Consider the following 69,621-nt stretch of genomic DNA (forward strand, 5'->3'; position numbering starts at 1 on the left):
GTTGCCATATCGGAAAGCAAAGATACCGAAATATAAACTAAAATTTCTTTGGTTGTTGTTTTTGTTTACGCTTTCCTTTTCTTTTTCTGCTGTCTTTAATTTTGATTAGTGACTCTAGACGTCCTTGATGGCCTGGCGCATGCCACCATGTCATTTAGTAAGAAACTTTTAGTACACCGAGAGAGTATTATAGTTTCGAAAATTGCTCACCCCCCGCCTATCCATAAGATTTGAATTTGAATGCATTACGGTTATTAATGGAAAACCATCGGAATCACCTCAGTGGCATAATAGTGACAAATCTAGACAAAACGGAAAGAGATTGGACGTTAATTGCTCGCAGCTGTATCACAATCCATGCAAATGGAGACAACGGATAATCCCACATTCTAATATCCAACACAAACTCCAACACAAAACATGAGAAATAAATAGTTCTTTGGGAGAAAGTGCAACCGCAGAATCTGTGGGAAGTATGAGAAGAAATCAAACTCGCAATAACCTAAGCGAGTCTGGTTCATATCAATCACAAAGAATATTTTTGTTACTCAAAGAATCACCATCAGTTACATAAAGAGCACTTCTATTATTGGGGAGCAATTGTCGGTCTAAGCAATCATGTATGGAGAATATAGGGGTAATCCGATGTCTTGGAGATCAATGTATCCGCTTAATTGTCGTACCAAAACTGCGCCTGGAGGTAGTCAACAACCTTCTTGTCCACTTGGAAGGCCTTGGTGAGAACATCGGCCGATATGAGCGGCTTCGATCCGAACACCGCATTAGCGACGGTAATGACTCCGGGGTTCTGGCTGCTCAGAGCAGCAAATGCCAGTGCGGGGGTCTTTCCAATGTTCAGCTGGAAGTGGATGAGACCAATTGGGAACGCAAACACATCCCCTTTGTACAAGACTTTGGTGAAGAGAGTGTTGTTTAATTGGTTGGAGGTGACGAAGCCGACGAGCAGCGTGCCCTCAGTGACGACCAGAACCTCGGACCCACGAGGGTGAGTGTGGGGAGGATTCAGGCCACCCGGAGCGAAGTCGATACGGGCCATGGAAATGCCGAGAGTGTTGAGTCCAGGAAATTGGTCCACAAAAGCGAGCGTGACTTTCGATCCGAGCGGGTTCGCAGTATTCCCCTGGTATCTGAACCCCTTGAAGAGGAAATCATCTGCTGTGACTTGTTTTGGGTCCTTGCAAAACTTTCCATTCACAAATACTGCATAAGAAAGGGAATTCGTGTTATTTAGCTTATCCAGGCAGAAGCTCTTTTTGGAGCAATTCCTTTAGGATCATTAGAACGGAAATATACGAGTGATGACTCTATGGCAGAGGCCCTACCTTTTGGGTCATTGATGGCCACACAAAAGTCCTGAAGAGGACTCGGGTCGTAGGCGAAAGCGGTGGCTGTTGCCAGAGCCAAGATGAGAAGGCTAGTTGGAAGAAACTTCATTGGGGTTGTGCCCCGGAGAGTTGAGGCTTCGATATCTTCTCTTCTTCTGTTTGCTTGAGATAGGAGCGGGATGTCTTGCATGGAGAAGTGATCCTTTTTTATAGAAGATGGTGGTGTTGACCCAGTATTAAATTTTCTGTGATAAGCAACACGGCCAGACCTATACCAGGTCTCCTATGTGCTTGTTAATATCTTATTCCCAGAGATGAATTGTTCCAAAACTCAAAAGGCCTCTTACTTTGGTCCATCCGCTTTCCCATATAAGAAAACGCTTGTTATCCGACATAGAAATGGACTTCTTCAATCATCTTTAAACCTTCGGTTTCGTTCTTTACTGTTTTAATGTCCTGTGCTGATTCTGGCTCGGCTGGATAGAGCGAGGGCCAATTCTTCTCTAAGGGCATCGTTTGATCAAATCAATATGTCCATTAAAAATGGTGTAGGAACCAATGTGTTCACATGCATCTCCATCCTCCACCTGGAAAACACTAAATCACTTCCTATAGATATTATGTTTACTTTCTTATACAAACATGCAGGGTGTTCGCATTAAAGGAATATCCATAAATCATCCGTTCCCTCAGTTTTCTAGGTCTGATTACCCGTTTTCTAAAAATTCGAACATAGCATCTAAATTTGAAATAGCCCTATGCATTTATTATAGACTAGAAAATCCGAGAATATAAAAAGATGAAAAGCAAAGTGGGAATCCTTCTCGTCGAAGATGGAATGACTAGTTCTCAATGAGAACGCGTTTAGTTTTACAATGATTCCCCAGCAACACGGAAGAATAAACAATTGTCGTGGACTTGGCAGCGTTCCCGGCTTCGCCTGCTTCCTGCAGGCCAATTGACTGGGACTGAGTCAAATGAATGACTCCTATATGTAGATTTGCTACGCATGGAGCATTTCACAACAATTCTCAACGAAGCAGAATTACCGATACAGACTAAACCAAGCTCAGAAATTTTTCCATGATGAAGTTCTTTCAAATATTTGTCTTCTTGGCTATGGCATCCTCCTGTGCCTTTGCCTCTGACCCAAGTCCTCTTCAGGACTTCTGTGTCGCTGTGGATAACCCCAACTCTGCGGTGTTTGTGAATGGGATGTTCTGCAAGGACCCGAAGCTCGCCACAGCAGATGATTTCTCCTTCACAAAGTTCAGATATCCCGGGAACACATCGAATCCGCTCGGATCCAAAGTCACGACTGCTTTCGTCGACCAATTCCCGGGACTCAACACTCTCGGCATCGCCATGGCACGCCTCGACTTTGCTCCGTATGGTCTAAACCCCCCACACATCCATCCTCGCGGAACGGAGATGCTTGCGGTCGTCGAGGGCACGCTTGTTGTCGGTTTCGTCACATCCAACCAATTGAACAACACTCTATTTTCCAAAGTCCTGACCAAAGGAGATGTTTTCGTGTTTCCGCAAGGCCTCATTCACTTCCAGCTGAACATTGGACAAACTAATGCACTGGCCTTTGCTTTCTTGAGCAGCCAGAACCCGGGACTCATAACAATTGCGAATTCAGTCTTCGGGTCAAAGCCGCCGATCAATGTCGACGTCCTCACAAAGGCCTTCCAAGTGGACAGCAAACTCATCAACTATCTCCAGGCACAGAACTGGTTTGACAACCATTAGACTGATGTTCACAAGAACAATTGTGTTTGTTCATTACACTACAAAGAAGAGTTCTTCTGAATAACAACATAATGACTGTTGGATACTAGTACAGTTGCTTGTTATCTCTCTCTCTCTCTCTACGTTGTTTATCGAGATAAAACTATAAATTATATAGTGAATCTTACATTAAATATGAGTAGTGAATTTTCATTTTACATCTTATCCGCAAAGGGACATAAATAGTAATTTTTTTTTAATTTATGACTTATTTTGCTTTGCTGTCACGGAGAATATGGAGCAAAAGGGAATTTTATTGCTGAGCAAATACCACAATACGCACTTTGAAAGGTGGCAATGGATAGAATTACAAGGGATTAAGTCGAACGGGGCATAGGGCTAAGGGGAGCGAAAAGGATTTTTCATGAGATTTTAAATGAAAACTTTATCTTTCTATCCGATATCTTTATAGTAATCGGGAAATCTCATGACCCCTCACGCAGAAGCACAGATCCGATTGGTCTATCTTCATAGAGAAAGAGAAGGATCTTTGGCAAGGGGTTCCCACAATGGTTAGAGTAGTAAGTAAAATCATATGAAAAGAAAAATGGGATACGAAATAACCATTTTGAACTACAATCCCAAGAAAGTGAGCTATGCAGCCTAAAAATTCTTATTATTTTTTATCATCTAATTTATTCGGACCATTTCGGTTCAAGACTTTACTACTCAAGCTACGTTATATCCTTATCACCAATATAGGATTGTGACCCAACACCATTGATCAAAAGCCACACCAACAGCGGTAGCCATAAACGAATTAGGCATTCTTTCTTTCTTTACTAACTTTCTTATAAAATGTGACGTAACACTTACCTGAATCAAAATTGAGATGGGCCCAAGGGGCAAAGTGGTGGGCAGGCAGGTGATGTTATAAAGCGAAGTCAGCTCTTTTTTTTTAGCTACTCTAGCATTTGAAAGCTGTTCCATCGCCCTGACATCGTAATATACAACATGGCCCCCATCGTAGATCAAGGAATGGGCCAAGGGCTAGCAAACAAAAGGGTACACTACAGGAACGGGAATGAAAGTCTGAGAGGGAACTCTACAGGTCTTATGGCCCAGTTTCGGGTCCGTAGCATTTCATATTGTAGGTTGTGGAACCGAACGATTTCCAACTGGGCTTGAAACCAGCGAAATAAAGGAACGATTTTTTTGCGAGTTTAACTTAAATACATGTTAGTGATATCATGTTTCAAGTTAGGAAAACGAATTTCCTAATCTAAAGAGGAGAAAACCTTTTTTTTTCTAGAGAATGATTTCTCGGAGCTCATTTTCTTTTATCACGAAATTTCCCCAAAACAAACACATCCTAAATCTTCATTCTAAATGCCCGTATTAATTGATCATTTTCGGCAAATCAAATGTGTGAAAATAAAGAAAATTAATTTGCGAAAAATTGTTTCACTGAATATGAATGATTTAGAAAATATTTTCCAAAAAATGATTGCTTGTATCGCTAAGAAAAATGAATGAACAAAAAATATTTCCGTCGTCCACGAAAATATTTAGACATAAATTGTTATTGATAATGTTAATATTTTTTATTATCTAAATATCAAATAATACAAATGATCACTGTTAAGGAAAATGTTTTTTAAATTATCCATTTTCTAAATGGAGTCTTAAATGATGTAAGAATTTTCAATATGGTTTAATTGACTCAATTTTGATTTTCTATATATTTCAAGCAGCTGCCTTTTGTAACATCCTCAATTTCAGTCTCTGGGAAATGACTATGGTTTAAGTTTGGTGGTTTTCCAATCGGAGCCAATTTTACTCCTGTTCTGGAAAACCCAAATTCGGATCCTCTGTACCCCTTTCATTTTATTATTTTTGTGGAGACTTTTGTGATCCGAATTTCCAAACACTTCCTTCTTAAAAGTTTCTTCAAACATCTTGAAGTTTTACATACTTTAATTTCAGAATTTTTGAACTTGATATGAGTAGTATGATAGCCTAATTTTGGACCGTGTAAAACTGTCCAGAATGGGTATTTCGGTGATGTTCACACTTTCTCGATTTTCTACAAACTTTTATGGGCTGAATTTGAACAAACTTCCCTCACAAAAATTGTTGAGAATTTCTTTCTCTATAACATATATAAATTTTGGAATTTTTGGAGATGATTTGGATTCTGAAAAGAGCTTACTTTGAGAAACAAAGATTCTGTTCCGGCAAACCGATTTTAGTCTGTCTTTGAGCTATTAAAAGTTGTGTTTATAGAAAGATTCAGATTTCGTGTTCTTCATGGAAAATGTTTGTTAAGGTCTTTTTTATGACATATTCAAATTTTAGAATTTTCGGAGTTCATTTACTATATTTTTAAGCTCGATTTCTAGAATAGTGCAAAAACTGCCGGTTTTATTAGATTTCAAAGATTCATCATTTCCTATATGAGAACGTTTGAATCTCGACATGATGTCTTCTGGTGATTTAATGTGCTCATTCTGAGCTTTCAAATGAGATATTATAAGCTTTGATTGGAGGTCATACGAAGGGGGAAACAGAGAAGGAGCTGAGAGACAAAAAGGAGGATTCTAGAAAGTCAAAACTTGGTGAGCAAGTTGGTCCAAGCTTATTGAGCAAGTTGGCAAAGCTTGGTGAGCAAGTGGTCAAAGCTTGGGGAGCAAGTTTTAATTTGGAAGAGTCTAGAAAGTCAAAAACTTATGGAGCAAGCTTTGACTCTTAAACTTGGTGAATAAGTTAGTGATTTGCCTATAAATAGGCTTGGTTCCCCCCTTAGTTTCCACACATCACCTCTTCTTCCTCTCATCTCTCACTATGAAATTCCGAATTTCGACCCATTTTTGGGATTTATAAAATATGTATTTCGTCAGTGCGCTTATAATAAAATCTCGCCCGGAACTGATCACTCATGGGTTATTTTTAAATTTGAGATTTTGCTAAAATCGCACTTGATCGAATTTGGCCGTTATTTAGAGCCCGAAATTTGGTGTCGAATTTCTCGGAGTTTCGTGACGAATTTAATTGGATGGTGTCGATATTATTGTGGCCAGCGTCAATATTGCCCGGGATAAGTGAAAAGTGAAATTTTGACCGGATGCGAATTTGGACTAGCAGACCTCTTTCGTAATGTGTTTTAATTAATATCTTTTGGCCTTTTCCTAATTTATTAATTAGGATTTTCGTGGACCGTTGGATCGTTTTCAGGTTTGAACGAGGACCGTCGGATCGCACTTGAATGCGTTGACTTTTGTTCCCCCTTCTCTCTCTCTCTCTCTCTCTCTCTCTCTCTCTCTCTCTCTCTCTCTCTCCTCTCTCTGCCGCGTCCCCTCCCCATTGCGCATGTCCGTTCTCCTCCTTCCCCATGCAACGTCCACTCCTCTCCCTCTCTCCTCCTTTTCTTCTTTTCCTTCTTTCTTTCTTTCTCTCTTCTTCTTCCTCCTCCCCTTGCCGCTGCTCCCGCTTCCTGCTCGACCAATCCCCAGCCCGGCCACTTGCCGCGCCCGACTGCCGCCGGCCGTCCGCCTCACGTCACCGCTTGCCCAGCAGTCGCGCCGTCTGTCCTGCGCCGCCGCCCACCCGTCGCCGCCGCGAGCCCAGCTCGCTGCCCGCAGCTCACCGGGCCGAGCTCGCCCCCACCTAGCTCAGCTCGCCGCCGCTTGCCGCCATCCCAGATGCCGTCGCCCCTCCCCTCGGCTCGCCACCACCGCCCCAGCTTTCTCCCCCCAAGCCGCCGTCGCCCCTGCTGCTCCGGCGACGACGCGGCTACCTCTGCTTCACCCTATCTGTTCTGGCCAAGCTCGTCGCCGAGCTCGTAGCCGCCGCCGTGTCGCCCAGCCAATCGGCCAGCCAGCTCGTTGGCCAGCCAGGCTAGCTCGCCCAGCACGCTTTCCCAGCCGAGTGCCCGGCTGTGGTCGAGTCCGTTGCCCACGCCCAGTCGCCCGCCCAGCCCGTGGCCAGACAGCCCAGGCCGCTGTCCAGCCTGCGGCCGAGTCGCCCAGCCGTCGCCCGTCCGCCCAGGCCGTTGCCCCGCCCATGGCCGGCCACTGTGCCTGCTGTGCCCTCGCCCGCGCCGAGCCGTTACTATTCACCCAAGCCATTTTGGGCCCGTGCCGGTTTTTCCCGAGCCAAATTTAGGTAAGCGACTCCCTAAACCTTACCTAGTACTTTGGGTATTATTTAGACTTGTTTAGGATGTGATTAGTACCGGTTTAGTGGCTAAGCTTGGATTAGGATCAATATGTGAATGTGGTTAATTGATAGATTAAATTGTGATGATTATGTGGCATAATTAGTGGCTGATTTATGTGGGTGCGATGATTGGATTGTCGTGGCGTTTGTGGATGAAATTGACATTTGATTGGGCCGATTTGAGTGTCGGATTGGTGGGCTAGTGTGATGAGTTTGTGATTCGAATTGGATTTGTACGACGTGTGAGAATGGCAAATTGTGATGTGGTGTATGTGCATGAGGAATGTCCTGAGGCATGGTTACGCGGGACTGAGCCAGGATTGATCGGAGGGCTACCAACCTGAGGCGTGGTTACGCGAGTGTGGCTAAAAAGGCAAAAAATGATCTGAGGCGTGGTTACGCGGGTCGAAAGAAATGTCCTAAGGCGTGGTTACGCGGGACTGAGCCCAGATTGATCGAAGGGCTGCCAACTTGAGGCGTGGTTACCCGGGTGTGGCTAGAAAGGTAAGAAATGACCTAAGGCGTGGTTACGCGGGTTGTGAGAAAGTGTGAAATATCCAGTGAGGGACGGAGCCCGGATCGATCGGAGGGCTGACCTGAGACGTGTTTACGCGGGTCGTGAGAAAGTGTGGAATGTCCAGTGAAGGACGGAGCTCGGATCGATCGGAGGACTGACCTGAGGCGTGTTGACGCGGGTCGTGGAAAGTTGCTCGGCCACGCATGCGAATTGTGTTTGATTGAATTGGGTGAACATACGTGATTATGGTGCTTGAGTGTTTATATTACGTTTTTGAGTAATTATCGCATTATGGTGATTTAGCTAATATGCAAGGTTGACACTTGATTTAAGGCAAGGTAAGTATGTTTGTGTGGAATTGAATGTGTTGGCTGTTAAATCGCATGTTAGACTCGTCTGGGTACGCATTGGCCTAGGTGGGGTATAGGTTGTCTGTTTATTGAGATTTATTCTCATTGCTGTAATACAAATCATTTTAGACCCCCAACCCCGACCATGAGTGATCTGCCTGAACGTTTTGGGATCCTGAGGCATATTGAGCACTCGGCGGTGGAGTACTCCGTAGGGAACGGGGAGGCCTATGTTAAGCATACCACGGTGGTGTGGGTAGATGTGGGTAAATCGGAGTTGCAACCCAATACATACCGGGCATACTGTTATCGGGATTTGTACAGAGTCTATGGACCCCTTCGGCATTTTGATGTCTCGTTTAATGGGGGAGGCGAGTGGGATCCCTCAGCTGTCCTTGCCCCCGATGGTGAGGTTTTGGACGCCGGACATGCCCCGGTAAACCCTAGTCCTGAACTGGAGCCCGAACCTGTGGCCCTCGTAGACCTCGAGCTTGAAGAGGAGTTTGAGGAGTCCGAGCCCGAGCCCAAGGAGGAGCCCATGGAGCCCGAGATCGAGGAAGAACTAGAAGAACCAGATCCCGAGTCCGAGCCTAAGGAGGAGCCTATGGTGTCCGAGCACGAGGAGGAGCCAATCGAGATCGACTCAGACACGGAGTCAGAGCCTTCAAGGTCCGATTCAGATTGGACACCGTAGGGGTGTTTAGGTGCTCGGCCTAGAAGTCCTTTTTGGTAAAACCCTTTTTGTGTAGATAGCTAGCCTACCCTATCACCTATTCCTTTTTGATGATGAAGGTGGATGCTAACCCTAGAAACCTATTGTACGAATTTTACGGTCTCAAGCTAATGATATGGGTTTATTGATTTTCTTCAAGTACTACCCTGTTGTCATTGTTTATTGTCTGAGATGTTTAGTTTTCGCTTTCGCTTGCGTTTGTCTTCGCGTGTTTCGTTTGGGTTGGCGACGCGTCCTGGGACGTCGCGATCAATACGGCCATCGAAAGGGTGTCGCGAGCCCGTTAGGGTTCGGGGCGTGACACTCACTCTCTCTCTCTCACCATCACGCCAATCATCTCTCTCTCGCTGTTGGCCGCCGCCGACCGCCGTAGACGTTTTCTTGAGCTTATAGGTGAGTGAATTCCCTAACACTTGAATAGGGCGGTGTGTTACGTGGTTGGAACGCGGCATGTAAATGGATTCCCTAATCTCGGGATAGGAAGTTATGATGCATTGTTGGCTTGAGTTCTCACCGAGCCTTTGTTGAGACTTGCGTGTTGTTATTTGTCTCGATGTTGCACACATCGCTTGCTATCATGCTTGATGTTCTCATCCATGCTTGATGTTCTCATCCATGCTTGTTGATTTACAAGAGAATAGGACGTGGTGTTGTGAGTTTGGCTCGAGTAGTGACCATATTTGTGATGCTCGATGTTCGCATGAATGCTTCTTGTTTTGCTTCATAATCGTAAGTCAAGGCACGTACCAGTCACGAAACGGGGTGTCGTATGGTCTCATACTCATATTGTGGCGTTATGGGACGAGTTCGGCTTGGTGCGGATTTACATTGGGATGTATAGATCTAGGCCAAGTTCGGCTCCGAGTCGGCGCTCGGCATGGCGGATCGAACCACGTGCCCTCAACCGCGACCCGCATATTAGACAAATATTCTAGAGATCATGATTACACAAGCACGGCACGCCTTTTGGCTTGATTGCTTGCATGAACTAATGAAATCAAGATAATAAACAGGCTTGTGTAACTCATGATGTGTGATCACTAAATGAAAAAAGAAGACCCTCATCACATAGCGTTGGCGGCGATGCCTCGGTAAACTAGCGCCGGGATGCCCTAGTTAAGCTAGGATGCCTGGGTTGAGCCCGGTTGCCTCGGTAAACTAGTGCCGGGATGCCCTAGTTGAGCCCGGATGCCTTGGTTGAGCCCGGATACCTCGGGTGAGCTAGCCCCGGGATGCCTCGGTTGAGCCGGAATGCCTTGGTTGAGTCAGGATGCCTAGCATGAAGTTAGATGTCTCGGTTAAGCCGAGATGCCTCGGTTGAGCCAGGATGACGATACATGAATCTTATATGTGTGCTGGTATGTGATAAATAAAGTCTATATGTGTGCTGGTATGTGTGCTTATTGATAAGCCGAATTTATGTGACCAGATAAATGTGAGTTTCCATGTGAACATAACAAGGGTAAGGGCAAGGTCAAAGTCTTTGCTATTAATTTGCCATCGACATAAGGTGGTAAAAATATTTTTATGCGTTAGTAGAACGGCGAGACATCATCCTGCACAAGTATTAGTGAATTTACTCATTAAGTTGTTTTTCCTCTTTTCAGGTCCGTAAGATGGAGGATGACGTAGAGGAGCTAGGATTAATCTCGGCCTTCACTTGTGATATGATTTATGCATGGACGGCTCGTGGAAAAAGGGCTTGTAAAATATGTTTAAGTAAAATTGCAATAATGTGTCTTGCCCGTTATGTTTTTCCCGATTTCCAGCTGTTATTATGTTTGGAATTGTTTATACACGTTTTCGAATGTGTTTAATAATCAGATGTTACAAACTAATACAATGTGTGCTCATGATGCTTGTCATAACCCCGTTGTTTGTTTAGCTTGTGATTATCCGGAATTAATTGCTTCCGCTTGTGCTTAGTCAAAGACAATAACGAAGGGAACGTCACACTAATAACCTCGAGGTGGGGTTCTTCACTCGAGATCATTTGGGGATTAAAAAAAGATAGAGGAGCAATCGCTAACGCCCATGCATAAAGGAAGAAAATTTCGAAGTATCGCCAAAATAATTTCGATTTTTAATATTTGGATTAAGAAGAAAAGCCAGGTGATGGACTAAAGCTAATAAATCTCGACAAGCTCGTCTTTTAGGATCCCATGTTCCTAATTTTATGGGAAAAAGCAACAAAAAAAAACCAAAATATATTTATTGTAACACATTTAGTTTGAACTTTTTTTTGTGACGTAAAAAACTTTATATTATGCCAACTGTGACATATTTGCCGTAGAATTTTTTTTTTGTCACATAAAAAATCCAAAACTTGTATCTATGTGATACATTTACCCTCAGTAATTTTTCAGTCAAAACAACGTCATTTTTATTTCACTTAAGCCACATGGGAGCGGGTGCCACATCAACATTGTTTGCAATCTAACGTCTATGTACGCAGTTTTCTAACGGTTCTCCTTGGCATAACTTTTTCCTTTCGTTTGGTCGGAATATAAATGTGCCAAAAGAAAAAAAAAAGCTCTTGGAATAATTGTGCCAAGTCCCTTTCGTTACTAAATGAATGGGCCGCCAATTGGGCCGGGAATCAACGCGATCTCCCCGTTCTGCCCCTTCCTTTTCGACATTATCACTAATCACTAACCCCCGCGATTAATTAACTTCTAATTAAGCCGATAATCAAATGTCGCTTCGTTCGAAGTCCCTGAACATTTACAGCATTACATCTCGTAGAGACCGTCATTTTTTCCTTCCCCCGTTTTCAATAAAAAAAAAAACATTTTCACAGGTTGAATCGGGAGAAAAAAAAAGGTCTCGGGAAGAAATTCGTCGTCGTCATCATCTTCTTCATCGTCTTCATCACCGTCTTCGTCTTCATCTTCATCTTCATCTTCGATTTCTGCTGCTTCTTCTTCTTCTTCTTCTTCTTCTCAGAAGCCTCGCTCTCCTCAGAAGCCTCGCTCTCCTCCGTTGCTCTCGCTCCTCGATCCTCCGATTCGACGGGGAAGCGGCCGTGAATCTCTGATCTTCGGAGGAGTGGTCGGGAGCGAAGGCACTGCTGCCGCTGCTGCCGCTGCTGCTGCTGCTGCTGCTCCTCTCCATGTTGTCGCTCCGTGATTCCTCCGCGCTCTGACCGGTCGGCGAGGGGGTTTCCCGAAATTGGACCGGGGGGGATCGGCGGCGTGCCTGTTGGCCATGGCGGCGTCGGCGCAGAACCAGCCGGCCAATGTGGATCTCTTCGATTTGTACTTCAGGAGAGCGGATTTGGATCGGGACGGCCGGATCAGCGGCCTCGAGGCCGTCACCTTCTTCCAGGCCTCCGGCTTGCCCAAGCCCGTCCTCGCCAAGGTGATCCCGGAATGTTTTGTCTCTCTTTTGCGGGGGGTTTTTTTTTTTCTTTCGGATGCGCGCGTCTGTGTGGTTGTGTGCTTGTGTCGGGTCGCGAGCTCGATTGCGTCGGGACGATTGATGCTTTCGGGCGGGAGGGAGTGGCGTGGATAGGGTTGGGAGGATGGTTTGGATGCTTTAAGTGGTTTTAGTAGCAGTACTAACTGTGACGGTCAAATGAGAGAGTTCTTTGGTGGTTGGTTTGAATTTTGGAGATGCAAATTGTTAGTGTATGGTCTTCATGGAAAATTGGAGTTCACATTGTAGATTATATATCAAACGTGAGTGGGATCGAAGTTATGAGAACTTAGATAACCGCTTTATCTAATTGTTTAGGCATTGTATATGTTACTAGCGTTCATTGGAGGAGTTTTGTGTGCGGCGCAGTTGCTTTCTTTACTTTCTTTTGCAGATAAAAAGGATCTAGTCACTGGGCATATCCAGAAAAAATTTATAGTATCTACTATATGAATCGATGTGTATGTTGTGATGACACACCTCCACACAGATACACACATTAAAATTCCTTGCCAAGGTGTGTTACTATATTAACATGTCAAGACTGTTCTTGACGACATTGTTATGTGAAAATGGAACCTTTTCATATTCCTCTAGATCGAGTTCCTACCAAGGACGGTGGCTGTTGTTGGAGGAAATGTACACACCTAACTGGTAGAGTCTAAGGAGTGCCTAGTGCAAAAATGTATGAGGAGTGCTTGCTAGGGTGAATAAATGATCGAAATTTGGAAGTTCATTGAAATCGATTCAGCATCTGCAATGAACAATGCCTGGTTATACAAGCTAAAAGGGTGAGAATAGAAGTATGATCTGAACCAACAAAAGAGCTTCGAGGAGTGAGAGGAAGAGATACACGAATGGATAAGGACGTCATATGAATGTTTTAACAGTGGCTTGTTCTCTGTGTTTTTCTATTTTTAGTTGGCAATTTTTTTTTTTTGGTAAAGTTTATTTCTCCATAGTTGGCTGTATATGAAAATGATGCATCATATGTGGACCCATTTGGAGGTTATACGAGTAAGTTCTACAATGGAAAGTCAACATTTGAATGGTGTTTCCTGCGTACATGTGAAAATGTGTTGTCCTTTTGCATTTGAAGATACTTTTTCATGTTACAACTTGCTAGTGTGGTCAATTCATTGAAGTCGAGGCCCTCTTTTAGAGATCCTAAATTCATCCTCATCTCTGACATCATTTTCTCTTTCGAAGGTATGGGACTATGCTGACCAGAATCGAACTGGTTTCCTTGGTCGGGCTGAATTTTATAATGCTCTTAAACTTGTAACAGTAGCACAAAAGAAACGGGAACTGACTCCTGAAATTGTGAAGGCTGCATTATATAGCCCAGCTGCTGCTAAAATCCCTGCACCACAGATAAATCTTGCTGGTGTTTCTGCACCACAACCAAACACTGGCACACAAGCAGCTGCTCCTCAAGCTGGCATCGTTGCTTCATTGACTCCCCAGAGTCTTGGATTTGGAGGGTCACAAGCACCTCTTGGCGTAAACTTGAGCCAGCAGCAGCTCTCTTCTCAAGCTAGTCTGTTGCGTCCGCAAGCAGTACCTGTTGCAGCTTTGCAGCCAACACAGGGTGCTCCCACCCAGGGTTTTCCCTTGAGAGGTGCTGTAGTGGGTCCATCTCTTCCGAACTCAAGCACTTCAAGTGATTGGACAGGTGGAAGGATGGGGGGACCTCCTAGTGGAACAGTCCCACAGGTCCCCAATAGAGGAGTTGCCTCCTCCATGACACCGCATGGATTTGCGATTTCTACATCAGGCCATGAAACTTCACTGCCGCCTAGGCCACAGGCCCCCTCTGCGATACCATCCAGGCCAGATGTTAGGGATCCCAAACAAATGGGTGTTTCAGGCAATGGATTTGCTGCCGACTCTTTTTTCGGAGAAGGTGCCTTCTCAGCAAGCCAACCTCAACCACGACAAGAATCTTCTGCACTCAGTGCACCTAACTCACCGGCCACTTCTCTTCTGTCTGCTGCTAATCAGCCTTTTGTTCGGCCAAATGCTCTTGAATCTCTGCAAACTTCATTTGCTATGCAACCTGTGGGTGGGCAACCCCGGCCAGCTCAGTCTATATTGAGACCGGCCCAGCAGGTCTCGGCTGCAAGTACATCCACATTTTCATCATCTGTGGTTTCACCCCCATCTGCTAATGCACCTTCCAGCCAATCACAGATGCCATGGCCTAAAATGACTCAAATGGATGTTCAGAAGTATACGAAAGTATTTGTGGAAGTAGACAAAGACAAAGATGGGAAAATTACTGGTGAACAGGCGCGCAACCTCTTTCTGAGTTGGAGACTTCCTCGAGGTAAAATGTGATAGTTTTTTTTTTGGATTGGCTGTTCTGCTAGTTAGCTATTTCAGTGATTGAAAATGGGCAACATCTAAACTGGTACTCTTTTATTCGCTTTAATGGCAATGTCTTTAGTTGAGTGTTCTGCTGGTTTTTCATCAAACTCTGGAAGTTGGAGTGACGATTCTTACTGCATATTGAAGTAAATGAAGCTTTAGATGTGTTATAGTGACAAATATAATCTCTTATATGAACTCTGGGTTTTATAAATTTTATTTTAGCCAATCTAAAGGCACTGTAATGAAAGAGTGATGAAAGAATGTTCTGCTGAACCCCAGAAAAAAAGTCATGAAGTGAAAGCTTTCGATTGTTAACTATAGGATGAATCATGAAACTTTAAGATGAGTGTGTCCTTTTATTTTGCATGATGGGCTTGCACAGGAATTTGGATTGGGCTTGAAGCATATGTTTGATTTGCCATTATGCATTATATTGTTTTTATTGGTTTTTATTTCTGGAGTTGATGCTTTATGTTTTTTGGACACATTTTCTCATCATCTACTGCCTGTTTGTGTTTGTCAGAGATTTTAAAGCAAGTGTGGGACTTATCGGATCAGGATAACGATAGCATGCTTTCTCTCAGGGAGTTCTGTGTTGCACTCTATTTGTTGGAGCGATATAGAGAGGGGCGTACCCTTCCAACTGTCCTTCCTAGCAACATTTTATTTGACCAGCCTGGTCAGCCTGGTCAACCATCTGTGGGATATGCAAATGCAGCTTGGTCGCAGGCATCTGGTACTGATGGAACAACCTCTTTATGTATTACTGCTCAAACGTTTCTGACATCATAATCAAATTATGCCTTTTGTTATTGGTAGGTTTGCAGCAACAAGGGATGGCTGCGCCTGGTTCTCAGCACATGGCACATTCAGCCAGAGGAAGGCCTCCCAGGCCCCCTGCTGCCCCTCCATCGGATGATGCGGTACAGCCCAGGCAGCAGAAAAAAGTTCCCGTGTTGGAGAAGCACCTTGTGGACCAGCTTAGTAAGGAGGAACAGAGTTCTCTCAGTTCAAAGTTCCAGGAAGCGATGGATGCTGATAAGAAGGTAATGCGGATCTTGGTTCATCCTTATCTGTTTGAAATTGATTTGTGATGTGGAGTGTGCTTTTGTTTGTAATTTGTATGTAGTTATTTTATGACCGTTTGAAAAGTATTTTGGCTATCTAAGAATTATCATATAACATTTGCTTAGGTACTGTGATTCGCAATCCAACATTCTCCATTCTGGCTCATAAGTTACATTTGCATGAACCATGCCATCATAACTTTGGATAAGATAAAATTAGTTGAAGTGGATTTCTTGGCAGACTATTATCAGTTGCATACGTGGTTACTGATCATATAGAAGATCTCCCTTGTGCCATACTGTCTTGAGTATAGATTGCTCTTCCCTTTGCATCTACATCAAGAAGTAATTGATGGTTTTAGTAGCAGCTGCCGTTCTGCAAAACTTTTGGAGTTCAGTTTTCTTGAGCATGATTTCAAAGATTATATAATCCCACATATGAAGATTTTTTCCTTTTTCTGTTTTCGGCGATGATTGACATATTTCTCTTGACCTTTTTTTTTCACTGTAGGTGGAGGAGCTGGAGAAAGAAATAATGGATTCTAGAGAGAAAATTGAGTTTTGCCGTACTAAGATGCAAGAACTCGTGAGTAATTTCTCTTCATATGAGCTTCTTTGTTATTGAAGGGAGTATGTTATTCAGGATGCGTACACTTCCAGTGTCCATCCATCAAATGATTTAGCTCGTGTGTTTTATTTTGGTATTGCCATTTTTTGACAATAACTACATAAACCTCTTACCCACAGAATGCTGCCCCCGTCATCCATTGTTATGAGTTGGTTTGACAATTCAGTGACTAGCAAACAGAAAAGCTTGATTCAGCTTATCTACCCACTACATCTCACTTTCACCTTTTGGATACTTTGTTCATGTCTTTGTCTCAATGGTCGCCAACCATCATTACACCATTCACATTCTCAACAAATTAGTGTTTACTTGGTAGTCTGAGGATATTATCTGTACATCCGGCCGGCCTTTGACTTCCCTTCTCTAATAGGTTCTGTATAAGAGCAGATGTGACAATCGCGTCAATGAAATCATGGAAAGAGCATCTGGCGACAAACGTGAGGTACTTGTTCAATGCTCATATCTAAATATTAGCAATTCTATCATAGTAGTCCTGACGTAAAAACCTATTGACTTAGGTGGAGACCTTAGCAAAAAAATACGAAGAGAAATGCAGGCAAGCTGGAGATGTGGCCTCTAAGTTAACCATTGAGGAAGCAACATTCCGCGATTTACAGGTATTATTTGTTGTAGTAGACTATTGACCTGACTAGGTAATTGGTTTTGGATAATTCATCTGATGTGTCGAGCACTTGAATTAAAGACTGGCCATTCAAACTAAAGAGAGCAAAAAATGGGAGCGACTTTATGTGGAATTCCCTCTGCTTGAATAAAATGGAGCTTTGTTTCCCTTTCAGTTAGATGTTTTTATTTGTTTTTCTTACAGGAGAAGAAAATGGAGCTGTACCGAGCTATTGTCAGCATGGAAAAAGATGGTGGTGCTGATGGTGCTCTACAGGTAAATATTTAATAGGTGGGCTTGTTTAAATTTTAAAGAAATACTTAATTTCCCTTTTTTCCCCCTTCTCAGGGCCGTGCTGAGCATATCCAGACTGATCTTGATGAGCTTGTGAAAAATCTCAATGAGCGCTGCAAGAAGTACGGACTACGTGCAAAGCCAATTTCTGTTCTTGAACTTCCATTTGGTAATTTCCTTCTACAATTCTCTAATTTTATGAAATTTGGCAGTATAACAAAATACTTCTGGTTACTGCTTGCTAGTTTTTTCTTGTTTTATTAATTAATTTAATGAAGATTTCAGTGGCTGTATTGTCTGTTTATTTTTCTTGTGAGAAGCAGATGACTTTAGGAGTGGTTGAGAAGGTCAACTTCTATCAACTCAAGGAATGATCTTACTGTTATTTCTATAGGAACTCAAGCTGCCTCTTTCCTAGTTATTGAGAAAAATTAACTTGGGTCTCATCATTGGACACTTAAATGATGCAAATGTTCATCATTCTGTCATCTTGATCTCTCAGTAGTTTGTGCATGAGACTTATTCCTTGAGAGAGGAGGAGAGATATTTTGTGTGATTATGAGAGGGAAATGAAGATAGACATTTAAGTTTTACCCAAACAGAGGGAAGGTAGACAAAGTATTGGAATCTTAGACCCGTTTTCTGGTTCAAAAACTTTTTGCAATCTCGAGAAAAAGATTGCAAATCATGTAGGTGAAAGAATGATGAATTGATTGACAATACCAGTTTATTTTTTTTTTCGAAAGATCCTAGATTTGGAAGCGGAGTTTCATCTTGACATGTATAATTCATCAACATTCCAAATACAATATGGTGGAAAGTGATCTGTAAACTTTTGTATGATTGCTGTGGGCTTGTTTTTTGAGTGTTGGAGACTTTCTTGATGGTTTTCTATGGTCTGTACAGTATCCACATCAAGAAACTGCTTCATCTTGTGGGGCATTCTTTTCACAGATAAAATTATCTGACAGCTGTATTGAGGTTGTGAGTGTTGTCTGTCCATTTGCAAAGATTCGCATGTGAACAGTGATTATTTCGTTTAGCCTATGTGTCACTATCTCGTCGATTAGCTTTGAGACATTTAAACATAGCTCCAGAATATTACTGAAAGGGGTGCTTCTTGTGCACTACATAATGATTACAGGTTATTGTGATCAGTTAAGCTCATCAATTTCATGTGCTCTCCTCTGTTATGTTTGTCTATTTGTTCTGTTTGTGTTCGCAAGAGTTTAGCTTCACTGATGCTTCTGGCTGCTTAATATTTCCTTGTCCATGGTTGAAGGCTGGCAACCTGGTATCCAAGAGACAGCTGCTGATTGGGATGAAGACTGGGATAAGTTTGAAGAAGAAGGTGTGATATTTTTTATCCTCCGTGTTTTTTGATAATGGATTTCCCTTTTTTCAGGTATTCTAATAGGAATTGGCCAATAATATTGAGCTGTGACCTCTCTACTGTCTCATCCCATTGCATGGAGGATTTTATCATTGAGCTAGCATACAGTTATTGGAAGTTAGGATGTAGTGAGATCTAGTCTGACATAATTCCTTCATGGATTACATTGATGCATTGGCTGCATCATTTGTAATTTCAATGTCAAAAGATTGTATGTAATGGTTATCAGTGGTTCTATCATACTTTTTCAGTTCTGTAGATTTATATGCAAAATAATGCTTCTGCAGTTTTTAATGATGTAGCTATGTTCCATCAATTCAGGTTTCACATTTGTCAAGGAGTTCACGCTTGATGTACAAAATGTCATAGCACCCCCTAAAGAGAAATCTTCATCAGCTCAGGTAGCAAAGCCATCTGCACATAAGAGCCCTGTTGCCCCTTCATCACCTCACGCAGATGTGGACAAAGAGAAGCCTTTGACTTCAGATGGGCATGTAGTAGAAAATGGAATACACCACAAAAAAAGTGAAGATGGCACACCCAAAAGTGCACCGAGCAGTCCTGCAGCTACAAGCACAATTGAAAGTCCCTCTAGAGATTTTGCGCATGCTGGCTATGGAAAGACAACCACTGAGGATTCTTCATTGCATTATTACAAAGAAACTCAAAGGTAAAAAATATTAGTACAATGCAATGCCACAAATGCAAAGTGCGTAGGTAAATCTTTCGGTAATTTTAGCACATGCCATGTGTCTCAGATAGTAGAGGTAGAATGCAGTTTGCTGTTACAGCAATGTAATTGATGTCTTAATGTCAAAATCTAGGTCCTCCCTTCGTTACTGTTAGTTTATCTGCATATGTGCAAATTGTCATTGGAGAACTTCATCTGCTTTCTGGTCGATGGAGGACGATGTTAGATGCTGAGTCCCAAAGTAGTGAGTCACCCTGATTAGATTGAGAATTTGGAGAGAACTCAAAATGAATGATAACTCAGAACGAGTAAATACTTTTAGGCATGACGCTTTTATAAGCATCACCTCTAACATTTCTTAGGCGTCAGACTTAAGGGAAGAATTGCAAGACACTATTCCTAAGTGGAGATGTAATACAATTTGATTTCAATATTAACGATATATATATATATTCCTCCTCGAACTTGAAATAGGAAACCTAAATAGAAAATGTTATTCCAACTTGAAACAGAAGTAAGAAACATGATATTCTAGTTCAAATAAAAGGCTGAAATTATAATCCTAATAAAGCTCAAAGTCTAATAGATTGTTGACTAATTGAATTTGGAGAAGAATCTTAATCCTTTAGGACTCTTAGTCGAGTTGTAATGCAATGCCAAAGGTCAATCTTTTCTAAAACTTGATTGTAGCATTGGTATTTAGGTCTCAAACCACTCATTTGATGTTATGGGCTGCATCACTAGTTCCACAATGCTTGGTGATTGGTTATTTATTTGTCTTTTGGGACACTGGACAAATGCTTCTTGATTTCAGCATATGCTACCCCCTAACTGTTTAGTGGGGTTGTGATAGACGGAGGAGTGATGTTAGCAAAAATGAGTGGTTAAATTAAATGCAGATGGACTGGTGTTCTTTGATGTTTGGGTTTCTTGACGAATACTCTCTCCCTCTCTCTCTCTCACTTAGGATAGGATTGACAATCCATTTTGATTCAAGATTATTGCCTGCATGTTTTCCTTTTGTGCTACAGTACTCATTACATTTATCCATGGGAGGATAGTTTCCGGTAGTATGGTTCCAGCGGGGATGTGGTTTCTGTTTGATATTTTGTATAGGAAGAACATATATATTTATGTAGTTTCAGGTGTATTTAAGACACCCTAAGAAAAGAGTTATCCCTAATTCGAAATTAACAATGGCTTGGTACTTAATGTTTATTCAGAAATAAAAATAGCCCATTGAATGTAAGTGGTTTCCTTTTCCTTTTATTCCCCTGTTAAAAAGGACAATTCTTTTCCAGCCCCTCATTACATTTTTCCATGAGAGGATAGTTCCGGTAGTATGGTCCCAGCGGGGATGTGGTTTCTGTTTGATATTTTGTATAGGAAGGACATATACATTTATGTAGTTTTAGGTGTATTTAAGACACCCTAAGAAAAGAGTTAGCACTAATTCGAATTTAACAATTGCTTGGTATTTAATGTTTATTCAGAAATAAAAATAACCAATTGAACGTAAGTGGTTTTCTTTTCGTTATCTTTCCCTGTTGAAAAGGACAATTTTTTTCCAGCTCAAAAGGGCATTGTGATTCGTTCTTCGTTTTATTGTGAGGGATCTTCACCTTGCTTTTTACCATTATACCTTACATCCTTGATCTTTGCAGTGTTGTGTGGGAGGTGGACCTCTTTTGTTATGGTGTGATCAAATTCAGCAAGCCAATCTTACTTTCACTGACAATTGCATGTGTACTTTTACCACATGCAGTGATCATGAGGCTGCTGGCTCTGTCCTCTCTGGGGATAGGAGTTTTGATGAACCAGCATGGGGAACATTCGATACTAATGATGATGTAGACTCCGTGTGGGGATTCAACCCAGTAAGTTCGAGCAAGGTAAGATTCTTCTTGTACCATCTAGTGTATGCTTACATGTTCCAAAGGTTGGTTACTTAATGCATCTTATTATCTGAACTGCTGGGTGAGTGCCCACATACATGAATTATGAGGATTTATTTTCAACCAATTGGTTTGTTCTGGGTAAGCATAGACTTTTCTTAAAGTTTCATTCTTTTGATTTTATAATCTGGGAGATCGAGTCAATTCTTATTGTGAATAGAGAAGTTGTCAAATTGTGTGCCAACTTATTGAGCTTGGATATATTGGTTCTTGAATTGTTGAGGGTCTTCTTTATCTCATTGTATGTGTATTTTAAGTATCGCTGGTGTGGAATTTGGAGCTGAGCTTTGTTGTCAAAATCATGTTTTTTTTATCTTAAAGTTGCTTAATTTAAAAATTGAGAATTGGGAAAGTGAACTATTTTGGGAATATAAAAGTAAAATAATGTGTTGACTTGTTTGACTAGTTGAGATTGCTGACTTGCTAGATTGAGCTGCTATAAAATATTCCTATTCCATTTGTCATTCATCTTCAGAGAGTTTTTCTCGGTCATTGTGAGAAGATCCAGCTCACCTCGATCATTACTCGTGATCGAGTTGCTTGATTTTTAGTCGAGCTTGAGCTCAAGCTACTTGAGTGACTTGTTGAGTTGAGCTTGAGATCACCAATGCTCAGCTCGATAGGCTCACTAGCCTAATCAAGCTTCTATTTTTTTTTTTGCAAAAAATTTAATTACAGAGTCAGTCACAAAGATCTACAAAATATTTTGCCCTGCAATTATATAATTTCAGGGTAAAGGAAAATATTCGAGATTATTTGTAACTTGATATTGTTTTCGAGTTGAGTCGACTCAAACTTAAGTATCTTAAATTTTTATTCAATTCGAGCTTGAGCGGGAATTAAACTCATTGAATCGAGAATGTGAGGCGAGTTGAGGTCAGGCTAGACACTGAATTGCCTTGATTACACCAGCTTGATTTCACCCCTTTGTTTCATTGGACTAGTAAATTGTGTTTCAGTAGCTTTGCCCTATAGCTACTGCAGTCTGCAGATCAGCAAGCAACAGAGGAGTGGCTCTACTGAGATATGCATAGAGTTGCTTCTTCTAATACCCTCGTGTCTCTTTTAAGGCACGATTACTGTTTCTTTTGATTCTTATTCATCTCAGATTTTCTGAACACTGGCTGACAAGTTCCCAAAATCATTTTCTGTAATTGAGATTGTGATCAATTAGAGCTTGAGAACACGGCACAGTAACCTCTATTTAGTTCTGGATATTCGAGGTAGGTTTGATTTATCTCTGGAAAAAGCAAATGTCTCTAGACATTTGATTGACACTCGATAAAAAGTTATGTTAAAGGAAGTTGTGTTTGTATTTTCTTTTAATATGATTACATTTGTCATGTGTATGTCATCGTCATGTTTAACATTACATTGCTTAACCAGGTAATCTATACTTCTTTTTGGTGTCTCCTCACTCATGGTTGGTGTCGTTGTAGCTAGGTTATGAAATCTTATGTTTCTATGATTGGATCTTAGGATTCAATTAATGGGCATCTTTCAGAACCGAAATAAATGAGTAATTCTGATGACCTTAGTGCTAACTCTCTTCATACTTTTCATCAATTGCACTTCCATATAGTTATAGCTGAGTGGTCAATTTCCCTTCTGCTCTATAAAAATTTCATCATGTTTTCACTTTTCGTATGTGATGTAGGATACGGATCATGAAGGACTCAAAGATGATTACTTATTTGGATCGATGGAATTTGGCCTTAATCCTATCCGGACTGGGCCGCCACAGGCTGGTTTTCAGAAGAAGAGCATGTTTTTTGATGAATCTGTTCCCAGCACACCACTCTATACTTCAGGCTTTTCTCCAAAATACAGTGAGACATCACGGCCATCATTCGACAGCTTCTCGGGTCAGAAGAAGAGCATATTTTTTGATGAATCTGTTCCCAGCACACCACTCTATACTTCGGGCTTTTCTCCAAAATACGGTGAGCCATCAGGACCGTCATTCGACAGCTCCTCAAGATTTGATTCTTTTAACATGCACGACAGTGGAGTCTTTTCCCAGCGCGACGCATTCTCGCGGTTTGATTCTTTCAACACGCAAGACAGCGGAACCTTCCCCCAACGTGATATATTCTCAAGATTTGATTCTTTCAACACACATGATGGCGAAAGCTTTCCCCAACGCGAAACATTAACGCGATTTGATTCAATGCGCAGCAGTGTCGATTTCGATCATGGTCATGGTTTCCCGTCATTTGATGATTCGGATCCTTTTGGTACTGGTCCATTTAGGACTTCCAAGGAGAGTCAAACTCCAAAAAGTTCAGATAATTGGGGTCATACTCCAAAGAGCTCAGATAACTGGAGTGCCTTCTAGCTGGTGAAAGAGTCGTGCCTCATCACTTCCTGGACTGAGCCGTTGAGTTCATCAAGTGGTTTGTTTGTGTCGCATCTTGTTTCGCAACCGATTGGAGGACCATAGAGTATTCTCTTGTATTATTTTTTGTGTGTATTAGTAGCTTTTCAGTGATCTGTGCTTTATTTTTGGCAGCTTCGACGATGGATGATATCTTCTCTTTCTTCCTCTTCTTGTCCTAGTGTTCTCGAATTCTTCATTTTCCATGTTCTACTGATTGAGGATCTTAAATTCTTTATGTCATACAACAGCTATAGGGAAGCTGTTTTGATCCCGTTCGGACTGTTGGATGAATAAAATAGTTTTTGCGCTAGCTTCCTTTGTACTCTATTGCAGTTCGCACTACTTTCTTACGCACGGATTGCTTCGTGAATTGTAATCTAATTCTTCGATTTGAATAGAATCCAAGCGAGGACAGATCATTTGTGAGGAAGTGTTTTCCTTAATCTGTTTCTATAGGTTAGGTATTATTTGCAGTTGGTTAAAAGGTTGATCGAGTATTATTTTCCCTGGCGGGTGTCTAATTGATGTCGCGATTTCTGCAATACCGAATTGCTGATTGATGACTCTAAGCAGTGTTGAGCAATACGCATTCGTCGAAGAGTGTTCCTCAGCGACGGTTCAGTCCTTTGAAGATTCGACCTTCCTTCGAGATGTCAAACTGGCAATCTGAGCTTTTCTACACGAGCTTCGGCGGTAAAAAAAGGCTTCCATCCTTTTCAGTCATCTTTTAAGTTTACTGAGTTTTATGTGGATGAAACGCAGCTGTCCGTGCGCAGGTTTCTTATACTGGTCCAAACAAAAGAAGAGTCACCGTCGCACTGTACTCCATTCCAAATCCATGTCCTCGAAAGGAAGCCAACTGGAAGCCGCCTTTCAAGTTTGAAACGTAATTAATTCGCATCATTCCAAATTCATGTCCTTATCAAAAAGAAAGCTCCCTTTCAAGTTTGAGCTGTAATAATTGGCACTGGTACAAATTTTCAAGGTTCGGATTGTTGAAAATCGATTGAATCTCAAATTAACAAATATGAATCGTTCATCGAAAACCTCTGAAGTCAACAATGGAGGTATGACATATGTATTTTGAATGCAACTCTTTTTAGGATGGTGAATCGATCCCTTGAGAATTGTCAACAAAATATGTGTCTTGACAGCTGTTTTTAGTTTTCTCTTTGCTTATTGACTACGGCACGTCCACAGAACATTAGCTCATCTATAAACTCATCTTTTGTTATCTTCAAAGGACTGCTCTTCTCATTGATCGATCATTAGCTCTTCTGGCACGAGAAAATGGTTTGACTGGGAGGAAACGAGATCGAGGCCTCGACACTCATTTATTAACAAGAATCTACAGTTTTCAGATGAGAGCCAAAGATCAGGGGCCACATACGTTGAGAAAGTTACGCCCTTGCGACTACTTTTCCTGAGTACAAATTCTTGCGCAGTGCGTGCCGACAGGAGTTTTCAACCCTTCACTAATGCCGGCACAAAACTAACGAAGAAGCAGACATGGTCAGTTCATCAAGTATTGATCATACATTCATACATCTCTGATCTCGCAACTCGGAACACTCCCTGGCAATTCTTGCCGTGCACGAGTTTCAACTTTTCATTTCCCTTTTCTTTCTCTCTCTTCAGACTGAGGAAGAAGATTGACAAAGAAATGTCAGTGCCGTAAGATGAGAAACACTTGCGTGAAGATGAGCACTTTACCAACTTGAGGAATGCCCTATACCTCGAAAACTCTCATTGCTGAGGTTGTACTTTGTTTACTCGAATGGTCTAAACCGTTCGAAGAAACCAATTGGACAAGAATGGCGTGAAATCAACCCACGTTTTCCTCGAGAGAACACAGAGCAAAATGAAAGTAGACATATGAAAGCTCAGTTAACTTATCATAACGACACAGTACTTAGTTTTTAATTTGTCAAAGAAATGAATCACCCGAGCAGACACTGAGATAAAAGCTTTCTTGAAAGTTGTTGCACGCCTTTGGGATATTTCGACCCCAAGTGAGCACGTCATTATACACAAATCAAAAATTGCTACAGTTGAGAAGCAACCCTGCTATGTGTACTTGGGTCCATTTCTTTCCTTTTTCTTTTATACAGAGAAAGCTCACCTCACGTAGGTGTATCCCAAATTTATGACATATTCCGCTGCTCTCACGGATGAGATTTGATGCAAGCCACTTCAAGAACTAACAGTATATTAATTTGCATCCTCACGGTAAAATGTCTACTTTTATCTCCCCGAACTGGAGCATATGTTTCGTATGACTCTTTGTAACACCGAACTTCTTCAAATCCCCTGTTTCACCAACAAAAAGGTATGCACCATCAACCATGCTTTGCATAGATGTTGAGATTGAGTGCTTCGCAGGGATTAGAAACTGCGCAGGGTCTTCCACTTATTAGGGAATATGGTACGGGAACTCATAAGTTCCTCCAAGAAAGTAATGAAAAAAACTTCTTTACCATAAACTCTTGAAGGGGTGCCCAACTTTCTCCCAAAACTTTGCTTCCAGTGAATAGATGTAGTTCATAAGCATACCACTATGAGCTCTATCTTTATTAACTACTACTCTGTGTAGAATTAATTCACTCAACCATCGCTCAACAGGAAAATAACGTAACCAACAAACTGATTGATCAAACAAAGCATTAATCTAAAATGCTTCTCAAAGTTGACAAAGTATAGGAGCGTGTCGCGATCTGAAAATCAGTAGAAGATGAGAGTTGAGAACATGGAAATCGTATTTACATTTCAGATGATTCTTGCTTAGCACACCCATATATGTACTGCTTATTGGATTTTTTCCAAAGGATAAACAAATACTATGCGCTCATTGATTTTATTGTGCAGGGAAAGAGGCCATTCTCGTGATAGAGTGATACAAATGTTTATCATGCCGCTACACTCTATGAAACTTGAAAATGAAGCTCAAAATCATACCTTCGTGGAGAAAATTTCCACGAGTGCATACCAAGTCCCTGAAATACCTAGCACGACTCCCAGCACAATAATCCCCACGTCCACACTCCAGCCTTTCCAACTCATCTCTTCCTTGCACACCAGAAAGTGAAACAGAGATGGCAACACAAATCCCAGTCCACAGCATACGCTGCTTCCGACCAATGACAAGAAATCCCCAAAGTTAGGCACCAGCAGGGCAATCAAACCCACTACTAAAACCAGCAGCCATCTCAGCCAAATGCAATATCTTCCGCCCCAGAAACGCCTCTCCACAATTTCATAAACTGGGTGCATCATTAAAGGGAAGGTAAAAAACAAATTGATACAAAGACCCAGTTGCACCATGGTACTAATCAAGCCCTTCCCCATGTTAGCCGTGATTATATCTCTGGTGTTTTCGCCAAACGCCAGGTAACCCAGCAACCCGAATCCTCCGTATATCAATGCAATAAAAGCCATCGCAATGGCCAAGATCTTCCCGAACTTACTCTTATCTTTCATCTCAGACTCCAAAGGCAACGCCATGCCGATCCCTTCAAAAGCATAAACAGCCACACCCATTCCATAAAAGAACACAGACAGACCCCCAAAGGCCTGGACCTCTGCCCCGTTCTTCCAAATAATACCCACATCATCAATCATCACCACGCCCATAGCTCCGAGATCGACTATATCGGCGAAAATGCTCAGAGGTGCCAAATGCGTCAATGTTTTGATTGAATTTAAGCCCAACTGGAATGGCAGAGATCCCCATATATAAAAACTCTTCGCGGAAATACCCCATATCTTTGAACTCAAATACGCAGCCACACGCCTATCCGAGCCCGAATTAAACAATTTAGCCATCGTATTGCCGATATAAATCAAGTAACCGACGCAAAACCCAGCCTGCGACAACACCATCATGATGTCGACAACCATTCGGCCGATCGAACCGCACACCGCGAACCCCAGATCGCCGAAGCACGCGATTTTCGAGAACCCGTCGACGGATTCGAGCTTGCGGCGGGTGATGACCACGCGCATCATGCAGTGGTAGGTCAGGGCGGCGACGGAGAAGAGCATGAGCAGGCTGGTGAGCCACCCGGTGCGCTTGAACGCGTACGGCAGGCCGAGGACCCCCGCCCCGACGATGGCGATGAACACGTTGGCGAAGGTCTTGGCCTGCGAGGACAGAGGGCGCGGCTTACCCAGAAGCGGCGTGTCCTCGCGGGGGAGGGGCTTCAGGGTCTGTGACGACGAGCTCGCTTCTTTGTCGAAACCCATGTTCGGAATCCGACCCAAGATCGATCCGATCACGTCCAAATCCGAAGTGGGTCGCGGCCGTATGGATTCCTGCCGAAGAAAGACGCCGACTTTTTTCGATTTCACGCGACAACCGGCGGCTTTACAACATGCGGGTCAGGCTTGCACTCAAATTCGAAAGCGATTCCAAGTTCTTGCGAGGAGATGATGGAGGACTCAGAGGTATAAGCAAGAACGACAGAGACGGCGAGCCACGATGGTTGGTTTCGATTCCTCCTTGGGGCTTCAGCTTCTGGGTCGGTGATGATGAAGATGAAGATGAAGATGAAGATGGTGGTGGTCTGAAAATCTTGGCAACTGTAGGAGAAGATGATGATACAGAGGAAGGAAGGGAGGAGGAAGGAGGAGGAGAGAGAAGGAAGGTGTGCTGATGGAGTTCCTGTGGATTGTTTGGCAACTGTCTATTCTTTGGGAAAATATATTATTATATATACATATATGTATTTTTTTTATTGTTTTTGGATGATCTGATTTCAAAAATATCTAATAATTTTTTGAAAAAATAACACAAATAATCCCTAATATTTGGGTCAATGCATAATATAGTCCTTGAACTTTTGCTTTGTTCTTCCGATCCATAAATTTTTTGTACATGTTTAATTTAATCCACCAATTATATAAAAATATTCAATATAGTCTTTCCATTATTTCTAGTTCAGGGACTATATCGAATATTTTTATATAGTTCAAGGACTATATTGAACATGTATAAAAAGTTTGGAGATAATATTGAATATTAGGGTAAAGTTCACGGTCTATATTGAATAAATTAAAAATTCAGAGACCATATTATATGTTAGGCCAAAATTCAGGATCATTTCGTAATTTTTTTGCACTAACTAATTATAGGGGGGTCCCACCACATGAGTGGTTTCAAGGAGCGAAAGGGAGGGGCAAAGCAAGAGCCCAGAGGACTAGTAGAGAAATTACACCGTGACAACTGGGCCAAATTCCCTAAAAAACCCCCAAACTTTAGCCTTAGTCCCAATTATATCCCAAACTTTTTTTTGTCTCATAAAAAACCCCAAACTTTTACTTTTATCCCAAATCTACCCCGTTTACTATTCATCTAATTTTTTAATATTATTTTTTCGAATTTTTTTCTTTTTTCTTTTCTTTTCTTTTCTTTTTTTCACCCTCAACCTCCGGCCGGTCGCCGGTCCGGCTGACCGCAAACCGAGGCGAGGGCCGGCGAGGTCGGCCCCGCCGCCGCCGGCGATCTGGCGAGGCTCGGCCCGCCGAGGTCGGCCTCGCCCGGCAACGGTGAGGCCGAGCCTCGCCATTTGTCTGGCGGGTCGACCTCGCCAGGGCAACCGGCGGGGCCGAGCCTCGCCAGATCTGGCGAGGCTCGGCCTCGCCGTTGCTGGGCGAGGCCGACCTCGCCGGCCCTCGCCTCTGGCCGGTCGCCGGACCGGCGACCGGCCGGAGGTTGAGGGTGAAAAAAAGAAAAGAAAAGAAAAGAAAAAAGAAAAAAATTCGAAAAAATAATATTAAAAAATTAGATGAATAGTAAACGGGGTAGATTTGGGACAAAAGTAAAAGTTTGGGGTTTTTTATGAAACAAAAAAAAGTTTGGGATATAATTGGGACAAAAGTTAAAGTTTAGGGTTTTTTATGGAATTGAGCCGTGACAACTGACAAAACTATCAGATTGCTAGATATTTCAAGGAAAATAGATGTATTTTTGCTAAAATAAATAAATAAATCTTGTTTTAATTCAGATGGTCTTTTTAGATTTCTAAATATATATATATATAGGAGAGAGAGAGAGAGACGTAGGAATTATTGGCATGGGCACACAGATCATCGTACCTTTTATATTATAAGCTCATCTCATTTTCCTCAGCAAGTATCTTGCAATCACAGCCTGAATTTCAATTAATTTTATAATTCCTCACGTGTGGGGGGAAAGATTGAGACTTTCCAATAATTTGTCGATTGACTAAACATAAAGTGAGATGAAGTGATTTTACTTCAGTTGATTGTGGCCTCTGGTTTAATGTATATATTTGGGATGTTCTTACATGTTATGACATGGCCGCCAGTGACTGCAGCCATGCCACTCTGGGTAATCAGCCTTCTTGTCCAACTTTGGAGCTCATCTTGATTTGTCCGTTCACCTTATTAGGAATGTAATCTGATCCATCATCAGTTGTATTTGTGGCATTCTTCAAGTGTTTCCTAAAAAAGAAAGACTATAGTTATTAAACTCTAGGAAAACGATACTATTAGTTCATGAATTTTGACAATATGTACAATCCCATCATTGGACTTTTAATTTGTTAACCGTGATCGTTGAACTGATCCTTGATGTTCAGTCCGTCAAAGTCATGTTCAATTCCCAAGTTTCTGTAAGTACAATATTGTTCGGGTTTTAAAATATACGGTTCATTTCAATCCATTATCTTAAGGGAAAGACCACGAAAAATCCCAAATTATATCCACTCTGACACATTTACCTTAAACTATTCTCTGCGACACAAAAAATCTCAAACTTGCACATGTATGACACATTTACCTTCCGTCAAGGTTCCATCAATGAACACTATTAAAAATCTATCAACACAAATGCCAAAATGCAAACGGTGTTAATATGGGGTTCATGTGACTTAAGTTAAATAAAAATGACGTTGTCTTGGCTGAAAAATCATTTAATGGAACCTTGACGGAAGCTAACTGTGTCATGTAGATACAAGTTTGGATTTGTTATGTCATAAGAAAAAGTTTAGGATTAATGTGTTACATTAGGCATAGTTTGAGGTTTTTAATACACCAGAAAAAAGTTTATGATAAGTGTGTCACAGTAGGTATAATTTGAAGTTTTTTGTGCCTTTTTTCCTTATCTAAATATTTGTTTACCTTTTTTTTCTTTACAATTGTTACGATAGTTCCATTTAAAGAAACTAAAATAGCAAGAATATCAACCTCATATTACTCTATATGAGGTTCTACTTATCTATTGTAGAGATCATAAGTTACAGCATACTTAAATGGAACTATCATAACATTTTTAAAGACAAAAGAAAAAGTAATAAAAGTATAGCATTTTTTTTGTTGATTTAGATAATAGATAGAAATGAAAATGTACATTAAAATATGGGGAAGAATGCAATTAAGAAAACTTGTGAAATAGTAACGAAGGATGACATTGAAGATTTACGAATCGTTGAGGGACTAGATTGATCAAATTTAAAGTTTAGGGACTATATTGAACATTTAGGAATAGTATAAAGACCACATTGAACAAATTAAAAGTTCAAGGACGACATTGCACATTGTGTCAAAGTTAAGGAATTATTAGCATAATTTTTTCTTAAACGTTTCATGGCAATTTGTGCGGTGCATAGAAACGACGAGACATATATGTTTGAGTAAATCTATGTACCAATGCAACAATTCATTTAGGGCATGATTGGACTGGACTGGTATTGTTTGCCATGTTTCAGAGATTGGGCCGACGACGCCAACAGGCTGAGCTTCAAAACTTTGTCCGCACACGGCAGGCGGAATCCTACTATCCCTGGTTAGCGACCGTGCTACATAGGCATAATCAGTCAAAGTGCACCCTTTTCTAAGCTCCTCTAACGTCATTCAAACGGTTCCACAGCGTCGTTTTGCTCGTCGAAAATCTTTTTGCCACGGCCGTGTTGCCTGTATGTAGGTGCGAGGTCATAGGTCCTCTTCGAGATAGCTTCAAAGGTCATGGTATTGAACAAGTTAGTTGGGTTTTGGAAGTTGACGATGCCTGTCCCCGTTCAAGTGCATTCCCAGAAAGCCAAGAGATCGGATGACGAAATTGGTGTTTGGCAGCTCAGTTTTGAGTATGCGATGGCGGCTTCATTGCGAGCCAAATGGTGGCTTTCTAACGAGAACTGTATACGGATGAGATGCCCGTCGACATCGGCATTCTTTCTCTTGGCCATTGTTTCAAATTTGACTTGACCTTCCAGTGTACAGATAATGTACGAGGGGTTGAAGCCATTTTCGATCAAATTTGTTCACCATATGTTTCTTTTAATGCAATGACACAAGCTCATCTGAAGTGAATTGTTCCGCAATTCAAGCTTATTGCCACTTTCTGTTTTCTTTCCTCTTCCTGGATAACTGAGACATAATTTATGCCTGCAAGGCAGCTATTTAATTGCCATAGGCATAGACGACTCTTCATATCAAATCTGCAGAAGGTAAATCGTAGCTGTGAATCATACTGAAGCTGGAAATACTTTTTGCGATGCCAATATTCATGATTCTTATGTGGGAACTTTAGTCTAGCTTTAATGATGATATCTTTCATCTGAAAACCAGAAAATCAAATATTCATAAGGCAACTGGTTATCAGATGCAATGGTGATTACTTGGTAGATCTCCATAGTGATACCAACCGTTCTAGCTACTGGAAATCAGAACAAATTCCTAAGTCGATTGTGTTATGTCAAAAAAGTATATATTCCAAGCGCCTACTTTACACCCAAATGTCCATGCAAAAGTGGAGCAGTTCATTCAACCTTTAGTACAGAGCGGACTAAAGCCATCCTTGAATTGAACAAACACTAATATCTTTGAAAATAACAACAAAATCGTCTGCTGAAAATTAAAAATAAAAGTGAAGAAAGATAATCGTCATCTTCCTTCGACCGTTGTACTAGTGACAGTGTTAACAGACCAGACACCTTCTTGCTTTGATGGGATAGCACGATTTGGCATTTCGGTTTGGAAAGTGAATGTAGGCTGTCTCGGCTGAGGAAGATCCGATTCGCCACTTAGCATCAGAACCACATCAGACATGTTTGGTCTATCCATGGCATGGTCCTGAACACAGAGAAGCCCGACATGGATGCATCTTGTTACCTCCAACGGAGAGCTAACAGCAATTGTTTCATCCATTAGGTCCAATGTGTAGCCTTCACTCCATAAATGCCAAGCCTATAAGATAGAACTATGTCATAATATCGCAGGGAACTCACACTATCACATAAGGTTGGAATTTGGCACTTACGTAGGAAAGGAGATTGAGATATTGTCCCTGGTCACACAGGGCCGTGTTCTTTTTGCCGCTAACAATCTCCAATAGCAACACCCCGAAGCTATAGATGTCAGACCTCTCGGAAAACATTCCACCCATGGCATACTCAGGAGCGATATAGCCACTGCAGTTGAGTTGAACATGTTATGTACTCTTTTGTTCAATTGAAGGAAAACAGAATGAAACTTGCGTAGAGTGACAGGTTTGTTGCGATAAATCAGTCATTTCTGTTTGCTTGAAAAGTTTGACTCAACGGATTGATAATTCAAGTAGGACTAGAGAGCTTACAGTGTTCCAACAATTTTCTGAGTGTTCACCAAAACTTGAGTGCCCTCGAACATTCGGGCCAATCCAAAATCCGAAATTTTCGGGTTCATTTTTTCATCCAAGAGAATATTGCTCACTTTTAAATCTCGATGTATGACCCTGAGGCAAGAATCTCGATGGAGGTAGAGAAGCCCCCTTGCAATCCCTTGAATAATTTGGAATCGTTTGCCCCAGTCAAGTTCTGCCTTCTTTCTTGAATCTAACAAACAGGACAAACATGAACAGTTATCGACTTTTAGTGCTATGCCATAATATACTACCAAAAACGGTAAGTCGGAGAGAAAAAGCCAACCAAAGAGAAAGGTGTCCAAGCTTTTGTTCGACAAGTACTCGTATACCAAAATCTTTTCTTCTCCTTCAATGCAGCAACCCAGGAGTTTAACAAGATTTCGATGTTGAAGTTTCGATATTAGGACGATCTCATTCTTGAACTCTTCAACGCCTTGGGCTGAGCTACTAGAAAGCCTTTTCACAGCTACCATCCCACCATTCAGCTTTCCCTGTTTCGCAATTCCAATAGCGTTTAGACCTTGAATTATTCTATATTTCCATTTATCGAATGTCCTGCAGAATGGTTTTACCTTGTAAACGGGGCCAAACCCTCCTTGGCCGAGTTTACTTGTCATGCTGAACTTGTTTGTAGCAAGTAGTATGCTATCAAAACTGAAAAGGGTCAAATCCGGTGAATCATCTTGCTTCAATTCACCCAGATTTTCAGGTGCATCTACTGAGTCAAGGACCCTTAGAATTTTGCTCAAGTTTCCTGTGTTTATTATTGGCGAAGAATTAACTTACCTTCTTCATAATGATAAAAGATTAAACAAAATAGAAGCACAATCCTTTGATAACACTAATGTGGCTCTTTTATAGTACCTCTTTTCTTAGCTCTCCATTTGCAAAGACCAAAACCAAACACGGCAAAGAACATGATCCCGGCAATGGTACTCAGGCTGATGCTAACTGCTTTCCGTGATGATCCTCCTGAAATGGGACAGAGAGTTATGTAAAAGACAATTGGTGTCGTTCAAACTCATCTCAGTGAAACAATTTCTAACCTGTTTTTACATGTGCCACTCGAACAAATAGATCTTCCCCAACTGTGGAAAATTTCTGAAGATCGATGAGGTCTTTAGTCCAAACCATACACCCGATGGTGCTGACATAAGAATAAGCCAAGCAAGAACAATTGCTCAGGCACCAGCTTAGACATCCTTCTTGATCTATAATGTATGATAAATAGTCCCCAGAGTCAGGTAGTTTCATCTGGCTCATTCGCCCAAAGGCATCTTTCTTTACGTTTGTCGAAGCTGATGTGCTTGTGTTTTTCTGGCAATTCAATTCTGTCTCTCTTACACATCCTCCGGTCCAGTTTCTACTGTTCCATTCCTCATTTGACTTTGGCACAAATCCATCTAAGCATCTGCAAATAGGCGATTTCAACGAGTTACAAACTCCAAAAGGACCACAAGTTCCATAAATCTCGCAAGTATTGTTTGGTGCCTCCCAAATCGTCAACCACGCCTTAGCTCCATCAACCCAGTACATTAACTTAAGAGATCCTCTAGGTGAAACGAACATGTATCCAGGGATGCTGTACGAAAAGTAAGTGGTCCCCTGCTGAATATCTTGCTGGACATTGTACCCACTCAGGTACGATTGGTCCATGCCTTCTATGCCGATAAATTTTGATTTGTCCCATTGCCCACCTCTCCAGTAAGGGGTCGAACCATTCCAAGTGAAAGGCTGAGGCGGCGTCTCCGATGAAATTCCAGTCACGAAACTTCCAGGGGACGGATCAGTGTCACTTCTCCAGGAAATTAAATACTGTTTCGCTCCAGTCCTGACATTTACTCCCATCTTCATGCCCGGAAGAAGAGTGTCTGTTGGATGCTCGAAGCTTCCCCATATTACAGTATAGTTGGCATCTTGCAGAACAAAATTCCCACTATCTAATAGTGCTGCTGAAGTATTATTGGACTGACCAGAGACATTGGTAAACCAAACTATTTTCTGTTGTCCATCGACGAGCTCCAGATTTCCATCGCTGCCTATCGTTAATTTTGCAGACCGATCTGTGTACGCAAGCGGCGCATCCCTATTGGCCACCCACACGATTTTAGAAGGCGTCAAGTTCTTGTACCGTATGCCAACATACCGATTTTCTGACCCATTCGGCGTGAAGAACCCAAGCTCGAAGATTTTGCCAGGGGAGAGGAGAGTTTGGTTTGCAAAGAGCGGGTCCGATGCAGTAATATTGTTAACCATGCCACTGGCTATATGACTTGCCTGAAGTAGGAAGAAGACGATTAAGCAAGAGCACCAAGCAATTATAAGTCGCATGATAAGAATGACTGAACGAGCCTATCGAATTCGGTGGGTCGGTTATTCTGCACTTTCTGCCGATCAAGAATAGATGAACAAGATCTTTTGCGAGGCAAACTATGGTGCTCAAGGTATGATGACTTTCAAGTCTTTTTTATGCTTGTCTCATTTCACCAACGAACTAACCACTTGGCGCTGATATTGCCACAGAATGGCCGAAAAGATCATGTTGAGATTGTCGTTTTGTTACCACTTGCATCTTATTGTGTGGCATCCAAATCATTTGAGTCAAAAAGGTTGGCTCAAAATCAATTGTATTCAGAACAGCACACCCCCATTGACTTACTCAAATTTGACTTAACGTTGGGGATTATTCCTCGCCTACCTCGCCACCTATTCAAATTTGACTCCGCCTCTCAGTTTACACTCGAGCCACCCTCCCCCACAAATTCGAATTGCGTGTGTTAGCCAAGATATCGGATGAGATCGAAGTGTTGTGTTACCAACTATACAAAGCTTCGCGATGTCGTGAGAAAACGGGTTTAATGTAGAAATGCTCCATATGTAAATTCAGTCATGCCAAAAAACAGGTGTCAACTCTCTAGTACCTAAGGATCGGTTTCAAGTGATTGTAACCGAACGTGAAAACTTCTTTCCACCAAAACACATTTAAAAGTGGGTCAGAAGTGAAAATCTGCATCACGTGGTTAAAATTGACGATTTTTGGACGGAGGATTAATGGATAATTTTGGAACTAAATTAATTTTTTTTATCTTTTTAGACGAAAACATTTTGAGTCAAAATAGAGATCAAACCTAAAATTGAGTGTAATTTAGGGAATTGGGCCTATAAACATCGGAATTCTAGGAAAATATCCCGCCAATGGCTTACTCAGGAGACATGTAGCTGCTGCATAGTTCAAACGTTAAATTCCAGTCCATAGAATATCATCATCATAACAGAGCTATGAGACCCGGACCGAAGATTCGTGGGATGCACTTCAAAAATTAGAAATTCCTTAAATAAGCTAGGACGAAGGTCAGAAAAGCTGAGGTTGATAGCTTTGCGACATCCCGAACACCAACAGCTTTTTGCTCTTGATTCTTAAGAAATTACTCTCGATCTTGTGGAAGTGCACGAGGTGAACATGTTTTTCTTTCTATGTATTGAATTTTGTATCCCTAAATAATTTTTTTTTACCACTTATTCTTTTTGACATGATTGTTATTTTATAAGCTTTAAAGGATGAAAAGGTCTTTAAACATTACTATTATATGTGTGAACATGTCTAGTTGGGTCATGTGGAAAACGAATGACACGTAATTTAAATGTGTCGATTCTTATCTAAACGGCTTAAGCACCACTCAAGCAACATATGATTTTTGTTGTGTGACCCGACATTTTTTCTTCCCTTCTTTCTCTAGCTACTTGCTGGACCTCGGAGACCGGCCAGAGGCGAGGACCGATGAGATCGACCTGGCTCCTATATACGAGGACCAGCGAGGCTCGCTCTTGTCCAGCGACGGGTAGGTTAAGCCTCACCAAGGGCGGGTGAGGCTCGCCCTCGCTAGCGCAACCAGCTAGACGAAGAAGGGAAGAAAAAAAAAAGAAAGAAAATAAAATAAAAAATTCAAAAATTCGAAAAATTATTAAAATATTATTTAAAAATGTCAGCGCCGCCCACGCTATGTAGGATAGCCAGTGTTCATATCAGCGATTTTTGACCAAATCGGCCGGACAAACTGAATTTGCACAAATGCAAAAGATTTACGACTTAATTAGCAAAAAAAAAGATTTATGACTAAATTGACATAATTACGATAAGTTTAAGACTTTTTTTTTTGTAGTTCTCCCGTTAAATGCATGAACTTTCCCGTGCTCACTCCACTCTACATTCTACATCTACGTCCACAGTGCTCCTAGATAATTTCTTGGCGCCAAGGACGATATTGTTGAATTTTATGTAATGCCAAGTCTAGGAAAATTATGGAAGGATTAAAGAAAAATTAGGGGCTTATTTTTATGCTTATCTCGCACGTGACAACTGTTTTTCTTAAATTAGAAAAATGTTACTCTTATTTACCTCACTCCTATATTGTAATGCACAGCTTACTTTATTAATGTATAATCATGACAAATCGGAGCGAAAAGGGTTTTTCATGAGATGTGAAATGAAAGCTCAAAGAAGGTATCAAATATGTAGGGGGCGGTGGAAAGAATTACAATCCCCATCCCCGTATGCCCATTGGTGCAGGATTCTTTGAAAAAGCGCAGGCTGAAAGTAATAATCGTTATTCCAAATTCAATTTCATCAGCTCTGCAACTATGATTCTGACTTTCTTTATTTTTTTAGTTTCATGTAAATCAAGGTTGATATTGGGATACACCCATCTACAACATAAAAAGTTGTATCTATCTTTAACGTTTATATACATTGACACAATACCATATAGAAAGGAGAAAAAAAATGAAATACACATTGAATAAATAGATTTTTAACTGCTCCCTATGACGAGAGTGTAAGAAAATTTTACACAATGACTATCACATACGTCTCTTATTAATCACATAATCATATTCTTTCATGTCTCGATCACGTATTTTTCCGCTGCCAATTAGGGAAAATTTTTACATGAATGCTGCATGTGAACTAAATTAAATCTCATTGACACTAGTAAGTCTCATGTAGATCTTATATAAGAGCCACTAGATTTGATAACTCAAATTCAATACTTGTTGCGCTTCCAAAAGGGAATTTAAATGTGAAAGGTTTTTAGTTGACTTTTGAATTTCGAGATATGCTTAGGTGATCGGAAATTTATGTATGTTGAGCAGATTTGATGATGGGAAAACAAGAATAGAAGCAGAAAGTGGACGTGGGCATATTTACTTTGGTGGAGGGTAGGTCCGAGGCAAAATTCTCCAACAAACAGCATAAACCCACACTGAGGAATCAGACGGATTTGATGAACTTAACTTTCTTTTTGCAAGTGGCTGGTCTCAGGTGAAAACAAGAAAAAAAAAAGAAAATTCATAAAAATTTTAAAAATTCCAAAAATCAACCACATCAATGTCGGCCATGTCACGTTAGTCGACCAGTATCAATGTCAGCGATTTTTTATTAAAATTGATTGGAACTAGGCTTAGGATTAAATTGAGACAACTGAAAGATTTAGAACTGAATTGGCTGCTATATAATAGGTTTAGAACTTGTTGGACAATTATCCCATCATTTGACGGGTCTAACATTGTGCAAATGAGTTGTGTCGGGAATTAACTATTCTAATTAGACATGTTATCACAGACACAATCTCACTATGATTCTCAAGAAAGTAATATAGGTTATGATTAAAATACATCAATTACTTTACTGTCAATCTTGACTAGCCATCCACTGATCTAGAACCTCATAACAAGTTGTCAAACCATGTACACAAGTCCAAGAACCTCTAGCAATGTGATTCGTGGGGAAAAGTGTCAAAAAAGTCCTAAACCTTTTGCATTTGTGCCAATTTAGTCCTAAACCTTTTTTTGGTGCCAATTCAGTCCTAAACCTTTTGCATTGGTGCCAATTTAGTCCTAAACTTTTTTTTGGTGCCAATTAAATCCTAAAACTTTTAAATTGGTGCCAATTCAGTCCTAAACCTTTTGTTTTTGTGCCAATTTAGTCCTTCCAGTCAATTTTAACCGGAATTTGCCGACGTGGACGCCTACCGGCCGGCGGCCGGTCACTGGCGCCCTACGTTGACAACTTTAATAATATTTTAATATTTTTTTGAATTTTTATTTTTTTTCCACTTTTTTTTTGTCCCCCCCCCCTCCTTCATCTGGTCGGTCACCTGTCCGGCGACCGGCCAGAGGCCAGAGGCCCGCGAGCTCGACCTCGCCGGCCACTGGCAAGGGCGAGCCTCGCCTTGGTCGGGCCTCGCTGCGGCCTCCGGCGAGGGCTCGAGCCTCGCCATGGTCGGGCGAGGCCCGAGCTCGCCGGATCTGGCGAGGTCGACCTCGCCCGACCAAGGCGAGGCTAGCCCTCGCCGGGCGAGGCCGCCGCCCTCGCCAGTGGCCGGCGAGGTCGAGCTCGCCGGCCTCTGGCCTCTGGACGGTCGCCAGACCGGCGACCGGCCAGAGGAAGGAGGGGGGGACCAAAAAAAAAAGTGGAAAAAAAAGAAAAAAAGGAAAAAAAAATTCAAAAAAATATTAAAATATTATTAAAGTTGTCCACGTCGGCGCCGGTGACCGGCCACCGGCCGGCAGGCGTCCACGTCGGCAAATTCCGGTCAAAATTGACCGGAAGGACTAAATTGGCATAAAAATAAAAGGTTTAGGACTGAATTGGCACCGATTTAAAAGGTTTAAGACTTAATTGGCATCAAAAAAAGGTTTAGGACTAAATTGGCACCAATGCAAAAGGTTTAGGACTGAATTGGCATCAAAAAAAGGTTTAGAACTGAATTGGCACTAATGCAAAAAGTTTAGGACTTTTTTGACACTTTTCCCGTGATTCGTGGATCATCCGCAACCTAAGTATTAAAAAGTTGAATATATTGCGCAAGTTTAGGTGACATCTGAAGTTCCACGTGAATCACATGCAAGTATATTCATTTAAATGTTTCGTCAATGAGATCAATGACTAACCCACTAGGGCCACAACATCTTATGGTGAGGACAAATTTTCCCATCACGAGATTGACTTACGTTGAACCACACAACGCGAAGTTAAGGTCCTTCGAATGGACTAAGGATGCGTTTGGTTGGACTTTGTCAAATGCCTTTGGATGACCCCATTTTTTCTTTCAAGAGATTAAATATAAAATAAGGCTTAAGAATCGAAGCAGCAATATTATTACGTGGGAACTTTAGTCTAGCTTTAATGATGATATCTTTCATCTTAAAAAACCAGAAAATCAAATCTTCTTAAGGCAACTGGTGATGAGACGTGAAGGTGATTACTCGGTAATTCTCCTTAATGATACCAACCGCTGTGGCTATAGTAAATCAGAACAAACTCTTAAGTCGATCGTGTTATGTCAAAAAAGTATATATTCTAAGCGCCTACTTTACACCCAACGATTCATGCAAAAATGTGGAGCAGTTCATTCAACCTTTTGTACAGAGCGGACTAAAGCCATCCTTGAATTGAACAAACACTAATATTTTAGAAAATAACAACAAAATCGTCTGTCGAAAAAGGAAAAGAAAAGTGAAGAAAGATAATCGTCATCTTCCTTCGACCATTGTATTAGTGACAGTGTTAACAGACCAGATGCCTTCTTGCTTTGATGGGATAGCACGATTTGGCATTTCGGTTTGGAAAGTGAATGCAGGCTGTCTCGGCTGAGGAAGATCCGATTCGCCACTTAGCATCAGAACCACATCAGACATGTTTGGTCTATCCATGGCATGGTGCTGAACACAGAGAAGCCCGACATGGATGCATCTTGTTACCTCCATCGGAGAACTAATGGCAATTGTTTCATCCATTAGGTCCAATGCGTAGCCTCCACTCCATAATTGCCATGCCTATAAGAGAAAACTATGTCATAAAATCGCAGCGAATTTAGACTATGGAATAAGGTTGGAATTTGGCACTTACGAAGGAAAGTAGATTGAGATATTGTCCCTGGTCACACGAGGCCGTGTTCTTTTTGCCACTAACGATCTCCAGTAGCAAGACCCCAAAGCTATAGACGTCGGATCTCTCGGAAAACATTCCGCCCATGGCATACTCAGGAGACATATAGCCACTGCGGTTGAGTTGAACATGTTATGTACTCTTTTGTTCTATTGAAGGAAAACAGAATGAAACTTGCGTAGAGTGACAGGTTTGTTGCGATAAATCAGTCATTTCTGTTTGCTTGAAAAGTTTGACTCAACGGATTGATAATTCAAGTAGGACTAGAGAGCTTACAGTGTTCCAACAATTTTGTGAGTGTTCACCAAAACTTGAGTGCCCTCGAACATTCGGGCCAACCCAAAATCCGAAATTTTCGGGTTCATTTTTTCATCCAAGAGAATATTGCTCACTTTTAAATCTCGATGTATGACCCTGAGGCAAGAATCTCGATGGAGGTAGAGAAGCCCCCTTGCAATCCCCTGAATAATTTGGAATCGTTTGCCCCAGTCAAGTTCTGCCTTCTTTCTTGAATCTAACAAACAGGACAAACAAGAACAGTTATCGACTTTTAGTGCTATGCCATAATATACTACCAAAAACAGTAAGTCGGAGAGAAAAAGCCAACCAAAGAGAAAGGTGTCCAAGCTTTTGTTCGACAAGTACTCGTATACCAAAATCTTTTCTTCTCCTTCAATGCAGCAACCCATGAGTTTAACAAGATTTCGATGTTGAAGTTTCGATATTAGGATGATCTCATTCTTGAACTCTTCAACGCCTTGGGCCGAGCTACTAGAAAGTCTTTTCACAGCTACCTCTTTCCCATCATTCAGCTTTCCCTGTTTTGCAGTTCACATAGCTTTCCAACCTTTAATAATTTCTATATTTCCATTTATCGAATGTCCTACAGAATGGTTTTACCTTAAAAACAGAGCCAAACCCTCCTTGGCCGAGTTTACTTGTCGTGCTGAACTTGTTTGTAGCAAGTAGTATGCTATCAAAACTGAATAGGGTCACTTCCAGTGAATCATCTTGCTTCAACTGCTCTTTCCATGCATTTCCTTGTACTAGTTCACCCAGATTTTCAGGTGTATCTACCGAGTCAAGAAGCCTTGGAATTTTGCTCAAATTTCCTGTGTTTATTATTGGTGAGGAATTAACTTAGCTTCTTCATAGCGATGGAAGATTAAACAAATAGAAGCGCAATTCTCTGGAAACACTAATCTAACTCTTTAATAGTACCTTTTTTCTTAGCTCTCCATTTGTAAAGACCAAAAACAAAAACGGCAAAGAACATGATCCCGGCAATAGTACTCAGGCTGATGCTAACTGCTTTCTGTGATGATCCTCCTGAAATGGGACAGAGAGTTGTGTAAAAGACGATTGGTGTTGTTCAAACTCATCTCAATCAAACAATTTCTAACCTGTTTTTACATGTGCAACTCGAACAAATAGATCTTCCCCAACTGTGGGAAATTCCTGAAGATCGATGAGGTCTTTAGTCCAAACCATACACCCGATGGTGCTGACATAAGAATAAGCCAAGCAAGAACAATTGCTTAGGCACCAGCTTAGACATCCTTCTTGATCTCCAATGTATGATAAATAGTCACCAGAGTCGGGTAGTTTCATCTGGCTCATTCGCCCAAAGGCATCTTTCTTTACGTTTGTCGAAGCCGATGTGCTTGTGTTTTTCTGGCAATTCAATTCTGTTTCTCTTACACATCCTCCGGTCCAGTTTGCACCTTTCCATTCTACATTTGACTTTGGCACAAACCCATATAAGCATCTGCAAATAGGTGAATTCAATGAGTTACAAACTCCAAAAGGACCACAAGTTCCATAAATCTCGCATGTATTGTTCGGCCCCACCCAATTCGTCAACCACGCCTTAGCTCCATCATCCCATGTCATTGACTTAAGAGATCCTCCAGGCGAAACAAACAAGTATGCAAAGAAGCGGTTGTAAGTATCGAACCAAAAGTAAGTGGTCCCCTGCTGAATATCTTGCTGGACATTGATCCCACTCAAGTATGATTCTTCCATGTCTTCTATGCCAATAAATTTTGATTTGTCCCATTGCCCGCCTCTCCAGTAAGGGGTCGAACCATTCCAAGTAAAAGGTTGAGGTGGCGTCTCCCCTGTCATTCCAGTCGAGAAACTTCCAGGGGACGGATCATTGTCACTTCTCCAGGAAATTAAATACTGTTTCGCTCCAGTCCTGACATTTAGTCCCATCTTCATGCCCGGAAGAAGAGTGTCTGTTGGATCCTCGAAGCTTCCCCATATTACAGTATAGTTGGCATCTTGCAGAACAAAATTCCCACTATCTAATAGGGCTGCTGAAGTATTATTGGACTGGCCGGAGACATTGGTGGACCAAACTATATTCTGTTGAACGTCCATGAGCTTCAAATTCCCATCACTGCCTATCGTTAATTTCGCAGACCGATCTGCGTACATGAGTGGCACATCTCTATTGGCCACCCACACGATTTTAGAAGGCGTCAAGTTCTTGTACCATATGCCAACATACTGATTTTCTGACCCATTCGGTGTGAAGAACCCAAGCTCGAAGATTTGGCCAGAGGAGACGAGACTTTGATTCGTAAAGAGTGGCTCGGATGTAGTAACATTGTAAACCGCGCTGCTGGCTGTATGACTTGCCTGAAGTAGGAAGAAGAAGACCAAGCAAGAGCACCAAGCAATCATAATTCGCATGACAAGAATGAGTGAATGAGCCTAGCGAGTGCGGTGGGTCAGTTTTCTGCACTTTCTGCAGATCAAGAATAGATTAACAAGATCTTCTGCGGGTCAAACCTTGGTGCTTAAGGTATAATGTCTTTTAAGTCTATTACTTATGCTTGTCCAAAGTTCATTTAGTCAACAAACTAACCACTCGGTGCTGATAATGCCTGCCTCAGACTACATGTACATGTTCAGATTATTGTTATTTTACTTGCATATAGCGTAACATCACAACCATCTGAGTCAAAAGGGCGGCTAAAAAACAATCTTTTTCTTAAGAGCACATCTTCATTGACTGTTAAAAAGGTTGGAATTGTTCCTCGCCACCGTTCAAATTTGACTTAGCCTCTCAGTTTACACTTGAATCATCCTCCTCCAAAAATTCGAATTATTGGTGTTAACCGAGACATCAGATGAGATCAAAGAGTTGTGTAATCTACTATTTAAGGCCGTAGTACCTCATCCGGTTTAAGGATCAGTTTCAACTTTCAACTGATTGCAACTGAACCTAGAAAAATTCTTCTGACACAAAAAAAAGGAAGAAAAACATGTGGGATGATGACACAAATAGCATTGAAGGTTTATTCAATGTATAATGTTATCCTGGGACTCTCAATTGTTTGTCCAATATGCGATATGGTCCCTAAATTTTCAATTGCTTGAATTTATATTAGAATAAACGTTTGAGATGAGTACATCAAAGCCATTTAAATTGAGGAAACTTCCAATCATAAAACCCTCAACAAATTCCATATTAACTTAAAAACTTGTTTTGATTGTACTTGCAAGACTCCTAACTCCTCTTTAATCAAAACTAATGTCCCATGTGTGATTTCGTTTCTTCAGATAACATTTATACATTTACAAATAACTTAAAGTTAATTGATCGCTTGTTGGAGTTTTAAAATTTGATAGTAAATAAAAATCTTTTTTGTTTCTAAATCAGGCTTTGACCCGAAGCAGCCTAGACCGAACCGAACTGATTCAGCCAATTTTCTTTTAATTAGAGATAGGCCATTGAGCGAGATCATAAAATTTAGCCTCGATTTTTCGTGCCTGGTCAAGAAATTGCTCTAGACTTAGCTTGTGCAACCCTTTTTGCATACCTTGCTTTCTACCTGAGCACCGATCTAGTGCATTGCCACTGTCATCGTTGATTCAATACCTGCGAGCTGGACGGACTCAACAGCTAATTTACTTTGAACAGATTGTGCGTTCGCTTCTTGACACTGCGAGCTCAAGTTAGTTGATGAATGTAGTACTTAGTGAGTGAGGATAGAAACCGCCTCTTTGACAGAGGGATATCAGCCAGACCACGCCACCGGCAGAGAGAAACTCTTGCTTCAATTCAGGTCCATGAGTCCAAAATAATCTCATGGTTGATCGTGTGGCACATATATTGTGGGTTCACATGATCAACGATTACGTTAGACCTGGTCCATGTGTACCTAGATCCAGGCAAGGATATGCCAACTGATGAACCCCTCACTTCAGAATTCTCATCTATCTCCTCTGTTTTTCAGTTTGGCCTAGAGATCGGTGAGAGTCTCCCAAAACTGAACTGTCCGTTCATCCTTATGTACAGAATGCAGACAGAAGATGACAATTGATCATCTACGTTCAACGACAGTGCTAGTGAAAGCGTTTGTGGACCAAATACTTTCTTCTTGTGATGACTGGATTTCATGAGTTGTCAAGCTTTGAGAGGTAAATGTAGGTTGTTTCGGCTGGGGAAGATCCGATTCGCCGCTTAGCATCAAAACCACGGGTGACATGATGGGCCTATCCACGACATGGTCTTGCACGCAGAGAAGCCCTACGTGAATTCATTGAATCACCTCTGACGGCGAAAAGGCGTCGCCAATCGCCTCATCCATTAATTGTGAGATAGATGTTGCCCTTACTTGAAAGAGGAGATTGAGATGTCCTCTGTCGTATTTTAAGCTAGTGTTCATTTTACTACTGACTCTGGGAGCGGTAGTCCGAAGCTATAAACATCGGATTTCTCAGAAAATATCCTCCACCCATGGCACCCTCAGGAGACACGTAGCTGCTGTGTAACTCAAACATGTTAAATTGTCATCCATAGAATGGCGCAATCATAATAAAGCTATGAGGCCTGAACCCAAGATTTGCGGGATGCACTTCAAAAGTTAGAAAAACCTTAACTAAGATAGGATTAAGGTCAGAAAAGTTGAGGCCGATAGATTTTACTACATCCCGAGCATCAACAGCTTTGCTCTTGATTCTTAAGAAATTACTCTCGATCTTGTGGACATGCACCGGGTGAATTTGTTTTTCTTTATGTTTCATGACTTTGTATCCCTAAAAATGTTTTTTGACCACTTATTCATTTTGACATGTTATTTTTAGAAGCTTTCAAGGATGAAAAAGTCTTTAAATATGAGTATTAAAAGTGTTAGTTAATTCAAACGCGTCGGCTATTGTCTAAACAAGTTAAGCGGGTCAATCCACGTAAAACACGATTTCAACTATGGGACTTGTTTATGACACTCGAACTTGTTAATGTCACACTTGTCGTGCACATGGAATTTGTCAAGAATTATCCGCTCTAATCAAGCATGTTATCACTGATACAATCTCTTTATGGCTCTCATGAAACTAGTATAGATCGAGTAAAATGTATCCATGTGAGTGCATTTTGATGTGCTCCGCCTTTATGGTCAATTTGATTAGCGATCCACTGATCTAGCACCTTAGATGTGCTATCAAACCATGTACACACGTCTAGGAACTTCTGGCAATATGATTCATGGATCAACGGCGACCTAAGCACCGTAAAATAAATATATATTAATTTATGTCACGAGTTTCGATGACATCTAAAGTTCTCCGTCAATTCCACACATATATTTTCATTCAAAAATCTCCTTAACGAGATCAATGACTACCCCATTATGGATGTGCAAAATGGACCGTCTAAACCAAGAACCTCTCGGACCGGACCGGATCGGACCGGACTGGACCAGTCAGTTTGGTCCGATTCCCGAGAGTGTCAGTCTGGTTCCTAGTTCCCAAAAGTGGAACCGGTGTCCGGGTGTTCTGGTTCCCGATTCAAAAAAGAACTAGACCGACTACATATACTTTTTTTATTTTCTTATTTCTTCAAAAAAAATTAGTAAAATGTGAACTAAACCTTAAGTGAAGCATGTTTTTTTATTCGTCTTTTCAATTTGAGGATTATTACATACATATCACTTAATTCAACACGAAAAAATAGCACTAAGGCTCCGTTCATTTGGCAGAAAATATTCTCCCGGAAAATATTTTCCGGGTTTTCCGATGTTCGGGGGACGGAAAACGTTTTCCGTGGGAAAATATTTTCCTTCCCCCCCTCACAAAATAGCCTAAGTCTACGGAAAATGACTTCCGCTTCTTCAAAAGCGGAAATCATTTTCCGGAACTTCTTCTTCTTCTTCACTAAGGTCGCCAGCCGCCGCCGCGGTCGCCGGCCCGCCGCCGCCGCCGGCCGCCGGCCGCCGCCCGCCGCCGCCGCCGGTCGCCGGCAAAAAATATTTTCCGAAACTTTTTCATATTGATCGCCGAACACCGGAAAATTATGTTCCGGGAAAATATTTTCCAGGAAAATGACTTCCGGGAAAATATTTTCCAAAAGGAGAATATTTTCCGCCAAACGAACGGAGCCTAAGTAGTGAAAAAAAAAAAAGTGACCGGTTCTATTGGATCGAACCGGAAACCACCCCTATACCTCACAAGGGCCACGACATCTTTTGGTGAGGGCAATTTTTCCCATGACGAGGTTGACTTACGCTGGACCACACACGTAGGAAGTTAAGGTTCCTTGGGATGGACCAATAGGAACATGGACTTACGTGCATCCATTAGATGACCCTAGAGTTCTCTTCTTCTTTTTTCAAAAAACCTTGATTCAAAAAAAAAAAAATCATGGACTTAAGATACGTATCGATTATATTATTAATCAATTGGTAGTGCCTTCTCTCGAACCTAGTTTTGGTTTTCTTTTTCTTGGTTTCTACCAGGTTGGATATGGACAGTTGGACACATCCACTCAAAAGTGCGCAAGATCAATTGGCATCACCTGGCTCGTTCCTTTTTCCCCTTCATTTTCCCTTTTCCTTTTCTTGAAACAGCTGTCCCCGAGATTTAAATTCGCGAAAGGGGGGGGAATTCTTGTCCTTCGAATTGTCTTAATAATGACTTCAAAGAACAGAAAAATGCCTTCAAAAGCATGCCAAAAGTTTGTCCGTTGAGGAAATGATGGGCACGAGGCCATTGCACTTGAGATCATAATTAGCCCTATTAAGATAATCCTATGTTCCCATCATATGGGGCACATAGGAATTAAGATAAGGCATACCCCCCCCCTTAAAAAAACCAAATGGTACGGATGGTCCAAAAGCGGAAAAATAATAGTGAGTCGTACTTGACGTGGATTTCACCTTGTTAAGAAGAGTGATGCTGATCGACTTTTGGAAACTCTGTATGTCTCTCTCTTTCGCGGCTTTGGATTCAAAGGGCAAATAGCTGTATCTTGGTGCTTTTGGAGCCTTTCCAGATCTGTAGGCATATTATGACTGATCGACCATTAGTTAATTGGGATTCTTAATCCAACGCGTTCTATTAGGAACAGCTCGAAAAAGCACATGGGACTCGTACAATCAATCGGACAAAAAGGAGGCACGCTCTTTAATCCGCGAATTTGTCGAGGTTGCTTCGAAACAACGGATCGCGCGCTCGAATACACGAATATCAAGGGCCTACACATCAAGAATATACAGGGAAAATTGTCCCAAAAAAATCATGTACTTATTGCACTTTTGTCGATTAAGTCTTAAACCTTTTTAATTGTACCAATTAAGTCCATCTGGTCAATTTTGATCGAAAATCGCTGATATAAACACAGGCCGTCCTATATGGCATGGCGGCGTTAGCATGGCTGACGTTGACGTGGATAAGTTTTAATAATATTTTAATTTTATTTCGAATTTTTTATAAATATTTTTATTTTTCCTTTTGTTATTTTCTTCTTTTTTCCTTCGTTTTTTTTTTGATAAGGTAAGAATTCTTTTTTCCTTCGTTTTTTTTTCTTTTCTTCCTTTTCTCTCTTTTCTTTTTTCTTTTTCCCTTTTTCCTTCGCCCACCATCACTGGACCTTATCGATGGCCGGCAAAGGTCACCGGCCTCAGGTGAGGCTCGCTCAATTTGGCAAAGGGTTGCCCTTGCTAGCCCAAGCCTGGGCATCCAGGCTTGGGCTAGCAAGGGCAGCCCTCATTTGAGACCGGCGACCCTTGTTGGCCGTAGTAAAAAAGAAGAAGAAGAAGAAGGAAACGAGAAGAAAAAAAAATGAAAAAAAAATTCAAAAAATATTAAAAATTTTAAAAACTTATCCACATCACCGTCGGTCGTGCCACCTAGGACACCAAGTGTCCACGTCAACGATTTCCGGCCAAAATTGGCCTATGGACTCAATTGGCATTACATGAAATGGTTTAAGATTCAATTTGCTCAATTAATAGGCTTAAGACTAAATTGGTAAAAATACAATATGTTTAGGACTTTTTGGACAATTTGCCAAAATATGCAAGTTGCTTCTTTTTTGTAATTTTATGAACTTATTTAACCGAGATTTCATAAGTGCAACTACCCTTTGATTGGCAACCTTATATGCACAATGAGCCTTCTCCACTTGCCAAAGTTTTTTTTATTAAAGCTTTGTTTTGATATATATATATATAGTGGGTTGATCAATGCCCGATTTTTGGCACACCTTGACCGGTCTAACTTTCCGATCGATTTTAAGGGCGTACTCCCTCAAATCGATCTGATGGATCATATTCTTTCGAATTCTCAAAAAAATTAACCATTCAATACATGATCCTATTTCATTTCTGCATCCAATTAAAATAAAGCTATCTATATCAATAGTGATAGATGTGGAATGTGTTGCAAAGATATAGGTGTGCAATTACTATTGATCAACGAACACATTGTACATCACTTAATAAAAAAGTTTTACAAAATCTCTAACAACACTTAAATGATGTGCTACTTAGAAGAAGGAAGGGGAAACAAATTTCTTCGAGGGTACGGCGTGCCAAAGTAGGAGAGGGACCAGCTTGACAGGACAGCCTTGATTAATTAATGATTGAAATTATGGTACCATTTGATTAACGCCAACTTCTTGTCATTATTGTGCATGGGCCCAATGAAGCCATCAATCATGCTCCCCCCTTTTTTACACAATCGCATGGCATAATGTTTTGAAGGAGCACACAGAATTAGTACCGAATCGATGGTTAATAAAATGGTAAATATCATAAAAAAATCACAAATCATGCTTCCTGTGATATAAATACTTCAAACCTTTTTTGTATCACCAAAAATTTTTAACTTGCCCACAATGATACAATTACCCCAAAAAAAATTTTATTATTAAAAAACCCAAACGTATACTTTTGTAACGTATATGTCTTTTATTTCAGTTCCATCCATGGTACATTTGTTATACTGGGATAAGTTTGGTGTTTTTTATGACAAAAAAGTTTGGGGTATTTGTATCACAATTGATAAGTTTAGAGTTTTTAGTGATAAAAAAAAAGTTTGAGGCATTTATGTTTATAACATAGTTTGAGGCTTTATGTGGTATTAATCCTTAATAAAATAAGTTTATCATCAATATTCGATAAATATTTATCAAATCACTTAATATATCAACTCCGTCTATTGTGTCACTTAATACACAATTCTTATTGTACCCAGTAGTATTTAATGTTTGATCTAACATTTAAGGATTAATATCACGAAAAACATCAAACCAATACACATGTGACAAATTTACCTCAATCTAATTTTTTGTCCACCAAAAACTCCAAACCAATACGCTTATGACAAATTTACCCTCTATTAGTTTCCGTTAAATTTTACAGTCTAATTGCTGGGTTGGATAACACGTGGCAGTCGACGAGTATACTAGTTTGAGGTTTTATCCTTCCGTTTGTCACAAAATTTACTAATTTTTGGTTTTTTGTGGTATTAATCCAATTTAACGAATGGTAAATTTGTTACAAATGTACAAGTTTAGAGTTTTTGATGGTCAAAAAATTAATTTGAGGTAAATTTATCATATGTGTACCAGTTTGAATTTTTTTTGGCAAAAAAATTTATTTGAGATAAATTTGTCACAAGTGTACCAATTTGGGGTTTTTCGTGGCAATAACCCAACATTTAATAACCTTGCTAACTTTTTATCTTTTATCTTTTGTAAAAAAGTAATAAGACGAAATTACAAAAACACCCCTAAACTTTGGCGTATTACGTGCATATCTCCGAGCTCTCAAATGTTACTTAATGCCCCTAAAATTTATTTTGTTCCGGTCACTAACACTATTTTTCCTATTAGCATGTGCAATGCACATGACTTTTAAGGGGGTAAAAGTACATTTTCATCTCATTATTTTAAGGAAATCTCTTTTTTACATTTAATTGTTGTAAAACATAAGAAATTATAAAATAGGAGAAAACTACATTAACTAGTACTGATAATAGAATAAATAAATATAAATAATAATAAGAAAAATAATTTAAATTTGATAACTATAGCCACTTTAATTAAACAAAAATAATGTACTTTAACGAAAATAACAAAAATAAATAAATAAAACAAAAAGTGGAGAGGCCTCAATAACAAAAAAAGTCGAATGCCAAAAATTGATTACTCTTTATCTATATTTAAAGGATTATTAAAGGGAAAATTCCAAATAATGACTCGAAGTGCTCTCATTTTCTCAAATAGGGACCTGAAATGAACTATATGTCAAATAAGGACTCAAAGTGCCGTCATTGTTTCAAATAAAGGCTTGAAGTGAACCTTGTCTCAAATAAGGGTTTGAAGTGGCCATCTCAGTCTCAAAAAAGGGTCTCATCTCACCGGAGTCAAGGGCATTTTCGTCTTTTAATTTTTTTAGATTTTTTGATTTTTTTGATTTTTTTCTTTTTCAGTTTTTTCCCGTAAAAAACAAACTCAAAAATGAAAAAAAAAAAGCTAAAGTTTAAAAAAAAAAAAAACAAGGGGGAAGGACGCAGGCCCTGTGCGAGGTCTGGCGGCCCTCGCCCAGACGGGGGCGAGGTCCAGCAACCCTTGCCCAGACATGGGAGAGGGTTATCGCCCTCTCCCGGCTCTGGCAAGGGCCAACGGCCCTCGCCAGTCCTCGCTAAGGCGCCGGTGACCTCGCCGCCCCACCGGCGATGGGGCGGCGGCCATAGGCGGGGAGGGCTGGCTGCCAGCCCTGCCCCCTGTTTTTCTTTTTTTTTAAAAACTTTTTTTAATTTTAAATCTAATTTAACTAAAATTTATGTTAAAATTATTTTTGGACGAAAATGCCCTTGGCCGGTCGAAAAATTTGGCCGGCAGGTGAGCCGGTAGGGTGAGGCCTCTATTTGAAACTATTATAGCCACTTCATGTCTTTATTTGAGAACATAAGTCCATTTCAGGCCCTTATTTGACACAAAGTCTACTTCATGCCCTTATTTGAGAAAATGAAAGCATTTCGGGTCCTTATTTGAAATCTTCCCGATTATTAAATGTAAAAAATGATCGATTAATAAAAATTTAAGAAAATTGTAAAAGCAAATGATGTCATCAACTCATAAAAGAAACTAATTGATCGAAACCCAATGTGATATTTTCAAATTTTATTAATCAATCATTTCTTGCGTTAATTAACCATTTAAAAATACACAATGAGTATCTAATTTTTGTAATTGAAATTTTTGTCATTGAGACCTTTGTCCATTTTAGTTAGTCCTGTTTCTTTTTCCTCAAATATTATACAAGGTTTATTAATAAATTTATCAAATTATATATATTTTTAATATTATTATTATTGAATTTCAGTTATTATATTATTATTTAAAATATTATTTGATCATGAAAATATTGATTATCTTCAATTTAATATTTTAAATTAAAATATAATAATTATATGTAAATTGTAATATCTTCTCATCTATGATTTCTAAAAATATCATAAAAAAAGAAATTAGGCTTCAATTATGTATCATTAATGGGTATTATGGAAATTATGTAGTGTTCTTAACTTATTTTTCATGGTATAATGATAAACCATATTCCATTTCGCAAACCAAACTAAACAATAGTTGTTAATTTTAGAAGGTTTTATCAACGATATTTACTTTTTCAATGTATTGACTGTGTATAATACCAGAAAAACAATACTTTGAAAATGACAAATTTTCTTTATTTAGATATTTAATGAGTGTTTCCAATACACTAGTGAAGAAACTCCCCGTTTAAAAGGTTTTGGTGGTGTTTTATAGTCCTTGTCGTTTTGGTGATAAGTGCATTGATGTTGAAGAAGACAGCTCATTCAAGACCCAGATCTGTTCTGACCAAAAAAAACAAGAACCAGATCTGTGTGCCTGTGCACATTTTGAATTGGGTCTGATGGCTGAAATTTGTATATAATGTTGCAATTAATTTAATATTATATTACGTGGGATTGAGGACGGCAATAACCATTGCATTTTTGGACTGACTTTACTGAAGATTCCAGACTTAAAAAAAAAATGAACATTTTTTAAATTGACCCGTGAGCGATATATTTATATATTTCTACTACTATCATGGACCCTTGTTCGCTTAAATCATCTGCCGTGAATAATTTACAAAAGAGGATTTTTCTTTCTTATTTTTCCCCTCTTCGTTGCAGCTTAAATAATTCCAAGAATTATAATCAGTTTTCTTAAAAGTTTGCAAACTCCAACGTAGGTCTTTCTCAGGGTCCGTGATGGCGAAGCGTGAGGCGTGAGTGAGAAGAAGCAGCAGCAGCAGCAACAACAACAACGTATGACATTTGACTGCTGAGCTGACGTGCGATACAGTGAAAGAGCCACAGGAAATACGTGTCTTCTTCACGGAGGTTGATGCCCTCTGTTGCGGATGCTTTGGCATCTTGCTCTTTCGTCTTGCTTTCATTTCTAATGAATTGCCTCCTTACCCCCTTTCTTGTTCCTTTTTCCCTGGATGCAATTTCAAATATCTCTTTCTTGGGTGTCTTTAAAAATATCTGATCCCCGCAAAAGCCAACCTTTCAACGCCAAGTGAGAGTGCAAACTGCAGATTCCGCAAGGGCTTCCTTTTGTTTTTCTGTCTAAGGTGGGGACACATCAGGCAATCAAGCACTCTGAGCTTCTTTACCTTTCCTGAGGTAGCATAAAGACCACTGTGTTTGTTCTCGCGTAGGACCAGGACACCTGAGCTCGCCTGATTTCTGCTGCCCAAGTTACAACGATTTGTTTTTCGATATCTGTTTTTGGGTTTTTGCAGATATAAGGTTGATGGGTCTTGTCTATACAGTCTGAAGAAGTGAACTCTGTCATACCCTTTTGCAAGGGCTTGTTTTGTTGAAGTGGGTGATAGTGATTCAATTCTTGATCTGCAAATTCCAGTGGATCGTGTGATTTTCTGAGGGGTTGCCAGTTTAGTTCGATAATGAGAGGAGCTGTGTGGGTTGCTGTTGCTGCTTCCGTTGGTAATTTGCTTCAAGGATGGGACAATGCTACTATTGCTGGTAATTTTGCTCTTTTCTTGGTATCTCTTCATGCAACTTCATGAGTTCTATTACCAAGTTCTTGAAATTCCACGCTCTTTTTATCTTTCTTTCTTCAAGTAGTGATTGTGACTTGTCAGTCTTCTTAGATTTCAGAGTGATCCTTATAGCTGTAACTGGTTACTGTCGTGCTTCAAAAACTTTTGCTTTGTTTTAAGAAATTCTCCTTTGAAATCCCAATTTGTAAACTGACATGATTATCTTTCGAAAGCAATAGAATCGATAGAACCTTGAAATTAATTTCCTTTTTCTGTTTCTGAATCAGGTGCCGTTTTGTACATAAAGAGGGAATTTAATTTAGATAGTGAACCGGCTTTAGAAGGGCTAATAGTGGCCATGTCACTTATTGGTGCCACTTTGGTTACTACTTGCTCTGGAGCGATTGCAGACTGGCTTGGTCGCCGTCCTATGCTAATTATTTCGTCGGTGTTTTATTTCGTCAGCGGTATTGTTATGCTGTGGTCCCCCAATGTTTATGTGCTACTCCTTGCAAGGTTTTTAGACGGACTTGGTGTTGGCTTGGCTGTAACTCTTGTTCCGCTCTACATATCTGAGACTGCCCCGCCGGAAATAAGGGGTACGCTGAATACGCTGCCACAATTCACCGGTTCTGGTGGGATGTTTATATCGTATTGCATGGTTTTCGGGATGTCTTTGATGGAGTCACCGAGTTGGAGGTTGATGCTCGGAGTTCTGTCGGTTCCCTCCCTCGTTTATTTTGTATTGATGATATTTTTCTTGCCTGAGTCTCCGCGGTGGCTTGTGAGTAAAGGGCGGATGCATGAGGCTAAGAAAGTCTTGCAGAAGCTATGTGGCAGAGAAGATGTATCTGGTTAGTTGTCTGACTACTTGTCATGCCATTCCCCTGAATGAAAGTTATTTTCACTGGACTGAGCTTTGATGTTCAAATCAATGCTTTGGTCAATCTTCTATTTATAGGATCTGCAATCTGCTTGTACAATGGAATCATGTTTACAAGAACTGGCTTGCAACATATTGTTGCACAAAAGTCATTGGACTATTAGCGGGAGTTGCTCAAGTGGAATGGGAACTTATCCTCAACCCCTGCTATCTATAGTTTTGGAATGTGTTTTCTTGATTCTGATATACCTGTCTTAGAACTTTTGAATCTCAATAATTTCCATTTGTCAAGTGTCATATGCTGTGTAGGGCGGTAGCATCCTGGGCTGAAACTAGCTAGGATATCTAGAATCAATCAAATTTTTATTCTTAGGTTGTTAGAAAAACTTTGCTTTTGCATTACTTGAAGCTTAGTCGTAACCGCAACAGATGAAAATGGAGAGCTGATAGATTTCAGATGAACAGGTGAGTTGGCTTTGCTGGTGGAGGGATTAGCAGTAGGGGGCGAAGCATCCTTAGAGGAGTACATAATTGGCCCGCCCAATGATCAGATGGATGACCAGGATATATCCAATGAAAAAGACCAAATCAAGTTATACGGCACCGAACAGGGTCTTTCGTGGGTTGCCAGACCCATCTCTGGGCAGAGTGCTGTAGGTCTCGTGTCTCGGCACGGAAGCATGGCAAGCCAGAACGTGCCTCTCATAGACCCTCTTGTGACCCTCTTCGGTAGTGTGCATGAGAAGCTCCCTGAGGGAGGAAGCATGCGCAGCATGCTTTTTCCTCACTTTGGCAGCATGTTCAGCGTCGGTGGTAATCAACCGAGGAACGAGGAATGGGATGTGGAGAGTGTTGCCAGGGAGGGCGAGGAGTACCCATCCGATGCAGGTGGCGGTGATTCAGACGACAATCTGCAGAGTCCATTGATTTCACGGCAAGCAACAAGCTTGGATCGGGAGCTGGTCCCGCCTGCCCATGGAAGCGCTTTTAGCATGAGACATGGTAGTCTTGTGCAAGGAGTCGGAGAAGCGGCTGGGAGCACGGGGATCGGCGGCGGATGGCAACTGGCATGGAAATGGTCTGATAAAGAAGGCCCAGATGGAAAGAAGGAAGGGGAGTTCAAACGAATCTATTTGCACCCGGAAGCGGTCCCTGGCTCACGGCGAGGCTCTATGTTTTCAATTCACGGGGGTGAGGGTCCAATGAATGGAGAATTCATCCAAGCCGCCGCTCTGGTGAGTCAACCAGCTTTGTATCCCAAGGAGCTCTTGGAGCAGCATCCGATTGGTCCGGCTATGGTTCATCCGGCCGAAACCGCCGTGAAAGGGCCAAGTTGGAAAGATCTTTTTGAACCAGGAGTCAAGCATGCTTTGGTTGTTGGTGTGGGGATTCAAATTCTTCAGCAGGTGAAATACATTAGCTGATAGTTTTAAATTTCATTGGAAATTGCTATCTTCTTTCCAAATATCGTTTTAATGCTCTACTTCTGCCATGAGGAAACTAAATTTCACCTTGCCATTAGACATTATCTCTGGTTTTTAGATATAACATGACTTGGCTTGCTTTCGGTAAAGATGCTCATGCTATAGCTAGAAAATCACCCAAAACTGCACGAGCACAAAGCCCGACTGTCATTCTTGAGCTTTTAGGGAGCTGTTTTGACTTAATTAATGATGTCATAGACTCATACCAACATATATGGGTAGTAAGGATCTTGTGGTCGTGATTAAATGTAACTTTTCTTCTTAATCAGTGGCTATAATTCTGGCCCACCAGTGCTTGATGCGGGCTTTATTGCTGATTTTGCTGAAATTTCGAGAGGTAAACATTAAGAAGGTGGCGGTGCCAGCATGTTTGTTTAGAGTTTTTAACAGGATTGACGGTCCAGACAGCAGTTGAAATTCTTTTTGGTTCTAAAGTCTTCTTTTCTTGAGCAATGTCGTGTGATATAGGGCAAATCATTGCTTTTCTTTAAAGTTATTTATTGTGCACAATAATGGATGCTTTCCTTCTCTACATGAAAAAACCTGATATTGGCGGAACTCCTCTTGAATTTTTGACATTCTTGATATTAATTGCAGCATATTGGATTAGACTCTTAGTAGTAGTCAAGGCTAAATTTTTTATTGAAAAATTCCCACGGATATAAGCACTCAGTGCGAATGTGGCAATCTTGCGTTATTAATATTTTCCCACGAATCTTTGCTTATTCTTTTGTCCCTTTGGACTTACTCGCAATTCTCATTTGTGCAGTTCTCTGGAATAAATGGGGTTCTCTACTACACTCCCCAAATTCTTGAGCAAGCGGGAGTCGGAGTTCTACTTTTGAATTTGGGTATTAGTTCAGCTTCTGCATCTCTTCTCATTAGCGCGTTAACAACCTTATTGATGCTTCCCTCAATTGCTGTCGCCATGAGGCTCATGGACATTGCTGGCAGAAGGTACATGATCCAGAGCGATCTCTCGTATCTTCTTATAGTATAAACTTAAAATTAAGCCACATGCTTGATATATTTCTTGTTGCTTGTTTAATCTGTTTTGGGTGTCACCTTCATCGTGTGCCTTATATCCTCACAGGAGCCTGCTGCTCGGTACTATACCGATCCTGATAGCGTCCCTCATCATCCTAGTCCTCAGCAGCATCATAAGTATGGGCTCCGTCGTTCACGCGGCAATCTCTACCATAAGTGTTGTGCTCTACTTTTGTTTCTTCGTGATGGGATTTGGGCCAATCCCCAACATACTCTGCGCCGAGATCTTCCCCACCAGGGTCCGCGGGCTCTGCATCGCCATATGCGCACTCGCATTCTGGATCGGCGACATCATTGTCACATACTCGCTGCCCGTGATGCTCAAGTCTGTGGGCCTTGCTGGTGTGTTCGGCATGTATGCGGTTGTGTGCCTCATATCATGGGGTTTTGTCTTTATGAAAGTCCCCGAAACGAAGGGCATGCCTCTTGAGGTCATCACCGAGTTCTTCTCCGTCGGGGCGAAGCAGGCCGCGGCCGCAAGGAACAACTAATTGCACGGTTGACATTGGATAGAGAGGTGCTTGAGTTTTCCAGTTTTGGGTGGTTGCCTTCCTCTTTTCTTGGTGTTACCCTCCTTTTCCCCTTATTTTTCGGTTGAAAGAACCAGGAAAGTGACTTCCTTGAGGACTGTAATTTGTAACTTGTTCTTACTTTTATTCGTTTGTTACATCTGGATTTGCTTTTTGTAAATGCACAATTTTGGACTTGTGAGTCCTATTCATATTTGAAAGGATACTTTCTGCTAATTCTAACTATATGCTTCACTTCTTTGTCGAGCTGTGCCGGACTAATCTCATCAAGGCAGTTGAATCTCGTCAGCCACTAGACCCATCAAACGGGTGGGGTTGGGTCGGGTCGAAAATGGTCAAACCCAAATTGACCCATTAATTCATTTTGATCAATTTGTATACAATACAAATTTAGTGATACATAACTAATACCAAATCCGATTCATATTGCTGAAAATCCCTATTTGACTTAATCTAAAAAAACGTATATGCAAACTGAGGTGAAAGTGTGGAGTGAGTGAGCATGAGGTCAAGTGAGGGCAAGAGAGTCATAAAAATAGGTTGAGTCTAACTAAATTACGAATCCATTTTGTATCATTCTAAACGCATTTATGATCAATTTACTTAATATAACGAACTTATACGACAATTCAGCCTATTAAATATGGGTTAAGAAATGAGTTTATGATCCATTTTGACAGGTCTATCGATCACTCGTCCCAGCTCTTATCTGCTAACATTAGATATCCTTCGAGATAAATCGAACAAGTGCATTAGTTGAGGAGTTCACTATATGAAGATTAATGAGTCAACTTTTGTAGTCACTCATATTAGCAATGCTTGTTATATTTTTGACCGATCAAAGAAACCGGGGAAAGAAACCTCCGCCCGACCACAGGCGATCGTGAAGGAGAAATGAAGTGGGCCGGTGGGCCCTGTATCCGACAATGCGGATCTTCAAGGCCCATTAAACGAGAACTGTCCAAACGTTGCCCTGCCACGTGGATGGAGCTCTTCGTCCGCGTGTAAACATTTGCAGCATTCCATTCTCGAAGTCAGAGAAACTCTTGCAATGGATCTTACGGAATGTTTACGATTCAATTGTTATAAAAAAAAAAGAATTTATGACTAAATTAACATAATTATAATAAGTTTAAGACTTTTTTTTATAATTTTCCTCTCATTGACCATGTCGATCCTGCAAAGTGCGAAGTGCGAAGTCAAACCCACATGCGAGCCGAGAGAATACGCTCGCCGGAGCAATCAAACACGACGGTCGAGGAAAATGGCCGACGAGTTCTATCCCGACACTATGCCGGACTTTGTAGCAGAGACGATGGCTCTCTTGGAGGAGACGATGATGGAGGACTGGTATCTATGCTCTTGGTTGCGGTTGTGGGTGGGCTGGTATATCTGACATTGCCTGAATAATTTACGAGTTAAAAATCTGATTTCAGCTAGGTTTTATCCGATGTATGAAGAAATTTCTCTTCTCTTGAAATCATAGTTGAAAATTGGGAATAATCAAAATTATACAATATCCAGAATTGTTGGCTAAGATGCGTGTATTATCTTGAGGCATAATGATGCAAACAGTTCCTGAACTTTGGCTTAATGTGCAATTTGATCCCTGAACTTTTAATTTGTTCAATGTAGTCCCTGAACTTTAGCCTAATGTTCAATGTGGTTCCTGAACTTTTAATTTGTTCAATGCGGTCCCTAGACTTTTGGTACATATTCAATTTAATCCTTGAACTATATGATAATGTTTAATGTAATCCTACATGTTCAATTTAGTCATTGAACTATATGAAAATGTTCAATGTAGTCCCTGAACTTGAATTAATGAAAGGACCACATTAAACATTTCATATAGTTCAGGTTGAACATCTATCAAAAGTCCATGGACCTCATTGAATAAACTAAAAGTTTAGGGATCACATTGAACATTAGGCTAAAGTTAAGGAACTACATTAAACAAATTAAAAGTTTATGGACCAAATTATACATTGGGCCAAAGTTCATGGACTGTTTGTGTCATTTTCTCTAATTTTGAAGATAAATGATTAAACAGGGCGTGTCACTTTTTCTGTTGTAAGCGAAAAATTGGTACCATCATGCTAAGTCCGAACATTATTTTACAAATACTTTTCATGTTTTTCTTTATTAATAAAAAAATGTAATTCCTGGAGATAAGAATAAGGTGGACGATAGAATTGTTGAATTTCTATATATCTTGATATTATGATGAAGAGTACGTAAGCCTATAACTTTATTGGATGATTATCTAAAGTAACACATCAATCAAAGGGAAATATATGTTTAATCCTGAAAGATGCGGAGAATCAAGAGAAATATTCAAATGATCTCTAATAAAAGAAAATATCCTAAGAAAATATCTCTAGAACCTAGTACGATATTTTCTTTCTAAAATACTCTTGACTGATTAGCTTTATTATGGTTTTTAGACATTCTTTTACTTGATTTTCTAATACGTTTGAATTATAGGCTTAGAGTATTCAATTTCTCTTTATTTGTTGTCATATCATGCAATTATTTAAAAACTATTTCAAATTCGTGATCAATACACAAATTTTCTAATTATTCATTCGTCAAAGATGTTATTGTGGGGATATTTCCACATGACAAATATAACCCATTTTTCGAAGAAAAAACTATGGAAAAAAGAGGGAAGGTTTAATCCGATTTGAATAGGGTTTTTTTTTTTGTCGAAAGTTTGAATAGGATTGGGTATCGGTTGATCTCAACACATTTAAAGGACACATTTTTATGATCCGAACCCATATAAATCTGGACCTAGACCCGTTTTGATCCTCTGACTATTTCACCAAAAAGTTTTCAGTTGCTTTCTAATCTTTTCCCGATTCTTCCACTATGATTTCTCAGTCCGTTAATGGCTATGCACTCTTTGTTCAATGGTCATGTCATCTTCAAATGAATATGTTACCGGCATCACTAGAGACTTAATATCAGATGTAATGATCATTATTAGCACGTTCTCGATATCACCGGTCTATTGATGCCATCCACAGTTGATCCGTGAGTAATGATTTTGCTATGCTATTCAATAATCCTTCTGAGTATATTAGCACCCATAGATACTAATTTGACGAAAGATTGATCACGGTATCTCTAAGTCTTCATGAAATCTTCATATTCTGAGACTTATTCTCCTCTTGTTGATATCTTCATCGGTCTTTGTTGAACTCTTAGGTATCGCTGATATCATCACTTTCAGTCTTGATACTACCATAGACTACCCTTATCATGAAGATATTAATAGCAAGGATAGTTTTTGAAATCATCAAAATCTTATAGAAATGATTTCCCAACAAAATAATTTTATCATCGATAATTATCGATAGCAAAAATGCTTGTCGATGACCGTGATAATCGATAACCATACAATTATCGATGTGCGATGACGACTGGTTGAAGATTAATGTGACATTTCGAAATTTCCGCCAATTGGAAATTATGAAATAACTGAGTTTTACGAAATGTGCTTGTAGTAAATTTCTCGCCCGGAACTGATCATTCCTGGGAAAACTAACCATTAGGGAAAGGCTAATAGGGGAATTAAATTCGCGCGACTAAAGAAAATTCAACCGTGAATGGACTTCGACCATTAAATCGCGGAAGTGATATTTTGAGCCACTGTTGGCCGATCCAAGGATAGTTAGGGGTCAGTTCGCCACTGTCCTAGTAGTGGATCGCGGGTGATTCCGTTGGACCACGAAACGACTTGACGAATGATTATGAAATTATACCGAACGATCGTACCCCTCGGATCAAGTGATTGATCTTCGCGATTTTAATGACAACCGAGGTCGTCACGCACCGAACGGACTTGCACGTGACTCGATTTAGTATCAGTCATGAGTCGATTTCGCGAATTTCCCCAGCAAGCCGCCCGTTAGCTCGAGAAACGCTCGAGTTGCGTTTAATAGAATTTAATTATTGAATTTTTGCCCAAATTGGACACCGGAAAATTAGGAAGTCACGCCGGAACGTTAGGACGACGTTGCACGTGACACATACGAATTTTTGGTGCGCTCAAATCCTTCGGAAAAATTCGATTTGGACAAGAAACGGAGGAAGTGACCAAAATACCCCTAGGATTTATTAAAGGGCAAGCTTTAAGGGTAAAGGGCATTTTGGTAATTTTGCCATAAAATTTTGATTGGACAATTTTACCCTTGGATTTTTGGGAAATTACAAGTATGCCCTTGGATATTTTTGTGCAAGAATCGATCTCGGCCGTCGGATCAAGATAAGATCGAATCGGGACCGTTGGATTAAAATTGTGAGGAAAGGGTAATTTGGACATTTCCACCTTTGGTCAAGATTTACTATTTAGGTCAAGAACACTTCTTCTTCTCCCCATTCTCCTTCTTCCTTGCCGTGAGACCCCTCCCCCATTTAGTTTTTTTTTTCTTCTCCCCACCGTGAGCTTCCTTGGCCGTTCCTCCCTCCACCGCCGGCGCCGCCGCTCGTCGCCGCAAGCCGGACCGCCCTCAAGCCGCCGCCTAGCCACCGTATCAGCCCCAAGCCACCACCACCAGCCACCGTTTCTCTCTCTCCCCCTCTCTTTCTCACCGTGGAGGCAAGACCCACGGCCAAGCAAGCCCCACGCCGCCGCCGCTCAAGCCGGACGCCGTCGTGAGCCGTACGCCGTCGCCGTAGAGTGCCGCCGCTTCCCGTTCTAGCCGATTAAGTCTAGAACTTAGTAAGCCACACTCTAATCCCGATTTAGGATATTGGGTATCGACGGATAATTTGATTTGGGGTGAAATTGACAATATGCGGGTGCGAAATATTGGGGTTTATGATTGGAATGTTGTGGCGGGCCTTGAGGATTATTTTTGGAATTTTTGGAGGACAATTTGAGGTGAATTACAAGCTGTGATTTACTGTTCACAAGCTGCGAGTTACTGTTCACGGGGCTGTGATGATTTGTTCAGGACGCAAGTTGGATTTTTAGAACCATTATTTAATGGCGAGAAAGTGTCGTGAAGGATCGAAATTAATCCGACGCCATTTGGTTGGAGAAAATTGGCAATTTACGTGTTTTAGGCATGTTTGAATTATTCCGGATGGGGTTGATTTAATTGAGTGCTTATTTGTGTGTTTATATAGTGGACATATGTCTGTTTGGTGCACGCGTGGGCCAGATTGAATTAATTGTTGATATTGGCCATGTGAATTGTTGAGTGAACTCTATCTGCGTGTGACTCGACGCGTACACGGATCGCGTGTGTTGGGCTAGTTGCGTGTGGTAAATGCATATCGAGTATGTGCATGAGTAAGGAGAAGTTGTGGTGTGACAAGTGATTGTGGGAAAGTACGCGAAGGTGTGATAGTACGAGAATGGGATCGCGTCGAGTATCGTAAACTCGGGCAGCTATCACGTAGGTCTGTTGCATTTGGCACAGGCTGAGGCTTGAAAAAGCAAGTATGAGAATCGGCCCGAGGCACGATCAGCTCGGGTGAGACCGGGATTGGACCGAGGCATCATAAGCTCGGGTTCCAATCATGTAGGCCTGTCGCATTTGGCACGAGCTGAGTTGGGATCGGGCCTGGGGCGTGTGATGCTCAGGTCGCGATTGGGGCCTGAGGCGTGAACGGGTACGCGGGCCGGATGTGGTGAATGATCGCAGTGTGCCTGAGGCGTGTACTTCAACGCGGGTCACTGGCGAGGAATATGAAAGAGGAATGAGGATGGAAGGAACAGTGGGATGAGAATGGTACATGCGCGTGTTTGCATCTGATGTAATTGTGATTGAGTGCGGGTGTGCGCATGATTGAGCCTGACCATATTAATTGATGTGCCTGCTTTGTGATTACTTGATGTACGTGAATGTGTGTGATTGCGTAATTGTCTGGAGGTACGTGATAGCCTAGGTTGGGTTTAGGGGTGTACTTGCTGAGATATAATCTCATGGTTGTGTAAACCAACAATTTTCAGAACCCCGACCCGAGCGATGAACCCTCCACCACCGCCACCGACGCTTTTGGAGTACCAAGTGCATACGGAGTATGAGGTAGCTGAGTTTCCGATGGGTGACGGGATGACCTGGATAAGACACACGACGACCGTGTTTGTAGAAGTGGGAAAGCTTGCCTTGGATGAGAACCATTTTTGAGGTTGAACGTCAGGTCATCGACTCATTTTTTATTTTGGTAGTTTTAGTAAAGTGTGCACTGGTAGTCAGAGGTTTGTTTTATTGTATATATGGTGGAACAAGTTGAACAAGAAATGGAAATGTATATTCTCCCAATTCTCCCCAGTTTAAGTTTGTCCGGGTGTTTTATGGTTTCCGTTTTCGCGATTAAATCTCTGATGTTTAGTTGAGGTCGGCGATAACCTGGGACGTCGCAACTGTTCGACTGGAGGCGGGATGTCGCTGGCTCGACGGGGGTTCGGGGCGTGACATCCCAGTTTGAATTGGTATCAGAGCAATGTCAGCTCGATCTAGAATTGGTCGAAACTTGGAGTGATAAGGAGCGGAAACCTTGGGGTAGTAATTGGGGAGATCTTAGTGGGGTGTAGGGTAGAGTGACCTACACGTGCCTCCAGATTGTTTGTTGTGATTGTTTGTGTAAGTCAATTGTGTGTGGTAATTGAATTGCAAGCGCGTCTGAACTTGAGGTAAGTGTTCAGATCTGATGATGGTGATTTCGTGATTTGTAGTGGGGAATTGCTTGTTGAGTAAACGGATGTGTTAATTCGCTGCTTAGAATTGGATTGAGCTAGTTGGTTTAGACTGCTAATTCCTGGAATTACAGCAGGTAGTAGAGTGGTAGAATCGTGACGATGAGTAGCGAAGGAAGAGGAGTAGGAAGAGTCCCAAGAAGGGGCGCTGGTAGAGGATCCAGGGGTAGAGGACGCGCTCGAGCTAGAGCCGTAGAGGATCTTGGAATGGGTGCTGGAGCGATGGAAAATTTAGGAGTTGATGCTGGAGTAGCAGCAAACCCCGGAATAGAAGTTAGACCTGTTGTGGACCCGAGAATGGAAGCTGCAATGAGAACGTTGGAACGGATTGGTGATATAATAGAACGGCAGACTCAGGAGCGAGCTGCTCCGATTGCCCAAGCTGCCGAGGCTGTTGCTGTTGCTGATAATAATGAGAACCAAGGTCAGGGGCAAGCGGTTGCTAATAGACCTATGCACCAGTTGGTAGAGCAGTTTATTAAGTTGAAACCACCTAAGTTTTCTGGGAAAGGAGATCCTGAGGCTGCACCTCGGTGGGTAGAGGAACTGGAGAAGGCTTTTGAGGTGCTGGAGTGTAATGATCACGAGAGGGTGACTTTAGCAGTCTATCAGCTGCAGGATAATGCGAACGATTGGTGGAAAGCCACCAGGGATAGGATTTTTCCTGAAGGTACTGCCAAAACTTGGGTTGTTTTTACCGAGAGTTTTTATGAGAAATACTTTTCAACTAGTGCTAGAGAAAGAAAACTTGCGGAATTTATGAGACTCCGCCAGGGCCAGATGACAGTAGATCAGTATGAGGCGGAATTCGCGAGATTATCTAAGTTCGCGCCGAGAATGGTGGAACATCCTGAGGATAAGGCGCGGAGATTTTTGGATGGATTGAGAGCTGACATCCGTAGCCAGTTGTTACTAGTAAATCTGGGAACGTATGAGCAGATATTTGATAGGGCCCAGATTCTTGAGCGGGATCAGATGGATAGAGCCGCCGCATCTGGATCGAAGTTTGTCCAGGGTTGGAATAACCGTAATCCGGGAAAGAGGCCGATGGTGGATAATAGGCGTTTTACTCCACCAGTTAAAAGGAATATTGGAAAGCCAATCCGGATTGGAAATGGTCCGTGTAGGATTTGCGGAGGTTGACGTGGAAACGGGCCTTGTCCAACCAGGGGTGGAGCTTGCTTTGGATGTGGAGGATTTGGGCATCATATAAAGAATTGCCCCAATTCCAGGCAGAATAGACCGCTTGCTTTGCCGCCACCTCGGAATGAGAATCAGACGGGAGTGGCCCAGACAGCGAATCTGAATCAGAATAGGCCTCCAGCGCAAGGACGAGTGTATGCAATGGCCAGACGAGAGGCTGAGAACGCACCAGGGGTTGTCACAGGTACGATTTCTCTGTGCAACCATGCTGCGTATGCTTTATTTGATCCTGGAGCGTCGCATTCCTTTATATCGAAACAGTTTGTGGAGTTAGTGGGAGTAGAACCGCAATTGCTTGATATTGTGCTATGTGTGACGACTCCTTTAAACGATAAGATGTTGATATCTCTGGGTTGTCCAAACTGTAAGATTGTGATTGGGAATAGGGAGGAATTGATTGATTTGGCGGTTCTAGACATGTATGATTTTGACATGATAATAGGGATGGATTGGCTGTCTAAGCAGAGGGCCGTAATGGATTGCAATAACAAGGTGATCCAATTTAATCCTGTTGGACATCCGGAATTTAAATTTGTGGGAAGTCGAGGAGGACCCTCGATTCCGTTGATATCCTCGGTGGAAATGGCAAAATTATTGAATGAAGGATGTCAAGGATTTCTAGCTGCAGTAATGGATTCGACGGCTGAAGAGCCGAGACTTGAGGATATAACGGTAGTGTGTGAATATCCCGATGTGTTTCCTCAAGAATTACCGGGATTACCGTCGGAAAGAGAAGTAGAGTTTGTAATCGAGTTGGCACCTGGAACTGAGCCAATCTCGAAGGCACCTTATAGAATGTCGCTATCGGAGTTAAAGGAATTAAAGGTGCAGATGCAAGAGTTGTTAGATAAGGGGTTTATCCGTCCCAGTGCGTCTTCGTGGGGAGCACCAGTTCTATTTGTAAGGAAGAAAGATGGATCATTGAGATTGTGTATTGATTACAGGCAGCTGAATCATGTGACAATAAAAAATAAGTATCCCTTGCCGAGGATTGATGATTTGTTTGATCAGTTACAAGGGGCTTCGGTATTCTCAAAAATTGATTTGAGAAAGGATATCATCAGTTGAGAATTAGGAAGGAGGATGTACCGAAGACGGCATTTAGGACGAGATACAGACATTATGAATTTACGGTGATGCCGTTCGGATTAACGAACGCCCCTGCTGCCTTTATGGATTTAATGAATTGGGTGTTTAAGGAATTCTTAGATCAGTTTGTGATTGTCTTTATCGACGATATACTAGTATACTCGAAAAGCCGGGAGGAGCACGAATTTCATCTGCATAGAGTGTTGCAGACTTTGAGGAAGAACGCACTGTACGCTAAGTTTAGCAAGTGCGAATTTTGGCTTAGTCGAGTAGCGTTTCTCGGTCATGTAATTTCCGGAGAAGGAATTTCTGTGGATCCGTCGAAGATTGAGGCTGTGACAAAGTGGCCTAGACCGACAATGGTAACAGAAGTTCGGAGTTTTCTGGGTCTGGCTGGATATTACCGTCGCTTTGTGGAAGGATTTTCGGCAATAGCAATGCCGTTGACTCAATTATTGAAGAAGGAGAATAGATTTGAATGGACAGATCAGTGTGAAGGAAGTTTTCAGGAGTTGAAGCGGAGGTTGACAACGGCACCAGTGTTGACGATTCCATCAGGACTTGGAGGGTATGAGATATACAGTGATGCGTCGTTGAAGGGATTAGGGTGTGTGTTGATGCAACATGGGCGAGTGGTAGCCTATGCATCCAGGCAGTTGAGGCCACATGAATTGAATTATTCGACGCATGACTTGGAGTTAGCCGCAATAGTGTTCGCCCTGAAGATTTGGCGACATTATTTATGCGGAGAGAGATTTCAGATCTATACTGACCATCAGAGCCTCAAGTATTTATTTTCGCAGAAAGAGTTGAATATGAAGCAGCGACGTTGGATGGAATTGTTAAAAGATTATGATTGTGATATTCTATATCACCTTGGAAAAGCAAACCGAGCAGCGGATGCGTTGAGCCGGAAATCAAGCATCGCGCATTTAATGGTCAAGGAGTGGATCCTGTTGGAGAATATGCGAGATTCCGAGTTCAAGTTGGAAGTAAGTCGAGTCTCGAGCCTGTTAGCGACGTTAAGGATTGAGCCGGAGATCCAGGCTAAAGTTAAAGCTTTGCAGTTTACGGACCCAGAGATACAGAAGGTTATTGAGATGGACGTTACCAAGAGGAAGCCGGATTTTCAGGTATCTGAGGACGGTGTGTTGAAATTGCGTGGAAGGTTATGTATGCCAGACGATGCGGGAGTTAAGGAAGAAATTTTATCCGAAGCGCATCGTAGTCAGTACAGTATTCACCCCGGCAATACCAAAATGTACAGGAATTTGAGACAATTTTGTTGTTGGAATGGTATGAAGTCGGATATAGCTAAGTGCCTGACGTGTCAGCAGGTGAAAGCGCAACATTGTAAGCCTGGAGGATTGTTGCAACCGTTGGAAACCCCAGAGTGGAAATGGGAGCATATAACCATGGATTTTGTGTCGGGATTGCCGAGAAGTCAAAGAGGTCATGACACCATTTGGGTGATTGTCGACAGATTAACTAAGTCGGCACACTTTTTGACAGTGCGAAAGGATTTCGCGTTAGAACGGTATGCAGAGTTGTACGTGCAGCAGATAGTTCGCCTGCATGGGGTACCAGTGTCTATAACATCAGATCGTGATCCTAGGTTTACCGCCAATTTTTAGAAAAGTTTGCAGACGGCGTTAGGATCTAAGTTACAGTTCAGTACAGCTTACCATCCTCAGACGGATGGCCAGTCTAAGAGGACGATTCAGATGCTAGAGGATATGCTCAGGGCATATGTGCTGGATTTTCAAGGTAAATGGGAAGAGCAACTGCCCTTAGTGGAGTTTGCTTACAATAATAGCTTCCAACAGAGCATTGGAATGGCGCCCTTTGAAGCGCTATATGGCCGTGCTTGTAGAACACCCGTGTGTTGGGACGAAGTGGGAGAACGAGCTATAACAGGGTCGGAGTTGGTTGAGCAGTCGATCGAGGCAGTTAAGATCATTCGTGAAAGGCTGAAGACAGCGCAGAGCCGTCAAAAGAGTTACGCAGACAGAAGGCGAAGACCTCTTGAA

At 41.3% G+C, this 69,621-nt stretch overlaps 7 protein-coding genes across 14 annotated transcripts; 3 read left to right on the forward strand and 4 right to left on the reverse strand.

The window, feature by feature from the left end:
- Nucleotides 1–607: 607 nt before the first annotated feature.
- LOC115681480 (germin-like protein subfamily 1 member 7) lies at nt 608–1,506 on the reverse strand. Its single transcript, XM_030605438.2, has 2 exons — nt 1,344–1,506; nt 608–1,221 (listed from the first exon to the last, which is right to left on the reverse strand). Exons 1-2 carry the CDS (start codon nt 1,453–1,455, stop codon nt 671–673), a joined length of 663 nt encoding a protein of 220 aa, XP_030461298.1. The 5' UTR covers nt 1,456–1,506; the 3' UTR covers nt 608–670.
- An 881-nt stretch (nt 1,507–2,387) lies between these two features.
- LOC115681556 (germin-like protein subfamily 1 member 17) lies at nt 2,388–3,208 on the forward strand. The gene has a single exon (XM_030605527.2). The coding sequence runs from the start codon at nt 2,430–2,432 to the stop codon at nt 3,099–3,101; it is 672 nt and encodes a 223-aa protein (XP_030461387.1). The 5' UTR covers nt 2,388–2,429; the 3' UTR covers nt 3,102–3,208.
- An 8,854-nt stretch (nt 3,209–12,062) lies between these two features.
- LOC115681493 (actin cytoskeleton-regulatory complex protein PAN1-like) lies at nt 12,063–24,028 on the forward strand. Its single transcript, XM_030605459.2, has 13 exons — nt 12,063–12,258; nt 13,525–14,644; nt 15,212–15,424; nt 15,508–15,734; nt 16,267–16,341; nt 16,754–16,825; nt 16,902–17,000; nt 17,210–17,281; nt 17,354–17,468; nt 18,582–18,650; nt 19,014–19,362; nt 21,149–21,275; nt 22,996–24,028. The coding sequence occupies exons 1-13, from the start codon at nt 12,106–12,108 to the stop codon at nt 23,674–23,676; spliced, it is 3,372 nt and encodes a 1,123-aa protein (XP_030461319.1). The 5' UTR covers nt 12,063–12,105; the 3' UTR covers nt 23,677–24,028.
- A 1,640-nt stretch (nt 24,029–25,668) lies between these two features.
- On the reverse strand, nt 25,669–28,101 carry LOC115681536 (amino acid transporter AVT3B-like). The gene has a single exon (XM_030605498.2). It carries the CDS (start codon nt 27,958–27,960, stop codon nt 26,668–26,670), a length of 1,293 nt encoding a protein of 430 aa, XP_030461358.1. The 5' UTR covers nt 27,961–28,101; the 3' UTR covers nt 25,669–26,667.
- Nucleotides 28,102–32,474: 4,373 nt separating this feature from the next.
- On the reverse strand, nt 32,475–35,888 carry LOC130137408 (G-type lectin S-receptor-like serine/threonine-protein kinase At1g61370). The gene is made up of 7 exons (XM_056308627.1): nt 34,405–35,888; nt 34,223–34,330; nt 33,931–34,112; nt 33,642–33,849; nt 33,311–33,548; nt 32,996–33,146; nt 32,475–32,922 (listed from the first exon to the last, which is right to left on the reverse strand). Exons 1-7 carry the CDS (start codon nt 35,687–35,689, stop codon nt 32,620–32,622), a joined length of 2,475 nt encoding a protein of 824 aa, XP_056164602.1. The 5' UTR covers nt 35,690–35,888; the 3' UTR covers nt 32,475–32,619.
- Nucleotides 35,889–40,790: 4,902 nt separating this feature from the next.
- Nucleotides 40,791–44,046, reverse strand: LOC115681504 (G-type lectin S-receptor-like serine/threonine-protein kinase At1g61370). Of its 2 annotated transcripts, XM_030605471.2 has the most exons (7): nt 42,707–44,044; nt 42,525–42,632; nt 42,204–42,415; nt 41,911–42,121; nt 41,580–41,817; nt 41,265–41,415; nt 40,791–41,191 (listed from the first exon to the last, which is right to left on the reverse strand). In XM_030605471.2, the coding sequence occupies exons 1-7, from the start codon at nt 44,001–44,003 to the stop codon at nt 40,889–40,891; spliced, it is 2,520 nt and encodes an 839-aa protein (XP_030461331.2). In that variant the 5' UTR covers nt 44,004–44,044; the 3' UTR covers nt 40,791–40,888. The 2 variants fall into 2 exon arrangements, with proteins under 2 accessions (XP_030461331.2, XP_056164601.1); XM_056308626.1 differs by having other exon boundaries at nt 41,580–42,121; nt 42,707–44,046.
- A 9,760-nt stretch (nt 44,047–53,806) lies between these two features.
- Nucleotides 53,807–58,800, forward strand: LOC115663999 (monosaccharide-sensing protein 2-like). 7 transcript variants are annotated; one of them, XM_056308418.1, is made up of 6 exons: nt 53,807–53,955; nt 54,502–54,623; nt 54,928–55,494; nt 55,989–56,929; nt 57,777–57,964; nt 58,101–58,800. In XM_056308418.1, exons 2-6 carry the CDS (start codon nt 54,545–54,547, stop codon nt 58,543–58,545), a joined length of 2,220 nt encoding a protein of 739 aa, XP_056164393.1. In that variant the 5' UTR covers nt 53,807–53,955; nt 54,502–54,544; the 3' UTR covers nt 58,546–58,800. The 7 variants fall into 7 exon arrangements, with proteins under 7 accessions (XP_056164393.1, XP_056164396.1, XP_030441817.1 ...); XM_056308421.1 differs by having other exon boundaries at nt 53,808–53,955; nt 55,157–55,494; XM_030585957.2 differs by lacking the exon at nt 53,807–53,955 and adding an exon at nt 53,964–54,260 and having other exon boundaries at nt 54,380–54,623.
- The last annotated feature ends 10,821 nt before the right edge of the window (nt 58,801–69,621 follow it).

Source organism: Syzygium oleosum, unplaced genomic scaffold, assembly GCF_021117445.2.
Source record: "Syzygium oleosum isolate NSW1041296 unplaced genomic scaffold, Sole_v2.1 Sole_v2.02, whole genome shotgun sequence".
NCBI classification, from domain to species: Eukaryota; Viridiplantae; Streptophyta; class Magnoliopsida; order Myrtales; family Myrtaceae; genus Syzygium; species Syzygium oleosum.

Bases quoted from the DNA above. Each gene is read 5' to 3' on its own strand.
- LOC115681480 (XM_030605438.2), bottom strand. From the start codon at position 1,455: ATGAAGTTTCTTCCAACTAGCCTTCTCATCTTGGCTCTGGCAACAGCC. The intron at 1,222-1,343 runs GTAGGGCCTCTG...TTTCTTATGCAG, and splicing joins GGCCATCAATGACCCAAAAG to TATTTGTGAATGGAAAGTTT.
- LOC115681556 (XM_030605527.2), top strand. From the start codon at position 2,430: ATGATGAAGTTCTTTCAAATATTTGTCTTCTTGGCTATGGCATCCTCC.
- LOC115681493 (XM_030605459.2), top strand. From the start codon at position 12,106: ATGGCGGCGTCGGCGCAGAACCAGCCGGCCAATGTGGATCTCTTCGAT. The intron at 12,259-13,524 runs GTGATCCCGGAA...TCTCTTTCGAAG, and splicing joins CCAAGCCCGTCCTCGCCAAG to GTATGGGACTATGCTGACCA. The intron at 17,282-17,353 runs GTAAATATTTAA...CCCCCTTCTCAG, and splicing joins GTGCTGATGGTGCTCTACAG to GGCCGTGCTGAGCATATCCA.
- LOC115681536 (XM_030605498.2), bottom strand. From the start codon at position 27,960: ATGGGTTTCGACAAAGAAGCGAGCTCGTCGTCACAGACCCTGAAGCCC.
- LOC130137408 (XM_056308627.1), bottom strand. From the start codon at position 35,689: ATGCGACTTATAATTGCTTGGTGCTCTTGCTTAATCGTCTTCTTCCTA. The intron at 34,331-34,404 runs GTTAGAAATTGT...GTCCCATTTCAG, and splicing joins AGTGGCACATGTAAAAACAG to GAGGATCATCACGGAAAGCA. The intron at 34,113-34,222 runs GTACTATAAAAG...TAATAAACACAG, and splicing joins ATGGAGAGCTAAGAAAAGAG to GAAACTTGAGCAAAATTCTA.
- LOC115681504 (XM_056308626.1), bottom strand. From the start codon at position 44,003: ATGCGAATTATGATTGCTTGGTGCTCTTGCTTGGTCTTCTTCTTCCTA. The intron at 42,416-42,524 runs GTACTATTAAAG...TAATAAACACAG, and splicing joins ATGGAGAGCTAAGAAAAAAG to GAAATTTGAGCAAAATTCCA. The intron at 41,192-41,264 runs GTAAGTGCCAAA...TTTCTCTTATAG, and splicing joins ATCTCAATCTACTTTCCTTC to GCATGGCAATTATGGAGTGG.
- LOC115663999 (XM_056308418.1), top strand. From the start codon at position 54,545: ATGAGAGGAGCTGTGTGGGTTGCTGTTGCTGCTTCCGTTGGTAATTTG. The intron at 54,624-54,927 runs GTAATTTTGCTC...TTTCTGAATCAG, and splicing joins GGACAATGCTACTATTGCTG to GTGCCGTTTTGTACATAAAG. The intron at 56,930-57,776 runs GTGAAATACATT...TCATTTGTGCAG, and splicing joins GGATTCAAATTCTTCAGCAG to TTCTCTGGAATAAATGGGGT.